The following is a 72089-nucleotide window of genomic DNA, read 5'->3' on the forward strand; positions in this document are numbered from 1 at the left end:
AGGAGCAGCAGCAGAGGCCCCCTCTCAAACCTGAGGGGCCTGACATCTCACCAGCATCACACCATTTCTGTGAGGCAGGCACCAGCACAGATACTAGCACCTCGGTGGGAATTAGAACATCGGCTAGTGTCCCGGGGCACAGTGGTGAGGGCACTTCACACTCGCTGGAGGAGCTGGCAGAGACAGAGGGTGCCCATGGCGCCAGCAGTCAGAGGATTGCAGGGGACCAGGCACATGCTCAGTCGGGGCGTGATGATGTGCCTCTGGAGTCGTCCGTGACGCAGCAGCTACAGGAAATGCAGGCGGGTGTGCGGGAGCATCTGGGGGAGATACATGAGGCTATGCTTGGCTTGGTCTGCATGGTGGAGGAGTCTACGCGGACTATCGCTGAAGCAATGAGCATCATGTCCGAGCGCCATGTGTCCTCCATGGAGAGAGTGGCGACCCTCGTGTAGAGGCTCTTCCAGGAGACCCGCCAGGGCTTCCTGGGGATGTGCTTTGACCAGCAAACCCTCACATTGTCAATTACCTCAGCTGGACACTGCCAGTGTGGGAGATGATCTGGGCATCAAGGTTCCCAGCTTGTTGCCCATCCATCCACGATGAGCAGGGAGATGTGAAGCAACCTCACATCGGCGCAGCAGCTGTCTGTCGTCTTTGCGGGCTCCTCTCAGGGTGCTCCGGATGAGGGCACCAGATCCTCTGCCCCTCTCCCAGTGACCGTATCATCCGGCGAAGCTGCAACGACTGGGGAGATGCCAGCTGCAGAACAGGCATCTCCATCCCAGGCGGGGCCAGCACATGCTCCACGGGCCAGAGGACAACCGCCAAGGTCATCGAGGCCAACAGGACAGCAGAGTCAGCAGGCTGTCTCAGATGCCACTCTGAACGATGGGGCAACAGCAAGATGTAGCACCTGGAAACAAAATCAGAAGGCACATTAGGCACACCATGGATTTATCACTAGTGCTTTTGTGTTGGCCCAAGATTAAGTCCTTATGATTTCCTTTTGATTGTTTACACTATTGTTTAATATATGTGATAACTTCTGACTCACACATTAAATGCCAGATGTGTCACTATGGCTGAGGGTGCCTCGTTTCTTCTGCATGTGCATGTTTCAGAAAAGTGTTATGAGTGTTTTTTTTGGACATTCACCTTTATGTACAAGGCCCTTAGTTAGTGCTGATGACCTGGCAGATTTTGCACTTAGGTGTCGAGTATTGAGGCGGCAGCCCAAGCTTGTCCTGGTGATCCATCTGTGTTGTGCTAGCTGCAGGTTCATTGGATTAAAGCCTCCCGGGTGTCCCTGCCTCCTTGGTGTAGTCCTGGGTCAGCATCTACCCCCTCAGCATTTCCTTGTGTGTGCACATCCTCAGAATCATTACTGGACTCATCGTGTGCAGCCGCAGACACTGCGTCAACGTCTTCAGCGTCCACTGCGTCCCCCCCTTTCCAGCGCAAGATTGTGGAGAGTGCAGCATGCAACCACTATCACTGACACAAGATCTGGGGGGTACTGGAGTGTGCCCCCTGAGCGGTCCAGGCATCGGAAGCACATCTTGAGAAGACCAATGGTTCTCTCCACCACAGCTCTTGTGGAGGCGTGGCTCCTATTGTAGCGCTGCTCAGATTCTGTTCTTGGATGGCAGAGGGGCGTCATGAGCCACCTTTTGAGGGGATAGACCTTGTCACCCAGCAGCCATCCATCCAGCTGGGCTGGAGCACTGAAGAGACCCGGCACCTGGGAATGTCTGAAGATGTAGTTGTCGTGGAAGCTGCCTGGGTACCTTGCACAGACTTGTAGAATCAGCATCCTATGGTCACACACTATCTGCACGTTCATTGAGTGGAAGCCCTTCCTGTTGACGAAGGCACTGGGTTCACCTGCTGGCGCCTTGATGGCCACACGTGTGCAGTCTATTGCACCCTGGACGCGGGGGAAGACAGCAATGGCCGCGACGCCTCTGGCTCACTCTGCCTGGCTGGCCTTGTCCCAGCGGAAGTGAATGAAGGTCAATACCCGTCTGAACAGAGCATCTGTGACCTGCTTGACACAAGTGTGGACAGCTGATTGGGAGATGCCGCAAAGATCACCCACCGAGCCCTGGAAGTGGCCAGAGGCATAGAAGTTGAGGGCAGCTGTGACCTTCAGAGCCACTGGCATGGGGTGTCCACCCACATAGTTAGTGGAGATCTCAGGCCCAATCATCTGACAGATATAGTTCACTGTCTCCCTTGACAGTCGGAGCCTCCTTCGGCACAGCATCTCAGACATATTGAGGTAACTGCTTCTCCGCCTGTATACCCTGGCAGCAGAATAGTGTTGTCTTCTGCAGCTCCTCCCACCTTGGACTTCCTCTTGGCCCTGTGCCTCTTGTGCCTGCGCCTGTACTCCCAAAGGTGGCTCCCCTGGAGGCTGAATGTGCACTCCTGGCCAGCTCCTCCTTCTTGCCCTCCCTTCCTCCTCAGAGGAGCTGCCTCAAGTGGACATATCAGATCCCATACCCAGACTAAGGGAAGGCTTCCTGAAACCTGCAGGCCCGGAAAAGATTCCCAACATGCAGGATGCTGACCTGAAGGTTAAGAGTCCAGAAAAAGCTGCTGGAATTTGTTCTGAACTACTGCAGATCACACAGGCAAGTTTAAAAAACTTTCTCCAATAAATATTTCATAGACCAGATTGACGACCCCACTGAGCCCTCTTATCCTGCCCATGCATGAGGTTAATAGAAAAGTCTCTTACCCGCCTGCCCAATGCCCCCGTGCACTGACCCGACGATCGCACGGGCACCGATAAATCAGTGTCGATTGAAGACTTAAGGGCCTTAAGTGGCCCATTAATTAATGGTGTGCACGTGTCAGACTTCATCGCGTGCCCGCCCGGCGAAATATTGCGATGGTGCGTGGTGACGTCGGGAAGCTCGTCCGACATCACCGCGTGACATTTTACATGTGGACGTGCGGGGCCCACCCCCGCACAGCAAACGAAAATTTCTGCCCATAAAATAGTTGTATAAACTTATGTTTAGTCAATGTCACAAGTATCCACCTCTTTTATACTTGTATGTAAAATATCTAATAAACAAAAGAATAATGTGAGGCTTTTATCAACTCAGCACAGTTCACAGTTCAATGTTTTGTGTGTATTTTACTTTGAGAGTGGCTATGGCCTCTCATTCTTTGTTTCTTTATTCCCACTAGACAATCAAAATGACATGAAAGCAAAACAAAAAGAGCCAATAGCAATCTACCGCTCTGAATAAAGGTGTTTCACTACAGTATCTGTGAAAGATTTTAATTCCTTTTTTTTGCTGATGTGCATTTGAGATTGTCTGAAATAACAAAGGTAGTCTCTGCAATGGTCTCACAAACATATAAATACTGAGCTTCCAGAGCAATAATATGTTCAGTCTCTTGCTTTTCCAACTGTGAGCTCAAAATGGGAAAGGTAAGCGCTCACATTTTTCACATGTTGTTAATAGTTCATTGAGAAATACAAATATTTCACTACATTTTCTTTCCCCACAGATCATTTTTTACGAGGACAGGAACTTCCAGGGTCGACACTATGAGTGCAGTAGTGACTGTGCTGACCTGTCCCCTTACTTCAGCCGCTGTAACTCCATCCGTGTTGACAGTGACTGGTGGGTGGCGTATGAGAAACCCAATTACATGGGATACCAGTATGTTCTGAGCAGGGGAGAATATCCTGACTACCAGCGCTGGATGGGATTCAATGACAACATCAGGTCATGTCGCTCCTACCCACATGTGAGTAATAAATTCTTTGTCTTATAGGCATTAATGAACTCATCAATCGATTTATATTTGAAATGGACTGTTTACCTATTTATTTAATAAATCAAAATGTCCAATAATTGTTCATTCCCTCTTCATTTAATGGATTTCCTGAATCAATAATCCAAATTTTAAGTTGAAATCTAAATTGTAAGCTGCAATTATCGGCCCACACTCATTCAGCGAAAATCTCTGCACTGTCATGATTGATCACTGTAAGTTTGATGGAAAATTGATGGCAACGCTGGATACACTGATGGGGGCGGGAGGGGGTGGTGTGGTTGGTGGATGGATTTTTGCCAATTTTCCACAGGAGGTTTGGTGATCAATCAGGCCAATTTCTGAACAAACTCCCAGTGAAATATCACTTAGGAGAGGAAAGAATAACAACTGCCTAAACATCCTATAAAGCAAATACTAAGAAGGTGAGAGAAAACTGGCTGAAATTAGTTCAGCTACAAACATATTTATAGATACAGTTGACACCACTTGTTGAGTACGCCATCAGGAAACATTGCATAGAAGAAGTCCCTCAACTTTCTTCCATTTCTCTCTCAGTTGATGTATCTAAGAGTAGTCATATTAACTCTCTTGGAGAAACTGCAATACAAATAACAGCTGAAAATACAAATTGCTTCAAAGCAGCCCACTTGATTGGCACCCCTCCCACAAACATTCACTCCCTCCACCACTGGCGGACAGTGGCAGCAGTGTTTACCACCTACAAGATGCACTGCAGAAACTCACCAAGGCTCCTTAGGCAGCACCTTCCAAACCTATGACTGCTACCAACTAGAAGGACAAGAGCACCAGATACATGGGAACACCACCACCTGGAAGTTCCCCTCCAAGTCACTCACCATCCTGACTTGGAAATATATTGCCGTTACTTCACTGTCGCTGGGTCAAATCCTGGAACTCCCTTCCTAACAGCACTTTGGGTGTACCTATACCACATGGACTGGAGCAGTTCAAGAAGGCAGCTCATCACCATCTTCTCAAGGGCAATTAGGGGTGGGCAATAAATGCTGGCCTAGCCAGCGATTCCCACATTCTGTAAATGAATATAAAAACAAAATTGAGAGTTGAGTTTAAATTGGAATTGTGGTTACAAAACCAAACTATGATAAGTGACCATCTTCCCATCTTCCATGTCCAGTGGGACAAGAGATAACCCTTGTATTCAACTGTGGTTGCATCCAACAAAAGACACATTAGATTGTTATTTTATGATGAAGATACCCTTCATGTGGTTGTATCATTAGCTGGGAGACTGTTTATGTGTGATGGGGTTTTGACACTTTATGATAGCGGAACAGATAAGTTGATAGAGAGAAACCATTTTTGCCGGTTGTGGGGTTTAGCAAGCATAGTGTAAAAATTAGAGCTGAATCTTTTAGGAGTGAACTTAGGAAACACTTCTAAACGCAAAGAGTGATAGATGTTTGGATCCTATTCTGAAAATGACAGTTAGTGCTAAATCAATTGTTAGTATTGCTAATCAAAGGTATTAGATGGTATGGACTGAAGGCAAGTATATGGAGTTAGGTCACAGATCAGCCATGAGCTCAAATAATGGTGGAACAGGCTCAAGGAGCTAAATTACCCACTCTTCTGCATATGATTCTTTGTTCCCATCAAATGCAAGTACTTAACTGAATCACAAATCAGTATTCAAACCCTGAATCCTTTTGTTTCCATTCTCCAAGGCAGTCTGGAGTGGGACTTCAATCTAAAACCTTCCAGCTTGTAGCATTTAGTAGCAATAACTTTGATTGAATATCTGATCATATTGATAAAATGGTATAATAGTGATTGCTGAATATCTGATAACAAAACAAAAAATACTGGACATATACAACAGGTCAGAGAACATCTGGAAACAGAAAAGGCAGATTAATGTTTTGGGTGGAGAGTTTTCATCAAAGCTGCCAATGTGTTCCCTGATAGTATTACAAGCATAACAGAACCCCTTTACAGTAATTTTCTTGAGTGTTGTGTAGGTATATTTATATCTTCATCCCAAATGTTTCATTTCTTTTTATTACAGTACCGAGGTGGAAACTACAGAATGAGGATTTACGAGAGACCTGACTTTGGAGGACAGATGATGGAATTCATGGATGACTGTCCATCTGTCTACGATCGTTTCTGTTATCGTGACATTCACTCCTGCCATGTGATGGACGGCTACTGGATCTTCTATGAACATCCCAACTACAAAGGCCGACAGTACTTCCTGAGACCCGGTGAATACAAGAGATACGGTGACTGGGGCAGCTACAACTCAACTATCGGATCTTTCAGAAGAATGAGGGATTTCTGATTCCTTGCTGAAAACTAAATTTTGCCCAAGTCATAACATTCTTAAACATAATAAATGTGCTATCATCAGAACTGATTTCCTTTTTGTTTGGATTGTGTTTCTATGCCTCTGCTACTACACACATTTTATGATCTTGAGAAGATAATAATTATAGAGAAATAAATTTTAACCATAGCATTGAAAATAAGAAAATACATAGCAACAGATATTCACTTCATTTATTCATTCAGACCACTATGCTGATGGATGGACCCGGCCATGTTTTATGAAAAAATATGCTGAGTATTTCCAGCATCCAGCATCTTTTGTTTTTATTTCAGAATTTCTGGGGCACTTTGTCAAGCCATCATCAATACCCTAGCAATATTTATTCCAGAAATTATCTGAGGTCTTCATCTAAAAGGATTAAGTGTTGTGCTATTCCCCCTCATTGGACACATTGCGACAGCCACTGGGAGAAAGGGAGTGCTTGTTTATGGGCATCTTGCTAGGTTCCTCCTGACTGGTCTAGGATTGAGAGGAGGATGTGAGACACAGTAGCTCTAACGGCTACAGGAGAGAGTGCAAGGAGGGTGAGGGTGACGATGTCTATGGGTACAGGACATCCTCCCTCCTCTTGATCATCTTGACCAGGGCCTCTGAGGATCTGTGCACTCTCTCCCTGGGTTCTTCAGCTATCCTACAATGTGCTGCTATCCACAGCACTTTCTACATCTCTAATGGAGTTGAGTGCAGGGAGCCCACATATACATCTCAATGAAAATTCATCAGCACTTGCGTGGCAAATCTGCAGTTGTCCTGCGTGGCATCTCCAGGTCACTTGAATTATGGTAATCAGCAATTAGAACCAAAATGGTGTGTTGAATCCAGACCTTCAGGTTATTGTGACTTAGTAGTACAGTATCAATTTAGTACCAGCTTTCACACTTAGCCAAAATATCTCTCTTCATCAACTTTCTGGTTATGGCCTGATTCAGTGATGGCAAATGTGTAAGTTCTGTTTGATTCACACCATTACAAAGCAGCCACTTGATTGGCACACCATCCAACACCTTAAACATTCACTCCCTCCACCATCGGCAGTGGCAGCAGTATGTACTATTTACAAGATGCGCTGCAGGAACTCCCCAGGCCTCATTCAATGGCACCTTCCAAATCTGTGACTACTACCACCTAGAGGGACAAGGGCAGCAGACACATGGGGATAGCACCCCCTGTAAATCACATATCATCCTGACTTGGAACTATTTCAATGATCATTCACTGTTGCTCTGTCAAAAAACTGGTACTCCCTCCCTAACTGCACTGTGGATGTACCTACAGCAGATGGACTGCAGTGCTTTGAAAAGGTGGCTCACCACCAACTTCTCAAAAGCAATTAGAGATGGACAATAAATGCTGGCCTTGCCAACAGAACTCACCATCCCATAAAAGAATTATAAAACCCTAAACAAAAATTTTCCCTGTGAGATATAACACCTGAGCGCTGTCCACCAGTAGTGCAATCCCTAACCTGAACATTACTTCACATAATAACAAGCAAGCTGCAGTTAAAGCTGTGTAGGTGTGTTGTGTACTGGAATAGACTCTATCCATTAAGTAAACTTATCCAAGATGATTGACAGTGGACAAAACTACCTGGAGTTTGTGCTTGTAGTCTAGTAAAATTAATTTCAATGAAGTCCAAGGACAGTCTGGCAGACGTACCAAACATTAAAAAAGCTGCTAAGTTGTGCTGTATGTAAAATAAACATTGACTAACAGTGAATAGTATCAGATTTAGAGGACCACCAGGTTGATCCAATAATTTTAGAGAAAGTAGTTTCCAAGGACACTTTACCATCCACAGGTAATGAGTGAAACATTTAGAAGAAGTTCTCTGCTTAACTGGATGGCACATAAATAACTGCGAAGTAGCATCAAGTTTCTTCATGCATGAGGACCGAGTGTTATTTGTGGATTAGGAGACTCATACAGTGGGGGTGTGCCTTGTGTTGTGGAAGAGCTTTACCTTCGACTTGTCACTTGAGGGTCTGGCAGTAGGACTCACATGTATACCGCATACGTGCCACATACACCTTGTGCAAAGGAGGAGAATTTCATGGCTTCACATGATGTGCTGCCACCTTTACCATATCGATCAGCTAAAGAGTATCCGTGTGCTTGTGGGTATCCTCCTTTGCTATGAGCTTTGATTTCCCTGAGGTAGATAGGTACCCTCCTATTTTTAACGCCATTCAAAATTGGGAGAGCATTGCTGCAAGTACCAGTGGTTTCTGATCCGTAGTGCAAAAGCAGGAAATAGGCAGGTTTAGTGATCGTGTGGATCTGGTCAGAAACTTATTTTGAGCTCAGATATGATATTTGCCCAAACTGCAAACAGTCTCATACAGTTGCTAGGCAGAAGGGATGGAGATGGTGGTGAGGAAATGGAAATTGGGCAGGTTACAAAGATGATAGTCTTGGTCTTCCCAGATTTTTGTCAGATGAACTTTCCATTTCCATTTCCATTTCTTTTTAAAAAACGTTATTGGGAGTGTAACAGTATTCTGGGTTGGAGAATTCAATGTCCCATCACCAAGAGCAGCACAGTAGCACCACACTGAGTGATCTGGCTGAGTGCTGAAGGCCATATCTGCCAGACTTGATTTGTGGCAGATGGTGAGTGAACCAGCACAAGATAAAAACCTACTTGTCCTCGCCTCATCGATCTCCCTGCAAGGATGCATCTGTCTATATCTCACCTTTACACTGAGGACTTGGTACACTGTGTTGTGTGGCATTGTCCCAATCCTAAATAAACCCAGAACAGTCCTTGCTGCTCAAAACTGGGCATCCACGAGGTGCGCTGGGCTAATAGCAGCAGGAGAATTGCAATCAACCACAGTCTGTAAACTCATGGCCCAGCATATTCTTCATTCTACCATTACTATCAAGCCAGGGAAAAAGCCTGGCTAGACAGCATGCCAGGAGCAGCAACAGGCATGCCAATCTGCTCAAACCACAACATAAGACTGCATGCATGCCAAAGAACAGCCTATAGCAGAATGTCTTGGGCAGAGCTAAATGATTCCACAATCAACAGCTCAGATCAAATCAAAGCTCTGCAGTCCTGCAACATTCAAATATGAATGGTGGTGAACAATTAAACAACTAACAGGAGGAGGAAGCTCTACGAACATCACATCCTGAATGACGGGTAAGTCCAGCACATGAGTGCAAAAGATAAGGCTGCCGCATTTGCAATCGTCTTCAGCCAGAGGTGCCGGGTGGATGATCCATCTTGGCCTTATCCTGAGGTCCCCGGCACCATAGATGCCCATCTTCAGCCAATTCAATTCATTGCACGTGATATTAAGAAATGACTGAGTGAATCAACACAGCAAAGGCTGTAGGATCCAATAACAACTTAGTTGTAATGCTGAAAATGTGTGCTCCAGAACTAGCTGCATCCCTAATCATGCCATTCCAATACAACTTCAAAATTAGCATCTCCTTGACAATGTGAAAAATTGCCCATGTATGTTGCTGTCCACCAAAAGCAGAGAAAATCTAATCTGGGCAATTACTGCCCTATCAGTCTACTTTCAATCATCCTGGGGGCTACCATTGACCAGAAACTGAACTGGACTAGCCATATAAATACTGTGACTACAAGAATAGGTCAGAGGCTAGGAATCCTGCAGCAAGTAACTCACCTCCTGACTCCCCAAAGCCTGTCCATCATCTACAAGCACAAGTCATGAGTGTGATGGAATACTCTTCACTTGCCTGGGCGACTAAAGCTCCAACAACACTCAAGAAGCTTGACACCATCCAGGACAAAGCAACCAGCTCGATTGGCACCCCTTCCACAAACATTCACTCCCTCCACCACTGACGAACAGTTGCAGCAGTGTGTACCATCTACAAGATGTGCTGCAGGAATTCATCAAGGCTCCTTAGACAGCACCTTCCCAACCCTCAACCGTGACCATCTAAAAGGACAAGGGCAGCGGATTCTCACCCTTCAAAGAAACAAAGTTCACAAAGCTGGATGAGAAAGGCAAAAGATTCTAAACTTTTCGAAAATGGAAAATGCTGTCAAAGGAGTCCTGGCGAACTGTTGCAATGCAGCTTGTAGGTGGCACACATTGCTGATACCTTGTGCTGATGGTAGAGGACTCCTTCAAGTCTGTCCAGCTTCTGGAAGCAGGGAACACCACCACTTGGAAGATCCCCTCAAGGTCACTCACCATCCTGACTTGGAAATATATCTCCATTCCTTCATTGCTGCTGGGTCAAAATCCTGGAACTCGCTCCCTAACAGCACTGTGGATGTACCAACACCACCGCAGCAGTTCAAGGAGACAGCTCACCACCACCTTCTCAAGGGCAATTAGGGATGGGCAATAAATGCTGGCCTAGCCAGCGATGCCCACATCCCATAAATTAATTAAAAAAAGCAAATTGCTGGAAGGCATCATCAACAATGCTATCAAGCGGCACTTACACAGCAATAGTTTGCTCAATAATGCTCAGTTTGGATTCCCCCAGGGCCAATAAGCCCCTGACTTCATTACAGCCTTGGTCCAAACATATCAGATCTGAATTCCAGAGGTGAGGTGAGAGTGAGGGCCCTGGACATCAAAGCAGCATTTGACCATGTGTGGTGCCAAGGAGCCCTCGCAAATTTGGAGAAAATAGGAATCAGAGAGAAAATTATCCACTGACTTGACTCATACACCATGCAAAGAAGATGATTGTGGTTGTTGCAAATCGATCATCTCAGTCCCAGGATATCAACAGCAGACGTTCCTCCGGGCAGTGTCCTAGGCCCAACCATTTTCAATACTTTAACAATGTCCTTCCTTCCAACAGAAGTGAGAATGTTCAGTGATGATTGCAAAGTATTCAATACCATTTGCATTCCTCAGATACTGAAGCAGTCTGTGCTCACATGCAGCAAGACCCAAACAACATTCAGACTTGTGCTGATAAGTGACAAGTAACATTTGTGCAGCACAAGTGCCAGGCGATGACCATCTCCAACAAAAGAGTATCTAGGTAGTGCCCTTTGACATTCAATGACATCACCATCTCTGAATGCACCACCATTCACCAAAACTTTAACTGGGCCAGCCATTTAAATACTGTGGCTACAAAGCATGTCAGAGGTTGGGAATTTTTTACAGTGAGAAACTCAGCCCCTGACTCCTCTAAGTCTGTCCAGCTTCTGCAAGGAACAAATCTGGAGACTGATGGAATATTCTCCATTTGCCTGGATGAGTGCAGCTCCAACAAGACTCCAGAAGTTTGATATAATCCAGAACAATGCAGTCCGCTTGATTGGAAGCCCAACTACCACCTTAAATATTATTCCCTCCAGCATTGGCACAAGGTATCAGCAATTTGTACCATCTGCAAGCTGCACTGCAACAGTTTGCCATGGCTCCTTTAACAATAATTTCCATTTTCCAAAGGTTTAGAATCTTTTGCCTTTCTCATCCAGCTTTGTGAACTTTGTTTCTTTTCAAGGGTGAGATTATTTACTATGTTGGCCCTGGAAGAAAGGTGTCTCCTTAATCCAGTAGTTAAATTCAATTCACATCAATTCAATTTCACTTTCTTGTCCATATGGAAATTCATTTCGGGTACATTGCTCGTTTGTTAAAAAATTACATACAAATGAATAATAACAATAAAAAGAAAGAAAATTGCCATGTCACAGAAGTCTAACTTTAATAAAGTATATATTAAAAACTGTTCCCATGCATTAAAATAATCAGTCAATGAATTCCCCATGAATGTATATCCTTATCCATACATCAAACGTCTGTTAAAAGTTTTCATAGAGAAGGCCACAAATGAGTTCAGGAATGATTTGTCCTACATCTGAGAGATTGTAACCTGTTCCTGGAACACATTGAAACAAGGGGTGATTCTCATTGTTCATGACTCTATTTACTTTTGTCAAAATTTGTCAAGAGCAGATTTCATCAAGAAGATCTGCTCTTCAAATACCCTTCCTGCCTGAGTGAATAATTTCTGTACACTTAAAGAGTCTACTTTCTTAAGACAACAGTACCACAAGCGACATCTAAAAAGGATGGCACTCTCAACTACAGCTGTATAGAAGAGTTTCATGGTTGTAGGGTCTAATTGAAAGGATTTTAATTTTCTGAGGTAGAACCATGCATGTTTCTTGGCCATCACATCTGTACACTGTTCCCCTCAATTCAACTTATCATCTACTTCGATACCTAGATACTTGTAATTAGTAACTATTTCACTGCCCACACCATGAGGCTTCATGGGAACAATACCGTTCATTGGTTTTTCCTAAAGCCTGTAAGTAGTTCTTTCATCTTGTTTTTGTTCATTTTAAGGGAATTGTTATCACACCATTTTATGAATTCTCTATCGAGTTCCTATGGTTTACTTCATTATTCCTTATGAAACCCACAAGAACTGTATCATCTGCATACTTCAGGAATGTCATGACGTTGAGCTCTGATTGACAATTATTCATATAGAGGAGGAGGATGAAAAGTAAAGGTGACAGTACACAACGTTGAGGAGATCCGGTATTTATTAACATGGGCTCTGAGTAAATCCCAGAGACTAACAGCTGTTGGGTCCTGTTGTGAAGGAAATCACTGATCCAAAGTAGGGGAGTAGGATTGACATCATGATTTTTCAGTTGTGTGGGGTTGAAAGCCGAGGAGAAATCAACAAAGAGAGTGCGAGCATAGTTGCCTAATCTATCCATGTGCTGTTGGATCAAATGGACCAAGGTCAGAACAGTGTTGTCCACTGACTTATGGCATTGATAGGTAAACTGTATGTGGAACAAAAGAAAAGCAAAGTTGCAAAGAAAGTACACAATTAATAATGCCAAGACCTTGTTGAAAAGGTCTGTGAACAGTTAGCACTCTGTCTTTCCTTTTGTTTTGAACAGTTAGGCCAGTCTTTATATATCACGCATGTTTGGTTATTGTTCTGTATTAATACATTGCTATGTATTTTTGTTTTAATACTTCATTTAGCTACAAATAAATGCTCAAGTAGCATGCATAGCTGGGGCTAGCAGTTTGTTATTTTTCTGCCTTCTGCTGATAGATTAATGTGGGCATCCCATGTATTCTCCAGTAGGTGATGAGCAATGATTGGAGTTTAATTGTTAAACCCGAGTTACACTCACCAGCAGAGAAAATAAAAGACACAATCTTTAGTTCAATCTGGGGATTCAGTTTACTTCTGAAAATCTGGGAACCTGAGAAAAGTGTTGACAAGAAATCCAAAGTATGATACATAGAACTGCTCATTTTTCAATGAACAAACTCAATGTTGTCAGAAACTCACCTGCTGGGAATACTCAGAGGAGATGATTTCTCTGTGAAATTTACAATAAATCCTGCCGCTAGCTGCCCAATTGTCTTCGTTCATTTTGCTAAAGTCAATTAAAGACTCAAATAAGCACCTGACATTCACGGCAACAGTGTCATGATAACACAATAATTCTTCACTCCAAATTCCCCTTGTTTCATTCTAGCTAAACATGTATCCATATAAAAGATCTGTCCCTTTACCCAAACTTCCAAAAATCATTTTTATCTGCATACCTAATCTTCTTTGAATGTTTCCTCTTTATCTGTACCACAAAAATACAAATTAGGAGCAGGAGTAGGCCACTTGGCCCCTCGAGCCACTCTGCCCCTCGAGCCTGCTCCGACAATCAAGGCTGATCTGATTGTAACCTCAACTCCACATTCCCACCTATACCCAATAAACTTTCGCTCCCTTGCTTATCAAGAATCAATCTAGCTCTGCCTTAAAAATATTTAAAGATCCTTCTTCACTGCATTTTGAGGAAGAGAGTTCCAAAGACTCACAAGCTTCTGAGAGAAAAAAATTGTCCTCATCTCTGTTTCAAGTGGGTGACCCCTTATTTTCAAATAGTGATCCCTAGTTCCAGATTCTCCCACAAGGACAACCATCCTTTCCACATCCACCCTATCAAGACCTCTCAGGATCTTATATGTTTCAATCAAGTCACCTCTTACTCTTCTAAACTCCAGCAGATACAAGCCCAACCTATCCAACGTTTCCTTATAAGACAACCTGGCCATTCCAGGTGTTTTTATTTTGTTTTCATTTATTCATGAGATGTGGGCATCGCTGACTGGGCCAACATTTATTGCCCATCCCTAATTGTCCTTGAAAAGGTGGTAGTGAGCTGCCTTCTTGAATCGCGGCAGTCCATGTGGTGTAGGTGCACCCACAGTGCTGTTAGGGGGGAGTTCCAGGATTTTGACCCAGCAACAGTGAAGGAACGGCGATATATTTCCAAGTCAGGATGGCGCGTGGCTAGGAAGGGAACTTCCAGGTGGTGGTGTTCGCATGTATCTGCTGCCCTTGTCCTCCTAGATGGTAGTGGTCGTGGGTTGGAAGGGGCTGTCTAAGGAGCCTTGGTGAGTCCTTTCAGTGTAGAGCTTTAGTCTAGTAAATCTTCTCTGAACTGCTTCCAATGCATTTACATTCTTCCTTAAATAAGGAGAACAATACTGCACACAGCACTCCAGATGTGGTCTCACCAATGCCCTGTATAACGGAAGCATAACCTCCCTACATTTGTATTCAATTCCTCTTGCAATAAACAATAACATTCTATCTAGCTTTCCTAATTGCTTGCTGTACCTGCACACTAACCTTTTGCAATTCATGAACTTGGACACCAAAATCCCGCTGTATCTCAGAGCTGTGTAATCTCTCAGCACTTAGATTTTTTATTCTTCCTGCAAAATTGGACAATTTTCCATTTTCCCATATTATGCTACATTTTTTCAGATTTTTGCCTACTCACTTAACCTATCTATATTCCTTTCTAGGTTCCTTATGTCCTCTTAACAACTTACTTTCCTACCTATCTTTGTGTCACAGCAAATTTAGCAACCATACCTTCAGTCCCTTCATCCAAGTCATTCATATAAATTGTAAAAAGTTGAGGCATCAGCACCGATCCCTGTGCCACATCACTTGTAATATCTTGCCAGCAAAAACATGACCCATTTATGCCTACTCTCTGTTCCCTATTAGCTAGCCAATCTTCTATCCATGCCAATGTGTTCCCTTTACACCATGAGCTTTTATTTTCCATGAGAACTTTTGATATAGCACTTTATCAAATGCCTTCTGGAAATCTAAGTACAGTACATCCACCGGTTCCCCTATATCCACAGCACATGTTACTTCTTCAAAGAGCTCCAATAAATTGGTTAAGCATGATTTGCCTCTCACAAAACCCTGCTGACTGTCTGATTACCTTGAATTTTTCCAAATGCCCTACTATAACATCCTTGATAATAGCTTCTAACATTTTCCCTTTGACAGATATTAAGCTAACTGGTCTGTAGTTTCCTACTTTCTGTCTCCTTCCCTTTTTGAGTAAAGGATTTACATTCGCTATTTTCTAATCTAATGGTAGCTTCCCTGAAACTAAGGAATTTTGGAAAATTAAAACCAACGCGCCAACTATCTCACTAGCCACTTCTTTCAAGACCTGAGGATGAAGTCCATCAGGACCTGAGGACTTGTCAGCAATTTGAACCAACAATTTATTCAGTACCATTTCTCTGATGATTGTAATTTTTCTGCATTACTCCCGCCCTTCCATTTCTAGATTTACAGCTATTTCTGGGATGTTACTTGTATCCTCTATAGTGAAGACTGATACATAATACTGGTTCAATTTATCTGCCATCTCTTTATTTTACCTCACTAATTTCCCAGACTCACTTTCTATAGGACTAATGCTCACTTTGTTAATTCTTTTCTTTTTAAAATATTTATAAAAGCCCTTACTATCCACTTTTATATTCTAGCTAGCTTTTGCTCGTACTCTAATTATTCCCTCCCTATCCATCTTTTAGTCATCCTTTGCCGTTTTTCATGTTCTGTCCAATCTTCTGGCTGCCACCCATCTTTGCACAATTATTTGCTTTTTCTTTAAGCCTGATACTATCTTTAACTTCTTTAGTTAACCATGGATGGTGGGTCTTCCCCTTGGATTTTTTCTTTCCCGTTGGAATGTATCTATTCTGTGTATTCTCAAATACCCCCTTAAATGTCTGCCACTGCATTTCTATTGACCTATCCCTTAACATAATTTGCCAGTTTACTTTAGCTAGCTCTGCTTTCATGGCCTTTGTATTGCCTTATCTAAGTTTAAAATACCAGTCTTGGAGCTACTCTTCTCTCTCTCAAACTGAATGTAAAATTAATCCTATCTCATTGCACAATACCAGATCTAGTATACCTTGCTCTCTGGTTGGCTCCAGAACATGCTTTTCTAAGAAACTATCTCGGAAATATTCTACGAACTCTTCATCTGGACTGCCTTTGCCAATCTGATTTTTCCAGTCTCTATGTAGATCAAAATCCTCCATGATTATCGCCGTAAATTTCTGACAGGCACCCATTATTTTTTCCTTTACATCCTGTCCTAACTTGTGGTTACTGTTAGGGGGCCTGTACACCTCTCCCACACGTGACTTCTTGCCTCTCTATTGTGCTAATACAATCATTAATTAAGAGAGCCACCCCTCCACTTTTTCCCAGCTTCCTGGCCTTCCTAAATATCATGTACCCTTCAATATTCAGGTCCCAATCTATGCCATCCTGCACCAATGTCTCTGTAATAGCTATCAGATCGCATTTATTTATTTCTATTTGTACTATCACTTCATCTGTTTTGCTTCAAATGCTACACACATTCAGGTACTGAACCTTTAGTTTTGTGCTTTTATTATTTTTGTAATCTCTAGCCTTATCTGCTGGTTTACACTTAGATTGTACTCTCTAACCCTTCCTGTCATGTTTTGTTCATCATTTCCCACATTTGTGTCTATCCTTTGATTTACCACGTCTTCTAAAATTTGATCCCTTGCCCCAATGTTTAGTTTAAAACCTTCTCTACTTCCCTAGTTATGTGGTTCACTAGAACACCAGCCTCAACATGGATCAGGTGTACACCATCCCAAAGATACAGCCTTAGTTTCTCCAGTACTGGTGCCAGTGCCCCACAAACTGGAACACACTTCTCCCACACCAGTCTTTGAGACACACATTCATTTTTCTAATCTGATTTTTCCTATGCCAATTTGCACATGGCTCAGGTAATAATCCAGCGATTATTATCTTTGGGGTTCTGCTTCTTAATTTGGTGCCTAGCTCCTCATACTGACTATACAGAACCCCCTTCCTCACCCTGTCTATGTCATTGGTACCTATATGGACTGCAACAACTGGATACTCCCCCTCCCACTGCAAGTTCCTCTCCAGCCCTGAGCAGATGTCCTGGACCCTGGCACCAAGCATGCAACATAGCCTTCTGGACTCTTGCTCTTTGCTGCAGAGAACAGTGTCAATCCCCCTCACTATACTGTCCCCTACTAACACTACATTCCCTTTTGCTCTGCTCACTTGAATGGCTTTCTGTATCATGGTGCCACGGTCAGTTTGCTCGTCGACCTTGCAGCCTCCACTCCCATCCAAACAAGCTGAAAGAACCTCAAACCTATCGGACTATTGCAATTGCAAAGGCTGAGGCTCCTGCACTCCTGCACTCCTGCCCTCTGGGTCCCCTCGCCTGCCTCAGCTGCAGTCACACCCTCATGTCCCTGACCACTTTCCAAATCAGAAGATCCTATCCTAAGTGGAGTGACCACCTCCTGATACAAAATGTCCAGGTAACTTTCCCCCTCCCTGATGTGTTGCCCAAGTACATCACCTGTCCTGCCATCCTTAATGTGTTTTAATTATCTACTTAATTATATTATTTGATTTTTTTTCCTTTTATGTTTAATTTATTAACATTACCATAAGCTCCTGTACTATTTTAAAGCTTTAATCACTTACCAAATCCTCACCAAACAGGTAGCTTCTTCTGTGCAGTAGAGTAAGGACCAATTCCTACAGGTGAAAATGTTAGAAAAAGCAAAGGAGCACCTCCTTCCCCAACTCCCTCAACTCACTGAACTCCCAACACCCCATTGAGGCTGCACTCCAATACTAGGTCATACTAAGGTGCCTGTATTTAAACGTTCTGAACTAGAGAGACTAGCTGAGCCCCAGGTACAGAAAAACCAGTTCAAGCTGGTTCCCTTAATTAACTAACCACAGCTACACACCAATGGATAGCTTCTATCTCCCTGCTTAGGCCCCTGGATGGGATTTAGAATTTAAACAGTATTTCCCGTTAAATGTTAAAATCAAACAAATTTAAATGTTGTCTAAAGTGGTGTTCCACAGGGCGCGGTGTTGGGACCCTTGCAGTTTGTGTTATATATTAATGATTTGGACGTGAACATGGGGGGCACGATTGGGAAATTTGCAGATGACACAAAGATTGGCCGAGTAGTGGATAGTGTAGAGGATAGCCATAATCTCCAAAACGATATTGATGGGTTGATGGAGTGGGCGGTAAAGTGGCAGATGGATTTTAACATAGAGAAGTGTGAGGTCATCCGTTTAGGGAGGTCAAACAGTTACAGGGATTACACAATAAATGGGAATATACTAAGATGGGTAGATGAAGTGAGAGATCTTGGCATACAAGTACACAGGTCCCTGAAGGCAGCAGGTCAAGTAGACAAGGTTGTAAAGGCGGCATATGGAATGCTCTCCTCCATTGGCAGAGGTATAGAATATAAATGTAAGGATATAATGTTGGAATTGTATAAAACACTGGTGAGGCCACAACTGGAGTATTGTGTGCAGCTCTGGTCACCACATTACAGGAAGGATGTAATAGCTCTGGAGTGAGTGCAGAGGAGGTTTACAAGAATGTTGCCAGGGTTAGAAAAGTGTAGCTATGAGGAGAGATTAGATAGGTTGGGTTATTTTCATTTCCAATTCAGCACACTTAGGCTATCCTAAATTGAATGCGATCAAATACCATGTCAGCAAAACCACTGTTATTTTGCAGCCCATAATTAATTCTGCCGCATGTAAAGACTGACCCCCTGGTGTTAACTTTGTAGATGGACTTCACCAAATAAATGTATAATCAAAAATAATTCACTGCACCTCTAGTCAGTGAAGCACAAGTATAAGACCCCACCATTAAAAAGTGGTGAAATCCCTTTCAAATCTGTTTTCAAATATTTAGGATTGATTTTTGGGAAACCTGTCACACTTCATCCTCAACCTTAATATGAGGTGAGGGCATTTTCCTCAGGGTTCTTAACATTTCACTTTGATGACTTTTCATCAGATCCTGTCATCCAGCTGAAATGTTAATGATGTTCCTCTCTCCACAGATGCTGCCAGACTGGCTGAGTGTTTTTGGTTTTTCTGTTTTTGTTTTTATTTTCAGATTTCCAGCATCTGCTGTATTTTGTTTTAGTTCTCAGCATTTGATTGTGGTATTATATACATTATAGACAGACTATTAGGTAAGATCGCCTGGTTGTAAGTAAATCGTATTGATGTTGCCTAAAACAAATAAAAGTAATCAGGTCTCCAGCACAGATACAAAATAAAATGCTAATATTTAGTTTGGGTTGTCCGCAATTCTTTTTGATCCTGATATATAACACCAATAACCTGCATTTATATCGTGCGTTTAGCATGGTAACATTCCAAAGTGCTTCACAGCAATGTTATCAAACAAAATTTGACATCAAGATGCATAAGAAATATTACAACAGATGACTAAACATTTGGTCCAAGAAACAACTTTTACAGAACCTCTTAAAATGGGAGAGGAAAGTAGAGAGGAGGAATGGTTTAAGGAGGGAATTCCACAGCAGCTGAAGGCACAGCTCCCAATAGTGGAACGATTAAAATTGGATATGTGCAAGAGGCCAACATTGGAAGCTCACAGAGAGATCTCAGATAATTGTAGAGCTTCATGGCTTTACAGAGATATGTGGTGGTTGTATATTAATTGGGTGTTTAATTGCATTCACGTGATGGAGAGTAATTGAGGACCCACCTTTGCTCATATTCATACCAGCAGACTGAAACTGTGATTGTTGGTTTGCAGCTGCATGATATGCAGTGTCTGTAAATAAAATAGTAAGTGTATAAAAACTAGGCTCCTATTCTGTGCTTCACCAATTGGCTCTCTGAGTTGCAACATATGGAGGGGCAAAGACAGGATTTTACGGCCCCTCCATCTCGCGGGATATTAGGGTCCTGCCGAACTGAATGGAGATTTAACTGGCTTGCCACATCCGCTGGGGGGTGTCACGCCACAGCAGGGCCGTAGAATCCTGGCCATGGAATAATTTAAAAACAAAGCTGCGAATTTTGAAACTGAGTTGTTGCTGGCCCAGGAGCCAATGCAGGTGACTGAACACAGGACTAATGGGTGAATGGGACTTGGTGCGAGTTAGGAATCAGGAAGCAGGGCTTTAGATGAGTTGAAGTTTACCAAGCATGGAAGGTGAGATGCTGGCCGGAAGTGCATTGGAATAGTCAAGTTGTGTTAAACACCCATGGCAATGGAAGGATTGAGAGAGGTGATGATGAATTACAATCTAATAGTCTGCTGTTTCTGCAGCCAAACACATAGGCCAGGATTTTCCATTTGTGGGGGGGCTAGCGGGAGCGGGCGCGGGTGGGCACGGAGCCGATCACCGCCCACAATCAGGTCCGTTCCGCCATTTTATGCGGGCGGGCAAATTAAGGCCTGCCCAGCGTATTTCCTGGCTCCCGTGGATAGCGGGAGTGTCCGGGCGGTGGCGGGCGTGCACAGACCGCCAGGACCAATGGCAACCCGGCAGTCTGTTTAAAAGAAGGCCTGGCAGCCTTTTGTAAGCGGCTCACAATGGCCAGTTCCAGGCCGCAGCAGAGGGGTTGGGATGAGTAGGCCATGCTGCAGGGTAGGGCAGGGGAGCAGGGCAGGCTGCAGGGTAGGGCAGCGGGGGGGGCCAATGCGCCCCTTGTTTTTCTGATGACCATGTTGGCATTGGGCATTCAACCCAGCAGGTAGCCTTACCCTCTGAGCCCCTCCCTGTCATGACTGCATTGAATCATTGAGGGCATTTTTCCTTTGCTGGGTGGGCAAGCGGATAGTGCCCATGCTGAGGTCAGCCTGAGTGGGTCATGAGGAGATAAGTTTTCCCCCGCATCATGTGTTGATCTTAGTCCCACATGACAGGTTTGGGGGCAACCTGGAGGAGCTGCACCTAGGTGCATACTCAGAACTCCGGGACATGTCCTAGTCAGGGTGATGAGAATGGTGGAAGGGAAGCCTCAAGGTGTCGTGGCAACGAACCATCTGCTGCCCTCGTTGCTGCACGTGCTTGCGCCTCCTTGCTATAGCAGGAAATACCGTGTGGTTCTTAATGTGCTGTAGGGGGTGGGGGGAAGAGGCCTAGCATCTTTGTCTGAGTGATCAGCAGCAGCGGCGAGAAGAGGCACTGGAGGCTTGATATGTCCCACTCTGGTTGGGGTATGGCATGCGCGAGCAGAGTCCATGTGCAATTTGCCCTAATCAATGCTCTTCTCTCTTTTTCAGGAGAAGAATGCCCATAACACAGCTGAGCATTTGAGGACTGGAGGCAGGCAGGGATAGCTCTCCATATAAAGCCACATCGAGCAGGAGGCCCTTGAGCTGGAGAGGCGCCATGCACTCAGGTCTACTGGTGTCGGTGAAGCTGGGGTGGCATGGCCAGGTGTTTAAGGACAACAGTGCAGTCTGCATTGTCCTCCCAACAGCCATAGCACTGATGATTGTTAAATGAGTTATTGTTGCAATATTGGCGGGCCATTGGTTATGGAAGGTTGAGCGCATAATGAGCCAGGGAGACAGGGATGATCTTTGTCATTGCCTGCACGCTAACTGATCCACTGTCCTTGTTCCTCCTTTCAGCATCGTCAGAGCATGGCCATGAGGAGCAGCAGCAGAGGCCCCCTCTCAAACCTGAGGGGCCTGACATCTCACCAGCATTACACCATTTCTGTGAGGCAGTTACCAGCACAGATACTAGCACCTCGGTAGGAATTAGAACATCGGCTAGTGTCCCGGGGCACAGTGGTGAGGGCACTTCACACTCGCTGGAGGAGCTGGCAGAGACAGAGGGTGCCCATGGCGCCAGCAGTCAGAGGATTGCAGGGGACCAGGCACATGCTCAGTCGGGGCGTGATGATGTGCCTCTGGAGTCGTTCGTGACACAGCAGCTACAGGAAATGCAGCCGGGTGTGCGGGAGCATCTGGGGGAGATACATGAGGCTATGCTTGGCTTGGTCTCCATGGTGGAGGAGTCTACGCGGACTATCGATGAAGCAATGAGCATCATGCCCGAGCGCCATGTGTCCTCCATGGAGAGAGTTGTGACCCTCGTGGAGAGGCTCCACCAGGAGGCCCGCCAGGGCTTCCTGGGGATGTGCTGTGACCAGCAAACCCTCACATTGTCAATTACCTCAGCTGGACACTGCCAGTGTGGGAGATGATCTGGGCATCAAGCTTCCCAGCTTGTTGCCCATCCATCCACGATGAGCAGGGAGATGTGAAGCAACCTCACATCGGCGCAGCAGCTGTCTGTCGTCTTTGCGGGTTCCTCTCAGGGTGCTTCGGATGAGGGCATCAGCTCCTCTGCCCCTCTCCCAGTGACCGTATCATCTGGCGAAGCTGCAACGACTGGGGAGATGCCAGCTGCAGAACAGGCATCTCCATCCCAGGCGGGGCCAGCACAGGCTCCACGGGCCAGAGGACAACCGCCAAGGTCATCGAGGCCAACAGGACAGCAGAGTCAGCAGGCTGTCTCAGATGCCACTCTGAACGATGGGGCAACAGCAAGATGTAGCACCTGGAAACAAAATCAGAAGGCATATAAGGCACACCATGGATTTATCACTAGTGCTTTTGTGTTGGCCCAAGATTAGGTCCTTATGATTTCCTTTTGATTGTTTACGCTATTGTTTAATATATGTGATAACTTCTGACTCACACATTAAATACCAGGTGTGTCACTATGGCTGAGGGTGCCTCGTTTCTTCTGCATGTGCATGTTTCAGAAAAGTGTCATGATTTCCTTTTGATTGTTTACACTATTGTTTAATATATGTGATAACTTCTGACTCACACATTAAATGCCAGATGTGTCACTATGGCTGAGGGTGCCTCGTTTCTTCTGCATGTGCATGTTTCAGAAAAGTGTCATGAGTGTTTTTTTTGGACATTCACCTTTATGTACAAGGCCCTTAGTTAGTGCTGATGACCTGGCAGATTTTGCGCTTAGGTGTCGAGTATCGAGGCGGCAGCCCAAGCTTGTCCTGGTGATCCATCTGTGTTGTGCTAGCTGCAGGTTCATTGGATTAAAGCCTCCCGTGTGTCCCTGCCTCCTTGGTGTAGTCCCGGGTCAGCATCTACCCCTTCAGCATTTCCTTGTGCGTGCACGTCCTCAGAATCATTACTGGACTCATCGTGTGCAGCCGCAGACACTGCATCAACGTCTTCAGCGTCCACTGCGTCCCCCCCTTTCCAGCGCAAGATTGTGGAGACTGCAGCATGCAACCTCTATCACCGAGAGACGATCTGGGGGGTACTGGAGTGCGCCCCCTGAGAGCACCTCTTGAGAAGACCAATGGTTCTCTCCACCACAGCCCTTGTGGAGGCGTGGCTCCTATTGTACCGCTGCTCAGCCTCTGTTCTTGGATGGCAGAGGGGCGTCATGAGCCACCTTTTGAGGGGATAGACCTTGTCACCCAAAAGCCACCCATCCAGCCAGGCCGGAGCACTAAAGAGGCCCGACACCTGGAAATGTCTGAGGATGTAGGTGTTGTGGAAGCTGCCTGGATACCTTGCACAGACTTGTAGAATCAGCATCCTGTGGTCACACACTATCTGCACGTTCATGGAGTGGAAGCCCTTCCTGTTGACGAAGGCACTGGGCTCACCTGCTGGCGCCTTGATGGCCACACGTGTGCAGTCTATTGCACCCTGGACGTGGGGGATGACAGCAATGGCTGCGAAGCCTATGGCTCACTCTGCCTGGCTGGCCTTGTCCCAGCGGAAGTGAATGAAGGTCAATACCCGTCTGAACAGAGCATCTGTGACCTGCTTGACACAAGTGTGGACAGCTGATTGGGAGATGCCGCAAAGATCACCCACTGAGCCCTGGAAGTGGCCAGAGGCATAGAATTTGAGGGCAGCTGTGACCTTCAGTGCCACTGGCATGTGTTGTCCACCCACATAGTTAGTTGAGATCTCAGGCCCAATCATCTGACAGATATAGTTCACTGTCTCCCTTGACAGTCGGAGCCTCCTTTGGCACAGCATCTCAGACATATGGAGGTAACTGCTTCGCCGCCTGTGTACCCTGGCAGCAGAATAGTGGTGTCATCTGCAGCTCCTCCCACCTTGGACTTCCTCTTGGCCCTGCGCCCCTTGTGCCTGCGCCTGTACTCCCAAAGGTGGCTCCCCTGGAGGCTGAATGTGCACTCCTGGCCGCCTATTACTTCTAGCCCTCCCTTCCACCTCAGAGGAGCTGCCTACAGTGTTCATATCAGCTCCCATACCCAGACTAAGGGAAGGCTTCCTGAAACTTGCAGGCCCGGAAAAGATTCCTAACTACAGGATGCTGACCTGAAGGTTAAGAGTCCAGAAAAAGCTGCTGGAATTTGTTCTGAATGACTGCAGATCACACAGGCAAGTTTAAAAAACTTTCTCCAATAAATACTTCATAGACCAGATTGACGACCCCACTGAGCCCTCTTATCCCGCCCATGGATGAGGTTAATAGAAAAGTCTCTTACCCGCCTGCCCAATGCTCCCGTGCGCCGACCCGACGATCGCACGGGCACCGATAATTCAGCGTTGATTGAAGACTTAAGGGCCTTAAGTGGCCCGTTAATAAATGGTGTGCACGTGTCAGACTTCATTGCGTGCCCGCCCAGCGAAATATTGCGATGGTGCGTGGTGACGTCGGGAAGCTCGTCCGACATCACCGCGTGACATTTTACATGTGGACGTGCGGGGCCCACCCCCGCACAGCAAACGAAAATTTCTGCCCACAAAATAGTTGAATAAACTTATGTTTAGTCAATGTCACAAGTATTCACCTCTTTTATACTTCTATGTAAAATATCTCATAAACAAAAGAATAATGTGAGGCTTTTATCAACTCAGCACAGTTCACAGTTCAATGTTTTGTGTGTATTTTACTTTGAGAGTGGTTATGGCCTCTCATTCTTTGTTTCTTTATTCCTACTAGACAATCAAAATGACATGAAAGCAAAACAAAAAGAGCCAATAGCAATCTACCGCTCTGAATAAAGGTGTTTCACTACAGTATCTGTGAAAGATTTTAATTCTTTTTTTTGCTGATGTGCACTTGAGATTGTCTGAAATAACAAAGGTAGTCTCTGCAATGGTCTCACAAACATATAAATACTGAGCTTCCAGAGCAATAATATGTTCAGTCTCTTGCTTTTCCAACTGTGAGCTCAAAATGGGAAAGGTAAGCGCTCACATTTTTCACATGTTATTAATAGTTCATTGAGAAATACAAATATTTCACTACATTTTCTTTCCCCACAGATCATTTTTTACGAGGACAGGAACTTCCAGGGTCGGCACTATGAGTGCAGTAGTGACTGTGCTGACCTGTCCCCTTACTTCAGCCGCTGTAACTCCATCCGTGTTGACAGTGACTGGTGGGTGGCGTATGAGAAACCCAATTACATGGGATACCAGTATGTTCTGAGCAGGGGAGAATATCCTGACTACCAGCGCTGGATGGGATTCAATGACAACATCAGGTCATGTCGCTCCTACCCACATGTGAGTAATAAATTCTTTGTCTTATAGGCATTAATGAACTCATCAATCGATTTATATTTGAAATGGACTGTTTACCTATTTATTTAATAAATCAAAATGTCCAATAATTGTTCATTCCCTCTTCATTTAATGGATTTCCTGAATCAATAATCCAAATTTTAAGTTGAAATCTAAATTGTAAGCTGCAATTATCGGCCCACACTCATTCAGCGAAAATCTCTGCACTGTCATGATTGATCACTGTAAGTTTGATGGAAAATTGATGGCAACGCTGGATACACTGATGGGGGCGGGAGGGGGTGGTGTGGTTGGTGGATGGATTTTTGCCAATCTTCCACAGGAGGTTCGGTGATCAATCAGGACAATTTCTGAACAAACTCCTAGTGAAATATCACTTCGGAGAGGAAAGAATAACAACTGCCTAAACATCCTATAAAGCAAATACTAAGAAGGTGAGAGAAAACTGGCTGAAATTAGTTCAGCTACAAACATATTTATAGATACAGCTGACACCACTTGTTGAGTACGCCATCAGGAAACATTGCATAGAAGAAGTCCCCCAACTTTCTTCCATTTCTCTCTTAGTTGATGTATCCAAGAGTAGTCATATTAACTCTCTTGGAGAAAATGCAATACAAATAACAGCTGAAAATACAAATTGCTTCAAAGCAGCCCACTTGATTGGCACCCCTCCCACAAACATTCACTCCCTCCACCACTGGCGAACAGTGGCAGCAGTGTTTACCACCTACAAGATGCACTGCAGAAACTCACCAAGGCTCCTTAGGCAGCACCTTCCAAACCTATGACTGCTACCAACTAGAAGGACAAGAGCACCAGATACATGGGAACACCACCACCTGGAAGTTCCCCTCCAAGTCACTCACCATCCTGACTTGGAAATATATTGCCGTTACTTCACTGTCGCTGGGTCAAATCCTGGAACTCCCTTCCTAACAGCACCGTGGGTGTACCTACACCACATGGACTGGAGCAGTTCAAGAAGGCAGCTCATCACCATCTTCTCAAGGGCAATTAGGGGTGGGCAATAAATGCTGGCCTAGCCAGCGATTCCCACATTCTGTAAATGAATATAAAAACAAAATTGAGAGTTGAGTTTAAATTGGAATTGTGGTTACAAAACCAAACTATGAGAAGTGACCATCTTCCCATCTTCCATGTCCAGTGGAACAAGAGATAACCCATGTATTCAACTGTGGTTGCATCCAACAAAAGACACATTAGATTGTTATTTTATAATGAAGATACCCTTCATGTGGTTGTATCATTAGCTGGGAGACTGTTTTTTGTGTGATGGGGTTTTGACACTTTATGATAGCGGAACAGATAAGTTGATAGAGAGAAAACATTTTTGCCGGTTGTGGGGTTTAGGAAGGATAGTGTAAAAATTAGAGCTGAATCTTTTAAGAGTGAACTTAGGAAACACTTCTAAAAGCAAAGAGTGATAGATGTTTGGATCCTATTCTGAAAATGACAGTTAGTGCTAAAATCAATTGTTAGTATTGCTAATCAAAGGTATTAGATGGTATGGACTGAAGGCAAGTATATGGAGTTAGGTCACAGATCAGCCATGAGCTCAAATAATGGTGGAACAGGCTCAAGGAGCTAAATTACCCACTCTTCTGCATATGATCCTTTGTTCCCATCAAATGCAAGTACTTAACTGAATCACAAATCAGTATTCAAACCCTGAATCCTTTTGTTTCCATTCTCCAGGGCAGTCTGGAGTGGGACTTCAATCTAAAACATTCCAGCTTGTAGCATTTAGTAGCAATAACTTTGATTGAATATCTGATCATATTGATACAATGGTATAATAGTGATTGCTGAATATCTGATACCAAAACAAAAAATACTGGACATATACAACAGGTCAGAGAACATCTGGAAACAGAAAAGGTAGATTAATGTTTTGGGTGGAGAGTTTTCATCAAAGCTGCCAATGTGTTCCCTGATAGTATTACAAGCATAACAGAACCCCTTTACAGTAATTTTCTTGAGTGTTGTGTAGGTATATTTATATCTTCATCCCAAATGTTTCATTTCTTTTTATTACAGTACCGAGGTGGAAACTACAGAATGAGGATTTATGAGAGACCTGACTTTGGAGGACAGATGATGGAATTCATGGATGACTGTCCATCTGTCTATGATCGTTTCCGTTACCGTGACATTCACTCCTGCCATGTGATGGACGGCTACTGGATCTTCTATGAACATCCCAACTACAAAGGCCAACAGTACTTCCTGAGACCCGGTGAATACAAGAGATACGGTGACTGGGGCAGCTACAACTCAACTATCGGATCTTTCAGAAGAATGAGGGATTTCTGATTCCTTGCTGAAAACTAAATTTTGCCCAAGTCATAACATTCTTAAACATAATAAATGTGCTATCATCAGAACTGATTTCCTTTTTGTTTGGATTGTGTTTCTATGCCTCTGCTACTACACACATTTTATGATCTTGAGAAGATAATAATTATAGAGAAATAAATTTTAACCATAGCATTGAAAATAAGAAAATACATAGCAACAGATATTCACTTCATTTATTCATTCAGACCATTATGCTGATGGATGGACCCGGCCATGTTTTATGAAAAAATATGCTGAGTATTTCCGGCATCTTTTGTTTTTATTTCAGAATTTCTGGGGCACTTTGACAAGCCATCATCAATACCCTAGCAATATTTATTCCAGAAATTATCTGAGGTCTTCATCTAAAAGGATTAAGTGTTGTGCTATTCCACCTCATTGGACACATTGCGACAGCCACTGGGAGAAAGGGAGTGCTTGTTTATGGGCATCTTGCTAGGTTCCTCCTGACTGGTCTAGGATTGAGAGGAGGATGTGAGACACAGTAGCTCTAACGGCTACAGGAGAGAGTGCAAGGAGGGTGAGGGTGAGGATGTCTATGGGTACAGGACATCCTCCCTCCTCTTGATCATCTTGACCAGGGCCTCTGAGGATCTGTGCACTCTCTCCCTGGGTTCTTCAGCTATCCTACAATGTGCTGCTATCCACAGCACTTTCTACATCTCTAATGGAGTTGAGTGCAGGGAGCCCACATGTACATCTCAATGGAAATTCATCAGCACTTGCGTGGCAAATCTGCAGTTGTCCTGCGTGGCATCTCCAGGTCACTTGAATTATGGTAATCAGCAATTAGAACCAAAATGGTGTGTTGAATCCAGACCTTCAGGTTATTGTGACTTAGTAGTACAGTATCAATTTAGTACCAGCTTTCACACTTTGCCAAAATATCTCTCTTCATCAACTTTCTGGTTATGGCCTGATTCAGTGATGGCAAATGTGTAAGTTCAGTTTGATTCACACCATTACAAAGCAGCTACTTGATTGGCACACCATCCAACACCTTAAACATTCACTCCCTCCACCATCGGCAGTGGCAGCAGTATGTACTATTTACAAGATGCACTGCAGGAACTCCCCAGGCCTCATTTTTGAGCTCAGATATGATACCCAAACTGCAAACAGCCTCATACAGTTGTTAGGCAGAAGGGATGGAGTTGGTGGTGAGAAAATGGAAATTGGGCGGGTTACAAAGATGATAATCTTGGTCTTCCCAGATTTTTGTCAGATGAACTTTCCATTTCCATTTCCATTTCTTTTTTAAAAACGTTATTGGGAGTGTAACAGTATTCTGGGTTGGAGAATTCAGTGTCCCATCACCAAGAGCAACACGGTAGCACCACTACTGAGTGATCTGGCTGAGTGCTGAAGGCCATATCTGCCAGACTTGATTTGTGGCAGATGGTGAGTGAACCAGCACAAGATAAAAACCTACTTGGCCTCGCCTCATCGATCTCCCTGCAAGGATGCATCTGTCTATATCTCACCTTTACACTGAGGACTTGGTACACTGTGTTGTGTGGTATTGTCCCAAACCTAAATGAACCCAGAACAGTCCTTGCTGCTCAAAACTGGGCATCCACAAGGTGCGCTGGGCGAATAGTAGCAGGAGAATTGCAATCAACCACAGTCTGTAAACTCATTGCCCAGCATATTCCTCATTCTACCATTACCATCAAGCCAGGGGAAAAGCCTGGCTAGACAGCATGCCAGGAGCAGCAACAGGCATGCCAATCTGCTCTAACCACAACATAAGACTGCATGCATGCCAAAGAACAGCATATAGCAGAATGTTTTGGGCAGAGCTAAATGATTTCACAATCAACAGCTCAGATCAAATCAAAGCTCTGCTGTCCTGCTACATTCAAATATGAATGGTAGTGAACAATTAAACAACTAACAGGAGGAGGAAGCTCCATGAACATCACATCCTGAATGACGGGTAAGTCCAGCACATGAGTGCAAAAGATAAGGCTGCCGCATTTGCAATCGTCTTCAGCCAGAGGTGCCGGGTGGATGATCCATCTTGGCCTTATCCTGAGGTCCCCGGCACCATAGATGCCCATCTTCAGCCAATTCAATTCACTGCACGTGATATTAAGAAATGACTGAGTGAATCAACACAGCAAAGGCTGTAGGATGCAATAACAACTCAGTTGTAATGCTGAAAATGTGTGCTCCAGAACTAGCTGCATCCCTAATCATGCCATTCCAATACAACTTCAAAATTAGCATCTCCTTGACAATGTGAAAAATTGCCCATGTATGTTGCTGTCCACCAAAAGCAGAGAAAATCTAATCTGGGCAATTACCGCCCTATCAGTCTAATTTCAATCATCCTGGGGGCTACCATTGACCAGAAACTGAACTGGACTAGCCATATAAATACTGTGACTACAAGAATAGGTCAGAGGCTAGGAATCCTGTAGCAAGTAACTCACCTCCTGACTCCCCAAAGCCTGTCCTTCATCTACAAGGCACAAGTCAGGAGTGTGATGGAATATTTTTCACTTGCCTGGGCGAGTAAAGTTCCAACAACACTCAAGAAGCTTGACACCATCCAGGACAAAGCAACCAGCTCGATTGGCACCCCTTCCACAAACATTCACTCCCTCCACCACTGACGAACAGTTGCAGCAGTGTGTAACATCTACAAGATGCACTGCAGGAATTCATCAAGGATCCTTAGACAGCACCATCCCAACCCTCAACCGTGACCATCTAAAAGGACAAGGGCAGCGGATTCTCACCCTTCAAAGCAACAAAGTTCACAAAGCTGGATGAGAAAGGCAAAAGATTCTAAACTTTTGGAAAATGGAAAATGCTGTCAAAGGAGCCCTGGCAAACTGTTGCAGTGTAGCTTGTAGGTGGCACACATTGCTGATACCTTGTGCTGATGGTGGAGGACTCCTTCAAGTCTGTCCAGCTTCTGGAAGCAGGGAACACCACCACTAGGAAGATCCCCTCCAGGTTACTCACCATCCTGACTTGGAAATATATCTCCATTCCTTCATTGCTCCTGGGTCAAAATTCTGGAACTCGCTCCCTAACAGCACTGTGGATGTACCAACACCACCGCAGCAGTTCAAGGAGACAGCTCACCACCACCTTCTCAAGGGCAATTAGGGATGGGCAATAAATGCTAGCCTAGCCAGCGATGCCCACATCCCATAAATTAATAAAACAAAGCAAATTGCTGGAAGGCATCACCAACAATGCTATCAAGCGGCACTTACACAGCAATAGTATGCTCACTGATGCTCAGTATGGATTCCCCCAGGGCCAATAAGCCCCTGACTTCATTACAGCCTTGGTCCAAACATATCAGATCTGAATTCCAGAGGTGAGGTGCGAGTGAGGGCCCTGGACATCAAAGCAGCATTTGACCATGTGTGGTGCCAAGGAGCCCTCGCAATATTGGAGAAAATAGGAATCAGAGAGAAAATTATCCACTGACTTGACTCATACACAATGCAAAGAAGATGATTGTGGTTGTTGCAAATCGATCATCTCAGTCCCAGGATATCAACAGCAGACGTTCCTCCGGGCAGTGTCCTAGGCCCAACCATTTTCAACACTTTAACAATGTCCTTCCTTCCAACAGAAGTGAGAATGTTCAGTGATGATTGCAAAGTATTCAATACCATTTGCATTCCTCAGATACTGAAGCAGTCTGTGCTTACATGCATCAAGACCCAAACAACATTCAGACTTGTGCTGATAAGTGACAAGTAACATTTGTGCTGCACAAGTGCCAGGCGATGACCATCTCCAACAAAAGAGTATCTAGGTAGTGCCCTTTGACATTCAATGACATCACCATCTCTGAATGCACCACCATTCACCAAAACTTTAACTGGGCCAGCCATTTAAATACTGTGGCTACAAAGCATGTCAGAGGTTGGGAATTTTTTACAGTGAGAAACTCAGCTCCTGACTCCTCTAAGTCTGTCCAGCTTCTACAAGGAACAAATCTGGAGACTGATGGAATATTCTCCATTTGCCTGGATGAGTGCAGCTCCAACAAGACTCCAGAAGCTTGATATAATCCAGAACAATGCAGTCCGCTTGATTGGAAGCCCAACTACCACCTTAAATATTATTCCCTCCAGCATTGGCACAAGGTATCAGCAATTTGTACCATCTACAAGTTGCACTGCAACACTTTGCCAGGGCTCCTTTGACAGTATTTTCCATTTTCCAAAGGTTTAGAATCTTTTGCGTTTCTCATCCAGCTTTGTGAACTTTGTTTCTTTTCAAGGGTGAGATTATTTACTATGTTGGCCCTGGAAGAAAGGTGTCTCCTTAATCCAGTAGTAAAATTCAGTTCACATCAATTCAATTTCACTTTCTTGTCCATATGCAAATTCATTTTGGGGACATTGCTCGTTTGTTAAAAAATTACATACAAATGAATAATAACAATAAAAAGAAAGAAAATTGCCATGTCACAGAGGTCTAACTTTAATAAAGTATATATTAAAAACTATTCCCATGCATTAAAATAATCAGTCAATGAATTCCCCATGAATGTATATCCTTATCCATACATCAAACTTCTGTTAAAAGTTTTCATAGAGAAGGCCACAAATGAGTTCAGGAATGATTTGTCCTACATCTGAGAGATTGTAACCTGTTCCTGGAACACATTGAAACAAGGGGTGATTCTCATTGTTCATGACTCTGTTTACTTTTGTCAAAATTTGTCAAGAGCAGATTTCATCAAGAAGATCTGCTCTTCAAATAGCCTTCCTGCCTGAGTGAATAATTTCTGTACCCTTAAAGAGTCTACTTTCTTAAGACAACAGTACCACAAGCGACATCTAAAAAGGATGGCACTCTCAACTACAGCTGTATCGAAGAGTTTCATGGTTGTGGGGTCTACTTGAAAGGATTTTAATTTTCTGAGGTAGAACCATGCATGTTCCTTGGCCATCACATCTGTACACTGTTCCCCTCAATTCAACTTATCATCTACTTCGATACCTAGATACTTGTAATTAGTAACTGTTTCACTGCCCACACCATGAAGCTTCATGGGAACAATACCGTTCATTGGTTTTTCCTAAAGCCTGTAAGTAGTTCTTTCATCTTGCTTTTGTTCATTTTAAGGGAATTGTTATCACACTATTTTATGAATTCTCTATCGAGTTCCTATGGTTTACTTCATTATTCCCTATGAGACCCACAAGAACTGTATCATCTGCATACTTCAGGAATGTCATGACGTTGAGCTCTGATTGACAATTATTCATATAGAGGAGGAGGATGAAAAATAAAGGTGACAGTACACAACGTCGAGAGGTCCGGTATTTATTAACATGGGCTCAGAGTAAATCCCAGAGACTAACACTTGTTGGGTCCTGTTGTGAAGGAAATCACTGATCCAAAGTAGGGGAGTAGGATTGACATCATGATTTTTCAGTTGTGTGGTGTTGAAAGCCAAGGAGAAATCAACAAAGATAGCGCGAGCATAGTTGCCTAATCTATCCATGTGCTGTTGGATCAAATGGACCAAGGTCAGAACAGTGTTGTCCACTGACTTATGGCATTGATAGGTAAACTGTATGTGGAACAAAAGAAAAGCAAAGTTGCAAAGAAAGTACACAATTAATAATGCCAAGACCTTGTTGAAAAGGTCTGTGAACAGTTAGCACTCTGTCTTTCCTTTTGTTTTGAACAGTTAGGCCAGTCTTTATATATCACGCATGTTTGGTTATTGTTCTGTATTAATACATTGCTATGTATTTTTGTTTTAATACTTCATTTAGCTACAAATAAATGCTCAAGTAGCATGCATAGCTGGGGCTAGCAGTTTGTTATTTTTCTGCCTTCTGCTGATAGATTAATGTGGGCATCCCATATATTCTCCAGTAGGTGATGAGCAATGATTGGAGTTTAATTGTTAAACCCGAGTTACACTCACCAGCAGAGAAAAAAAAAAGACACAATCTTTAGTTCAATCTGGGGATTCAGTTTACTTCTGAAAATCTGGGAACCTGAGAAAAGTGTTGACAAGAAATCCAATGTATGATACATAGAACTGCTCATTTTTCAGTGAATAAACTCAATGTTGTCAGAAACTCACCTGCTGGGAATACTCAGAGGAGATGATTTCTCTGTGAAATTTACAATAAATCCTGCCACTATCTGCCCAATTGTCTTCTTTCATTTTGCTAAAGTCACTTAAAGACTGAAATAAGCACCTGACATTCACGGCAACAGTGTCATGATAACACAATAATTCTTCACTCCAAATTCCCCTTGTTTCATTCTAGCTAAACACGTATCCATATAAAAGATCTGTCCCTTTATACAAACTTCCAAAAATAATTTTTATCCGCATACCTAATCTTCTTTGAATGTTTCCTCTTTATCTGCACCACAAAAATACAAATTAGGAGCAGAAGTAGGCCACTTGGCCCCTCGAGCCACTCTGCCCGTCGAGACTGCTCCGCCAATCAAGGCTGATCTGATTGTAACCTCAACTCCACATTCCCACCTATACCCAATAAACTTTCGCTCCCTTGCTTATCAAGAATCAATCTAGCTCTGCCTTAAAAATATTTAAAGATCCTTCTTCACTGCATTTTGAGGAAGAGAGTTCCAAAGACTCACAAGCTTCTGAGAGAAAAAAATTGTCCTCATCTCTGTTTCAAGTGGGTGACCCCTTATTTTCAAATAGTGATCCCTAGTTCCAGATTCTCCCACAAGGACAACCATCCTTTCCACATCCACCCTATCAAGACCTCTCAGGATCTTATATGTTTCAATCAAGTCACCTCTTACTCTTCTAAACTCCAGCAGATACAAGCCCAGCCTATCCAACGTTTCCTTATAAGACAACCCGGCCATTCCAGGTGTTTTTATTTTGTTTTCATTTATTCATGAGATGTGGGCATCGCTGACTGGGCCAACATTTATTGCCCATCCCTAATTGTCCTTGAGAAGGTGGTAGTGAGCTGCCTTCTTGAATTGCGGCTGTCCATGTGGTGTAGGTGCACCCAAAGTTCTGTTAGGGGGGAGTTCCAGGATTTTGACCCAGCAACAGTGAAGGAACGGCGATATATTTCCAAGTCAGGATGGTGCGTGGCTTGGAAGGGAACTTCCAGGTGGTGGTGTTCGCATGTATCTGCTGCCCTTGTCCTCCTAGATGGTAGTGGTCGTGGGTTGGAAGGGGCTGTCTAAGGAGCCTTGGTGAGTCCTTTCAGTTTAGAGTTTTAGTCTAGTAAATCTTCTCTGAAATGCTTCCAATGCATTTACATTCTTCCTTAAATAAGGAGAACAATACTGCACACAGCACTCCAGATGTGGTCTCACCAATGCCCTGTATAACGGAAGCATAACCTCCCTACATTTGTATTCAATTCCTCTTGCAATAAACAATAACATTCTATTAGCTTTCCTAATTGCTTGCTGTACCTGCATACTAACATTTTGCAATTCATGCACTTGGACACCAAAATCCCTCTGCATCTCAGAGCTGTGTAATCTCTCAGCACTTAGATTTTGTATTCTTCCTGCAAAAATGGACAATTTTCCATTTTCCCATATTATGCTACATTTTTTCAGATTTTTGCCTACTCACTTAACCTATCTATATTCCTTTCTAGGTTCCTTATGTCCTCTTCACAATTTACTTTCCTACCTATCTTTGTGTCACAGCAAATTTAGCAACCATACCTTCAGTCCCTTCATCCAAGTTATTCATATAAATTGTAAAAAGTTGAGGCATCAGCACCGATCCCTGTGCCACATCACTTGTAATATCTTGCCAGCAAAAACATGACCCATTTATGCCTACTCTCTGTTCCCTATTAGCTAGCCAATCTTCTATCCATGCCAATGTGTTCCCTTTACACCATGAGCTTTTATTTTCCATGAGAACTTTTGATATAGCACTTTATCAAATGCCTTCTGGAAATCTAAGTACAGTACATCCACCGGTTCCCCTATATCCACAGCACATGTTACTTCTTCAAAGAGCTCCAATAAATTGGTTAAGCATGATTTGCCTCTCACAAAACCCTGCTGACTGTCTGATTACCTTGAATTTTTCCAAATGCCCTACTATAACATCCCTGATAATAGCTTCTAACATTTTCCCTTTGACAGATATTAAGCTAACTGGTCTGTAGTTTCCTACTTTCTGTCTCCTTCCCTTTTTGAGTAAAGGATTTACATTCACTATTTTCTAATCTAATGGTAGCTTCCCTGAAACTAAGGAATTTTGGAAAATTAAAACCAACGCGCTAACTATCTCACTAGCCACTTCTTTCAAGACCTGAGGATGAAGTCCATCAGGACCTGGGGACTTGTCAGCAATTTGATCCAACAGTTTATTCAGTACCATTTCCCTGATGATTGTAATTTTTCTGCATTACTCCCGCCCTTCCATTTCTAGATTTACAGCTATTTCTGGGATGTTACTTGTATCCTCTATAGTGAAGACTGATACATAATACTGGTTCAATTTATCTGCCATCTCTTTATTTTACCTCACTAATTTCCCAGACTCACTTTCTATAGGACTAATGCTCACTTTGTTAATTCTTTTCTTTTTAAAATGTTTATAAAAGCCCTTACCATCCGTTTTTATATTGTAGCTAGCATTTGCTCGTACTCTAATTTTTCCCTCCCTATCCATCTTTTAGTCATTCTTTGCCGTTTTTCATGTTCTGTCCAATCTTCTGGCTGCCACCCATCTTTGCACAATTATTTGCTTTTTCTTTAAGCCTGATACTATCTTTAACTTCTTTAGTTAACCATGGATGGTGGGTCTTCCCCTTGGATTTTTTCTTTCCCGTTGGAATGTATCTATTCTGTGTATTCTGAAATACCCCCTTAAATGTCTGCCACTACATTTCTATTGACCTATCCCTTAACATAATTTGCCAGTTTACTTCAGCTAGCTCTACTTTCATGGCCTTTGTATTGCCTTATCTAAGTTTACAATACCAGTCTTGGAGCTACTCTTCTCTCTCTCAAACTGAATGTAAAATTAATCCTATCTCATTGCACAATACCAGATCTAGTTCACCTTGGTCTCTGGTTGGCTCCAGAACATGCTTTTCTAAGAAACTATCCCGGAAATATTCTACGAACTCTTCATCTGGACTGCCTTTGCCAATCTGATTTTTCCAGTCTCTATGTAGATAGTAATTAAGAGAGCCACCCCTCCACTTTTTCCCAGCTTCCTGGCCTTCCTAAATATCATGTACCCTTCAATATTCAGGTCCCAATCTATGCCATCCTGCACCAATGTCTCTGTAATAGCTATCAGATCGCACTTATTTATTTCTATTTGTACTATCACTTCATCTGTTTTGCTTCAAATGTTACACACATTCAGGTAAAGAACCTTTAGTTTTGTGCTTTTATTATTTTTGTAATCTCTAGCCTTATCTGCTGGTTTACACTTAGATTGTACTCTCTAACCCTTCCTGTCATATTTTGTTCATCATTTCCCACATTTGTGTCTTTCCGTTGATTTACCACATCTTCTAAAATTTGATCCCTTGCCCCATTGTTTAGTATAAAACCTTCTCTACTTTCCTAGTTATGTCGTTCACTTGAACACCAGCCTCAACATGGATCAGGTGTAGACCATCCCTAAGATACAGCCTTAGTTTCTCCAGTACTGGTGCCAGTGCCCCACAAACTGGAACACACTTCTCCCTCACCAGTCTTTGAGACACACATTCATTTTTCTAATCTGATTTTTCCTATGCCAATTTGCACATGGCTCAGGTAATAATCCAGCGATTATTATCTTTGGGGTTCTGCTTCTTAATTTGGTGCCTAGCTCCTCATACTGACTATACAGAACCCCCTTCCTCACCCTGTCTATGTCATTGGTACCTATATGGACTGCAACAACTGGATCCTCCCCCTCCAACTGCAAGTCCCCCTCCAACCCTGAGCAGATGTCCTGGACCCTGGCACCAAGCATGCAACATAGCCTTCTGGACTCTTGCTCTTTGCTGCAGAGAACAGTGTCAATTCCTGTCACTATACTGTCCCCTACTAACACTACAGTCCCTTTTGCTCTGCTCACTTGAATGGCTTTCTGTACCATGGTGCCACGGTCAGTTTGCTCGTCGACCTTGCAGCCTCCATTCCCATCCAAACAAGCTGAAAGAACCTCAAACCTATCGGACTATTGCAATTGCAAAGGCTGAGGCTCCTGCACTCCTGCACTCCTGCCCTCTGGGTCCCCTCGCCTGCCTCAGCTGCAGTCACACCCTCATGTCCCTGACCACTTTCCAAATCAGAAGATCCTATCCTAAGTGGAGTGACCACCTCCTGATACAAAATGTCCAGGTAACTTTTCCCCTCCCTGATGTGTTGCCCAAGTACATCACCTGTCCTGCCATTCCTAATGTGTTTTAATTATCTACTTAATTATATTATATGATTTTTTTCCTTTTATGTTTAATTTATTAACATTACCACAAGCTCCTGTACTATTTTAAAGCTTTAATCACTTACCAAATCCTCACCAAACAGGTAGCTTCTTCTGTGCAGTAGAGTAAGGACCAATTCCTACAGGTGAAAAAGTTAGAAAAAGCAAAGGAGCACCTCCTTCCCCAACTCCCTCAACTCACTGAACTCCCAACACCCCATTGAGGCTGCACTCCAATACTAGGTCATACTAAGGTGCCTGTATTTAAACGTTCTGAACTAAAGAGACTAGCTGAGCCCCAGGTACAGAAAAACCAGTTCAAGCTGGTTCCCTTAATTAACTAACCACAGCTACACACCAATGGATAGCTTCTATCTCCCTGCTTAGGCCCCTGGATGGGATTTAGAATTTAAACAGTATTTCCCGTTAAATGTTAAAATCAAACAATGTTAGATTTTTAGAAAGAGATTTAAAATTTCCTCAACTCAGCAAACTAACAGCACTCCGATGAGGTTGTACTCCAGTCTCACTCCTTATCTAATCTGACAACGACTCTGCAAATCTGGTGTGAGCACTTTGGATGCATCAAGCCCCTTGCTCATTCACTGCCATGAGATGAAGGCTAAGATTATTTCTAAGTAACTTTCCCAGTTATATTTAAATGAGAGAAAGAAATGATTGTTTCTTATGTACAATAGGATTACTTACCCTGTTGTGCTGGAAATGTTTTCAATTCCAGGTCCATTGTTTTATCTAACCCTTTAATAATCACCTATTCTATCTGGTCAAATACATGGGGCAGAATTTTACGGCCCCGTTTCGGCGGGGATGGGGCCGTAAAATGCGGTGGGCCGTTATAAATCCCATTGATGACAGCGGGAACATAAAATCCTGCTGTCGTAAAATTCTACCCATGATTTCAAGGAACTGATGAATGTTGGGTTGGAAGTTAATATTTCTTCACCTTGAAGGGACCCACTCTATTATGCCATCTATAGTGGTTATAAGTTCAGCTTTCCATTCCCTTCACTGCACAGTATTCCTTTGATTTAAATGTGAACTTCATCTAATACAAGTCATACACTAATCCACAAACTGCACATGTCAAATTTATTATTCTTATGACCAGATGAGAAGAGGTGAACTGGCTCCCCTCTATTCAACCTCCTCGGTTGGTCACAACAAAGTTTTAAGTTGCTTTTTCACAGGATATGCCTGTTCCAAATCAGAATGTATTTAAATATTTCATCTATGATAAGGTGCCTACCAAACAACATTTTCTTGAGTCAAAGAAAAAGCAAATTAACTACTAAAGCCAATAAAAATATTAAGAATGCGACATCAAGCATTCGGCGCTCATGCAGTTATTCGGGTACACACACCAGAAGTAAGGGGAATAAAGTCCAAAAAAGGTCAAAAATATACTATTAAGTGTCCTTTGACTGTCCTTGAGGTGTGCATTTTTTAAATGCTGTGGCTGATTTGGTTAGCTGGTTTCTCAGATGTGGTCAGATGAAGAAGATGTTGTAATTATTACAACATCTCGGTTCACTAGTAGGTTTTTGGTAGAGTTGCCTTCTTGAACTAGCAATGTGCTTATTCCGAAAGAGAGAGAGGGGGAGAGAGCAGCCTTCAGCCTGTTTCCTCTGCTGAAGACTTTCTTGACAGAACCTGTGTCACTTGCAATCTCTCTCTGGTGGCTGGCAGCCACTTATTCAATATCCAGTACTCTGCATTTTTAATGTCTCTTCCTAAGGCAGTTACAAGTTTCAAGGATGTCTGAGTTAAAGAAAGTGTCTTTCTCTTCACACTCTCCTGAGGGTGATTTGTGTGTTCCTCGTCTTCATCTTGGAATGTGGCCTTGTATTTTTAAGCAGTTTGTTCTGTTTCTGTTCAAATTACAAAACTTCCAGTCAGTTGAAAATTGAAAAGTTATATTTTCAAAAATTTAAGGGACATGGCCTTGTCACAAAAAAATGAAATGATATTCACTCTCATTTCATTACAAGGTATAAATACACAAAACAAAAAAAGCACACGCACTTCCATTCATTCTCTCAGCCTTGTTCTGGATTATCCCATCAGTCCTAACTGGGTCTCTTTAAGTATGGGACAGGGCATCTGCAATCACATTTGATTTCCCTGAAATGTGGGTACTTTTTAGGAGATATGGTTGGAGAAACAAACTCCAATTGAATAACCTTGCATTTTGAGTTTTGAATTTCTCCATAAAGGTCAAAGTGTTGTGGTCGGTGTACACTGTGGTCTCTCTGTATCAATTTCGGACATAAATCTCAAAGTGTTTGAGAACCAGTAATAAGCCTAGAGTTTCTTTTTCTACTAGTGGAATATCATTTCTTATATTGTTCAGCTTTTTGGATAAGTACCTGATTGGTCTCTCTATTCCTCATTCATCATCCTGGAGGAGAACAGCCATTAGCCCAAGTTCACTAGCATTGATGGCTACTTTAAATGCTTAGTTAAAGTCTGGAGCTGATGGCACTGGTTCATTTATTAAAATGGCTTTCAGCTTCTTGAAAGCTGTCTGGCATTCCTCAGTCCATACTACTTTTGCTTTCTTCTGTATTAGGTCTGTCAGCGGGGTAGCTACAGTGCTCAAGTTTGGGACGAACTTGCGGTAGAACCCACACAATCCTAAAAATCTCATGATTTTCCTCTTTGTTGTGAGAATGGGAAACTATATTACTGCTTGTAGCTTTGCAGCACTGGGCAGTACTTATCCTTGACACACCACGTGTCCTAGGTAGGTCATTGAGCCTTAGCGGACTTGCTCATTGCGACATTGACTACTTGGTCGCTGACTGAAATTTCTGGAAGGTGGATTCCAGTTGCTCTAAGTGAGTTTCCCAGGTGCCACTGTATGCTAGGAGGTCGTCTAGGTACACTACGCAACTAACTAAGCCTTTGAAAGGTGGCTGGGGCATTTCAGAGTCCAAATGGCATGACTTGACACTGGTATGACCCATCCAGGGTTACGAAGGTAGAGATATCCTTTGCACGGCCGGTCGAGGGAATCTGCCAGCATCCCTTAAGTAAATCTATCTTTGTAATGTAAGCTGCATTTCCCATCCTATTGATGCAGTCTTCCTGGTGGGGAATCAGGTGGAGATTGACTCTGATTGCTGCAGTAACCTTTCAGTAGTCAATGCAGAGCCTTGTAGAGCCATCGGGCTTGGGCACGAGCACAATGAGGGTACTCCAGCATGTAGTTAATCTCCTCCCTAACCTAGGCCAGCTTCTCGGGACCTAGACGGTTGGGATGTTGCTTCTCCCACATCCACATCATGCAGAGCTACAGTGGTGCAGCCTGGCTTGTGTCTACAGATTCTTTTAAATGTGGTGTGCAGGCTTGTCAGGTCTCCTTGCTGTTCTGCATTTAAGTGGCGAAATATGGTGTCCAATTTTGCTAGAATTTCTGTGTTTGCTAGCTGGATAGTAGGGGCTTTAATGTGGGCATCACCCATGTCTCCCTCCAATTCACCTTCACTGTTCCTCTCGCCCTCCAGTTCTGTTGTTATTGGACAGATAGTTACCTGCTTTTCCCTTTCTCGGCAGTGATATTGTGTTATCATGTTGACATGACACAGCCTTTCCTTTTTCCTGTGGTCTGCGGTGGTCAATTAGGTAGTTTACCTCCCCAAGCTTCTTTGCTCCTATGTCTGGGCCACTGAACCGGGCTTTTGGGGGTTCACCCAGTATTGGTAGGAGCACTAGCACGTCGTCTCCTGACTGAAAGGTTCGAGCCCTGGCATGTTTGTCTGCCTGTTTTTTCATTACTGTCTGAGGGATTTCTAAGTGTTCTTGAGCCATATTACAGGCTTTCATAAGTCACTAACGAAACATGGTTACGTAGTCTAACATGGGGACTTCCTCCTTCTGTTTAGCTTCAGAGGACCTTAGGTGTCAGTAACCACTTTAAACGGAGTAAAATCAGTGGACTCATTGGCTGAGCCTGGTAGTGAACAGAAGGAAACCTAACCCTGTATCACAGTCATGGGGGTACTCGTGGCAGTATGTCCAGATCATTGTTGTTAGAGTATGATGGTACCATTCTAGCCCCCCTGTGCAGTTGCAGGTGAAACGTTGAGGACTTCAACTGGGTTATGCTCAGGTTACCCATGACTTCATGGAATATTTTGGACATGACCTTTGAGCTCTGATCTGACTGGATCTCGGTGGGTAGTCCATACTGGGTAAAGAATTGTGTTAATTTCCCCATTACTGTTTTGGCAGATATGGTTCACGGGGAACCATCTCTGGGAAACGGGTAGCCACATCTATGATGGTGAGGATATACTGGTAGTTCCCTTTTGTTTCTGGCAGGGGCCTCACACTGTTCACTAGCACCTTGCTGAATGGTTCCCCAAAAGCAGGCATGGTGCAGGTTTTATTGCAGTCTGGGGTTTTCCCACAACCTGGCAGACGTTGAAGGTTCTCAAAAACCTTCCTGCATCCCTGTGGAGTTGTGGCCAGTAAAAATGCTGGCTGATGTGGGCTTGGGTATACCAACATTCCCAGCCACTGGGATTTTGTGTGCTAGCCTTAATAATTCCCACTCAAGACCTTGGCGGCATGACTACCTGGTGGATCACTGTCCACTCCTCATTTGCAGGTCTGTGAGGGGATCTCCACTTCCTCAGCAGCACCTCATTTTAAATGTAGTAGCGTTCAGGCATTGCCACAGCCACAGCTGCAGTTTGGGCAGACTGAGCTAACATTTTTAATGAAGGTTGCTGAGCCGAAACCAAGGAAGGCCTATTTATTACCTCCTTAGGGTCCTCTAGACTCCTGAAAAAGGTCTCAGATATCCAGACAGTAGGGTCATCTGTTTGCAGTGCCACTTCAGCCTCCTCTGATACAGTTTCTATGACCATAGACTGTGTTACCACACAGTCAGGGAAAATGCTAGGCATTTTCTCCTGCAGATGTTCTGTCTCCCACACCTTGGTCGGCTTCTCTGAGACTACTGGAGATGCTATCACTTCTGACCCCAGCAGGTCATTGCTGAGGAGCAGGTTGACCCCGTCCACAGGCAAACTGGGGATGACATCCACGATCACTGGTCCTGACACAAGGTCACACTCCAGGTACTCCCGGTAAAAGGGGATGGGCATGTAGCCTCCTTCAATACCTTTTACCAACACCTTGGCACTTACTGCACGCTCTTGTGGAAAGGTCATGCTTTTTCCCAGCAGTGCAGTTTGGCTAACCCCTGTATCATTCAGCGTCAATATAGGCTTACTTGCCTTGCTCTGGGGAAATGTAGCCACTCATCTGATGCAAAATCCTTGTAACTCTCAGGGATTTTTTAAAACTCACCCACACTCACAGTAATGCATCTATAGGGATTTACTGCACATTCAGAACAACAGCCTGGTCTGCTATGCTATCTGTCTGACTGCCACTTCCTGCTCAGGGCTTGTGTGCCTCAACAAATCTCATGGATTCTTCCCATTACCTCCAGCAATCAGCACAGACGTGTCCTGCCTTGAGGCAGTTAAACCACACAGGCTTCTTGGCCTCAAACCTCCAATCTTAATTTCTCTGTCGCTAATTTATCAGTTTCAGTGTCCTCAATTTCCACCTCTAAATGTTCTGACACCCATTTTAAAATTTCCGTTTTTTTAGCTTTCGGGCAGATCTCCACCTCTAAGTGCTAAGCTACACCTTTTAATTCTTCCAATGACAATGCCCTTAACTTCTCGCCAGTTATCTCATCCTGTTCTATGAAAGCATTGAATGTGGACATTTTAGCACTTTAGTGTAACAGACCCAAGAAAACCTTTTGCAGCTTTATAAATTGCCATTGAAGGAACAATTAACTTTCTCCACTCAAATTCTTTCATCAGTCTGTGGGAACAAATTCCAGACATGAGCCCCCAATTTTGTTATGACCAGGTGAGAAGGGGGTGAACTGGCTCCCCTCTATTCAGCCTCCTCAGTTGGTCACAACAAAGGTTTAAGTTTCATTTTTACGAGGATATGCCTTTTCCAAATCAGAACGTATTTAACTATTTAAGTTGTGAGCAATAAGGAGCCAATCAAACAATGTTTTTGTGAGTCAAAGAAGGAGCATATTTATTAACCACTAAACCTGAGAAAAATAATCTCCTCCGTTCTATGAAAGCATTGACATTGAATGTGGACATTTTTGCATTTTAGTATAACAGTCCCAAGGAAAATGCGATGTCAAGCATTGGTCCATTATGCAATCATTCAGGCACACATACACACAGACGTGTCAGAAATAAAGGGAATTAGAGTCCAACAAAAAAATGTAGAAGAATATATGGTTAAGTGTCCTTTGATTGTTCTTGAGGCATTGATTTTAAACTCTGCAGAAGATTTAGGTTAGCTGGCTTCTTGGATGCGGTCAGATGTAAAAGATGTTGCAATTATTGCGAGATCTCAGTTCGCTGATAAGTTTCTGATAGAGCCATCTTCTCAAACCGGGCATCACTTTTATTCCAAAAGAGAGAGAGGGAAAAAGAGCAGCTTTCAGCCTGTTTCCTCTGCTGAAGACATTCTTGACACTGCCTGTGTCACTTGCAATCTCTCTCTAGTGGCTGGGCAGCCATTGTTTCAGTATCTAGTACTTTGCATTTTTAATGCCTCTTCCTTAAACAGTTATGAGTTTTGATGGGTGCCTGGGTTATAGGAAATGTCTCTCCCTTCACACTCTCCTGAGGGCGATTTGTCTGTTTCCCATCATTATCTTGGAATGTGGCCTTGCATTTTTGAGCAGTTTGCTCTGTCTCAATCCAAATTGCAAAATTTCCAGTCAGTTGAATGTTGAAAAATCATATTTTCAAAAAAAAAATGGCGACCATATCGAGGACAATGATCACAATTCAATTAGATTTAGCATTACCATGGAAATGGACAGATATAAGGCAGGAGTAAAAGTCTTGAACTGGGGGAAGGCAAATTTTGCAGAAATGAGAAGGGACTTGGTGAGGTGGACTGGACAGCACTGCTGGAGGATAAAACAGTTGAAAACCAGTGGGAAGCACTAAAAAGCGCGATCCTAATTGTACAAAGTAGACATGGCCCCTACAAAAATAAGAGTGGTACTGCCAAATATAGACCCCCCTGGTTGTCTAGAGGAATACAGGGGAAGATCAAACAGAAAAAGAAAGCGTACGATAGGCACAAAATAGTAAGCACTGCAGAGAGCCTAGACGAATGCAGGAAGTGCAGGGACGAAGTAAAAAAAGGAAATAAGGAAATCAAAGAGGGGGCATGAAAAAAGATTAGCAAGTAAAGTTAAAGATAACCCAAAGAGTTTTACCAATACATTAATGCTAAAAGGTTAGTTAAGGAAAAAGTGGGACCTATCAGAGATGAAGATGGAAGCTTGTGTGTAGATGCAGAGGCTGTGGGAAGGGTTTTGAATGAATATTTTGTCTCCGTGTTTACAAAGGAAAGGGAGGTTGTAGATATGTAGTCCAGGAGGAACATTGCGAGACATTGGATGGGATAGTCATAAAGAGAGAGGAAGTACTTGAAGGGTTGAAATCCTTGAAAGTTGATAAGTCACCAGGGCCAGATGGATTGCTTCCGAGGCTGCTGAAGGAAGTCAGGGAGGAGGTAGCAGATGCTCTGAGGATGATTTTCCAATCTTCACTAGATACAGGGGAGGTACCGGAGGACTGGAGAAATGTAATCATAGTTCCATTGTTTAAAAAGGGATCAAAGGAAATGCCAAACAATTATAGGCCAGTTAGTCTTGCATAGGTGGTGAGCAAACTGGCAGAATCAATCCTGAGATAGGATTAACTGTCATGTGGAAAGGTATGGACTAGTCAGGGATGGTCAGTGGCAAGTGGAGTTGATGAAGATGGTGCAGTGGATGTTGTGTTCATGAATTTTAGCAAGGCATTTGACGAGGTCCCACATGGCAAGATTGGTCAGGAAACTAAAAGCCCATGGGATTCAGGGTAATGTGGCAAACTGGTTGGCTTTGTAACAGGAAACAAAGGGTAATGGTCGATGGATGCCCTTGCGAATGGAATGTTGTCTCAAGTGGTGTTCCATAGGGCTCGGTGTTGGGACCCTTGCATATTAACGATTTGGACGTGACCATGGGGGGCACGATTGGGAAATTTGCAGATGACACAAAGATTGGCCGAGTAGTGGATAGTGCAGAGGGCAGCCATAATCTCCAAAACGATATTGATGGGTTGGTGGAGTGGACGGTAAAGTGGCAGATGGATTTTAACATAGAGAAGTGTGAGGTCATACATTTAGGGAGGTCAAACAGTTACAGGGTTTACACAATAAATGGGAATATACTAAGAGGGGTAGATGTAGTGAGAGATCTTGGCATACAAGTACACAGGTCCCTGAAGGCAGCAGGTCAAGTAGACAAGGTTGTAAAGGCGGCATATGGAATGCTCTCCTCCATTGGCAGAGGTATAGAATATAAATGTAAGGATATAATGTTGGAATTGTATAAAACACTGGTGAGGCCACAACTGGAGTATTGTGTGCAGCTCTGGTCACCACATTACAGGAAGGATGTAATAGCTCTGGAGTGAGTGCAGAGGAGGTTTACAAGAATGTTGCCAGGGTTAGAAAAGTGTAGCTATGAGGAGAGATTAGATAGGTTGGGTTATTTTCCTTGGAACAAAGAAGGCTGAGAGGTGACTTGATTGAGGTGTACAAAATTATGAGGGAAATAGATGAAGTGGACAGGATAAAATTGTTTCCCTTGATGGAGAATTCTAGAACCAGGGGATATAGATTCAAGATAAGTGGCAGAAGGCGTAACGGGGACATGAGGAAGAATTTTTTTACGCAGAGGGTAGTGGGTGTCTGGAATTCGCTGCCCAAGTTGGTGGCAGAGGCAGAAACTTTACACTCTTTTAAAAAGTACCTGGATCTGCACTTAAAGTGCTGTAAGCTGCAGGGCTATGGGCCGGGTGCAGGAAGGTGGGATTACAAAAGGCAACATGGGTGTCCTCGGGCTGGCATGGACAAGATGGGCTGAATGGCCTCCTTCTGTGCTGTAACTTTTCTATGGTTCTATAGTTTTGTGACTTTATGTTCCAGTTAATTTTAATGGCAGCAAGATTGCAGAAGCTCCATAATTCTCCTTTCCAATTCAGCACACTTAGACTATTCTAAATTCAATGCGATCAAATACCATGTCAGCAAAACCACTTTTATTTTGCAGCCCATAATTAATTCTGCTGCATGTAAAGACTGATCCCTTGGTGTTAACTTTGCAGATGGACTTCACCAAATAAATGTATAATCAAAAATAATTCACTGCACCTCTAGTCAGTGAAGCACGAGTATAAGACCGCACCATTAAAAAGGGGTGAAATCCCTTTCAAATCTGTTTTCAAATATTTAGGATTGATTTTTGGGAAACCTGTCATACTTCATCCTCAACCTTAATATGAGGTGAGGGCATTTTCCTCAGGGTTCTTAACATTTCACTTTGATAACTTTTCACCAGATCCTGTCATCCACCTGAAATGTTAATGATGTTCCTTTCTCCACAGATGCTGCCAGACTGGCTGAGTGTTTTCGGTTTTTCTGTTTTTGTTTTTATTTTCAGATTTCCAGCATCTGCTGTATTTTGTTTTAGTTCTCAGCATTTGATTGTGGTATTATATACATTATAGACAGACTATTAGGTAAGATCGCCTGGTTGTAAGTAAATCGTATTGATGTTGCCTAAAACAAATAAAAGTAATCAGGTCTCCAGCACAGATACAAAATAAAATGCTAATATTTAGTTTGGGTTGTCCGCAATTCTTTTTGATCCTGATATATAACACCAATAACCTGCATTTATATCATGCTTTTAGCATGGTAACATTCCAAAGTGCTTCACAGCAATGTTATCAAACAAAATTTGACATCAAGATGCATAAGATATATTACAACAGATGACTAAAATCTTGGTCCAAGAAACAACTTTTACAGAACCTCTTAAAATGGGAGAGGAAAGTAGAGAGGAGGAATGGTTTAAGGAGGGAATTCCACAGCAGCTGAAGGCACAGCTCCCAATGGTGGAACGATTAAAATTGGATATGTGCAAGAGGCCAACATTGGAAGCTCACAGAGAGATCTCAGATAATTGTAGAGCTTCATGGCTTTACAGAGATATGTGGTGGTTGTATATTAATTGGGTGTTTAATTGCATTCACGTGATGGAGAGTAATTGAGGACCCACCTTTGCTCATATTCATACCAGCAGACTGAAATTGTGATTGTTGATTTGCAGCTGCATGATATGCAGTGTCTGTAAATAAAATAGTAAGTGTATAAAAACTAGGCTCCTATTCTGTGCTTCACCAATTGGCTCTCTGAGTTGCAACATATGGGGGGGGCAAAGACAGGATTTTACGGCCCCTCCATCTCGCGGGTCCTGCCGAACTGAATGGAGATTTAACTGGCTTGCCACGTCCGCTGGGGGGTGTCACGCCACAGCAGGGCCGTAAAATCCTGGCCATGGAATAATTTAAAAACAAAACTGCGAATTTTGAAACTGAGTTGTTGCTGGCCCAGGAGCCAATGCAGGTGATTGAACACAGGACTAATGGGTGAATGGGACTTGGTGCGAGTTAGGAATCAGGAAGCAGGGTTTTAGATGAGTTGAAGTTTACCAAGCATGGAAGGTGAGATGCTGGCCGGAAGTGCATTGGAATAGTCAAGTTGTGTGAAACACCCATGGCAATGGAAGGATTGAGAGAGGTGATGGTGAATTACAATCTAATAGTCTGCTGTTTCTACAGCCAAACACATAGGCCAGGATTTTCCATTTGTGGGGGGGCTAGCGGGAGCGGGCGCGGGTGGGCACGGACCCGATCATCGCCCACAATCAGGTCCGTTCCGCCATTTTATGCGGGCGGGCAAATTAAGGCCTGCCCAGCGTATTTCCCGACTCCCGTGGATAGCGGGAGTGTCCGGGCGGTGGCGGGCGCGCACAGACCGCCAGGACCAATGGCAACCCGGCAGTCTGTTTAAAAGAAGGCCTGGCAGCCTTTTGTAAGCTGCTCACAATGGCCAGTTCCAGGCCGCAGCAGAGGGGTTGGGATGAGTAGGCCATGCTGCAGGGTAGGGCAGGGGAGCAGGGCAGGCTGCAGGGTAGGGCAGCGGGGGGGGGGCCAATGCGCCCCTTGTTTTTATGATGACCATGTTGGCATTGGGCATTCAACCCAGCAGGTAACCTTACCCTCTGAGCCCCTCCTTGTCATGACTGCATTGAATCATTGAGGGCATTTTTCCTTTGCTGGGTGGGCAAGCGGATAGTGCCCATGCTGAGGTCAGCCTGAGTGGGTCATGAGGAGATAAGATTTCCCCTGCACCATGTGTTGATCTTAGTCCCATATGACTGGTTTGGGGGCAACCTGGAGGAGCTGCACCTAGGTGCATACTCAGAACTCCGGGACATGTCCTAGTCAGGGTGATGAGAATGGTGGAAGGGAAGCCTCTAGGTGTCGTGACAACGAACCATCTCCTGCCCTCGTCGCTGCACGTGCTTGCGCCTCCTTGCTATAGGAGGAAATACCGTGTGGTTCTTAATGTGCTGTAGGGGGTGGTGGGAGCAGGCCTAGCATCTTTATCTGAGTGATCAGCAGCAGCGGGGAGAAGAGGCACTGGAGGCTTGGTATGTCCCACTCTGGTTGGGGTATGGCATGCGCGAGCAGAGTCCATGTGCAATTTGCCCTAATCAATGCTCTTCTCTCTTTTTCAGGAGAAGAATGCCCATAACACAGCCGAGTATGTGAGGACTGGAGGCAGCCAGGGATAGCTCTCCATATTAAGCCGCTTCGAGCAGGAGGCCCTTGAGCTGGAGAGGCGCCATGCACTCAGGTTTACTGGTGTCGGTGAAGCTGGGGTGGCATGGCCAGGTGTTTAAGGACAACAGTGCAGTCTGCATTGTCCTCCCAACAGCCATAGCACTGATGATTGTTAAATGAGTTATTGTTACAACATTGCCGGGCCATTGGTTATGGAAGGTTGAGCGCATAATGAGCCAGGGAGACAGGGATGATCTTTGTCATTGCCTGCACGCTAACTGATCCACTGTCCTTGTTCCTCCTTTCAGCATCGTCAGAGCATGGCCGTGAGGGGGAGCAGCAGAGGCCCCCTCTCACACCTGATGGGCCTGACATCTCACCAGCATCACACCATTTCTGTGAGGCAGTTACCAGCACAGATACTAGCACCTCGGTAGGAATTAGAACATCGGCTAGTGTCCCGGGGCACAGTGGTGAGGGCACTTCACACTCGCTGGAGGAGCTGGCAGAGACAGAGGGTGCCCATGGCGCCAGCAGTCAGAGGATTGCAGGGGACCAGGCACATGCTCAGTCGGGGCGTGATGATGTGCCTCTGGAGTCGTCCATGACACAGCAGCTACAGGAAATGCAGCCGGGTGTGCGGGAGCATCTGGGGGAGATACATGAGGCTATGCTTGGCTTGGTCTGCATGATGGAGGAGTCTACGCGGACTATCGCTGAAGCAATGAGCATCATGTCCGAGCGCCATGTGTCCTCCATGGAGAGAGTGGCGACCCTCGTGGAGAGGCTCCTCCAGGAGACCCGCCAGGGCTTCCTGGGGATGTGCTGTGACCAGCAAACCCTCACATTGGCAATGCCCTCAGCTGGACACTGCCAGTGTGGGAGATGATCTGGGCATCAAGCTTCCCAGCTTTTTGCCCATCCATCCACGATGAGCAGGGAGATGTGAAGCAACCTCACATCGGCGCAGCAGCTGTCTGTCGTCTTTGCGGGCTCCTCTCAGGGTGCTCCGGATGAGGGCACCAGCTCCTCTGCCCCTCTCCCAGTGACCGTTGCATCTGGCGAAGCTGCAATGACTGAGGAGATGCCAGCTGCAGAACAGGCACCTCCATCCCAGGCGGGGCCAGCACAGGCTCCACGGGCCAGAGGACAACCGCCAAGGTCATCGAGGCCAACAGGACAGCAGAGTCAGCAGGCTGTCACAGATGCCACTCTGAACGATGGGGCAACAGCAAGATGTAGCACCTGGAAACAAAATCAGAAGGCACATTAGGCACACCATAGATTTATCACTAGTGCTTTTGTGTTGGCCCAAGATTAGGTCCTTATGATTTCCTTTTGATTGTTTACACTATTGTTTAATATATGTGATAACTTCTGACTCACACATTAAATGCCAGATGTGTCACTATGGCTGAGGGTGCCTCGTTTCTTCTGCATGTGCATGTTTCAGAAAAGAGTCATGAATATTTTTTTTGGACATTCACCTTTATGTACAAGGCCCTTAGTTAGTGCTGATGACCTGGCAGATTTTGCACTTAGGTGTCGAGTATCGAGGCGGCAGCCCAAGCTTGTCCTGGTGATCCATCTGTGTTGTGTTAGCTGAAGGTTCATTGGATTAAAGCCTCCCGGGTGTCCCTGCCTCCTTGGTATAGTCCCGGGTCAGCATCTACCCCCTCATCATTTCCTTGTGCGTGCACGTCCTCAGAATCATTACTGGACTCATCGTGTGCAGACGCAGACACTGCGTCAACGTCTTCAGCGTCCACTGTGTCCCCCCCTTTCCAGCGCATATTGTGGAGAGTGCAGCATGCAACCTCTATCACCGAGACACGATCTGGTGGGTACTGGAGTGTGCCCCCTGAGCGGTCCAGGCATCGGAAGCACATCTTGAGAAGACAATGGTTCTCTCCACCACAGCACTTGTGGAGGCGTGGCTCCTATTGTAGCGCTGCTCAGATTCTGTTCTTGGATGGCAGAGGGGCGTCATGAGCCACCTTTTGAGGGGATAGACCTTGTCACCCAGCAGCCATCCATCCAGCTGGGCTGGAGCACTGAAGAGACCCGGCACCTGGGAATGTCTGAGGATGTAGGTGTCGTGGAAGCTGCCTGGATACCTTGCACAGACTTGTAGAATCAGCATCCTGTGGTCACACACTATCTGCATGTTCATGGAGTGGAAGCCCTTCCTGTTGACGAAGGCACCGGGTTCACCTGCTGGCGCCTTGATGGCCACACGTGTGCAGTCTATTGCACCCTGGACGCGGGGGAAGACAGCAATGGCTGCGAAGCCTCTGGCTCGCTCTGCCTGGCTGGCCTTGTCCCAGCAGAAGTGAATGAAGGTCAATACCCGTCTGAACAGAGCATCTGTGACCTGCTTGACATAAGTGTGGACAGCTGATTGGGAGATGCCGCAAAGATCACCCACCGAGCCCTGGAAGTGGCCAGAGGCATAGAAGTTGAGGGCAGCTGTGACCTTCAGTGCCACTGGCATGGGGTGTCCACACACATCATTAGTGGAGATCTCAGGCCCAATCATCTCACAGATATAGTTCACTGTCTCCCTTGACAGTCGGAGCCTCCTTCGGCACAGCATCTCAGACATATTGAGGTAACTGCTTCTCCGCCTATATACCCTGGCAGCAGAATAGTGGTGTCTTCTGCAGCTCCTCCCACCTTGGACTTCCTCTTGGCCCTGTGCCTCTTGTGCCCGCGCCTGTACTCCCAAAGGTGGCTCCCCTGGAGGCTGAATGTGCACTCCTGGACGCCTCCTCCTTCTAGCCCTCCCTTCCACTTCAGAGGAGCTGCCTACAGTGGGCATATCAGCTCCCATACCCAGACTAAGGGAAGGCTTCCTGAAACCTGCAGGCCCGGAAAAGATTCCTAACTGCAGGATGCTGACCTGAAGGTTAAGAGTCCAGAAAAAGCTGCTGGAATTTGTTATAAATGACTGCAGATCACACAGGCAAGTTTAAAAAACTTTCTCCAATAAATACTTCATAGACCAGATTGACGACCCCACTGAGCCCTCTTATCCAGCCCATGGATGAGGTTAACAGAAAAGTCTCTTACCCGCCTGCCCAATGCCCCCGTGCGCCGACCCGATGATCGCACGGGCGCCGATAAATCAGCGTCGATTGAAGACTTAAGGGCCTTATGTGGCCCGTTAATTAATGGTGTGCACGTGTCAGACTTCATCACATGCCCGCCCGGTGAAATATTGTGATGGCGCGTGGTGACGTCGGGAAGCTCGTCCGACATCACCGCGCGACATTTTACAGGTGGACGTGCGGGACCCACCCCCGCACAGCAAACGAAAATTTCTGCCCATAAAATAGTTGTATAAACTTATGTTTAGTCAATGTCACAAGTATTCACCTCTTTTATACTTCTATGTAAAATATCTCATAAACAAAAGAAAAATGTGAGGCTTTTATCAACTCAGCACAGTTCACAGTTCAATGTTTTGTGTGTATTTTACTTTGAGAGTGGCTATGGCCTCTCATTCTTTGTTTCTTTATTCCTACTAGACAATCAAAATGACATGAAAGCAAAACAAAAAGAGCCAATAGCAATCTACCGCTCTGAATAAAGGTGTTTCACTACAGTATCTGTGAAAGATTTTAATTTTTTTTTTGCTGATGTGCTCTTGAGATTGTCTGAAATAACAAAGGTAGTCTCTGCAATGGTCTCACAAACATATAAATACTGAGCTTCCAGAGCAATAATATGTTCAGTCTCTTGCTTTTCCAACTGTGAGCTCAAAATGGGAAAGGTAAGCGCTCACATTTTTCACATGTTATTAATAGTTCATTGGGAAATACAAATATTTCATTACATTTTCTTTCCCCACAGATCATTTTTTACGAGGACAGGAACTTCCAGGGTCGGCACTATGAGTGCAGTAGTGACTGTGCTGACCTTTCCCCTTACTTCAGCCGCTGTAACTCCATCCGTGTTGACAGTGACTGGTGGGTGGCGTATGAGAAACCCAATTACATGGGATACCAGTATGTTCTGAGCAGGGGAGAATATCCTGACTACCAGCGCTGGATGGGATTCAATGACAGCATCAGGTCATGTCGCTCCTACCCACATGTGAGTAATAAATTCTTTGTCTTATAGGCATTAATGAACTCATCAATCGATTTATATTTGAAATGGACTGTTTACCTATTTATTTAATAAATCAAAATGTCCAATAATTGTTCATTCCCTCTTCATTTAATGGATTTCCTGAATCAATAATCCAAATTTTAAATTGAAATCTAAATTGTAAGCTGCAATTATCGGCCCACACTCATTCAGCGAAAATCTCTGCACTGTCATGATTGATCACTGTAACTTTGATGGAAAATTGATGGAAACGCTGATGGGGGCGGGAGGGGGTGGTGTGGTTGGTGGATGGATTTTTGCCAATCTTCCACAGGAGGTTCGGTGATCAATCAGGACAATTTCTGAACAAACTCCCAGTGACATATCACTTAGGACAGGAAAGAATAACAACTGCCTAAACATCCTATAAAGCAAATACTAAGAAGGTGAGAGAAAACTGGCTGAAATTAGTTCAGCTACAAACATATTTATAGATACAGTTGACACCGCTTGTTGAGTACGCCATCAGGAAACATTGCATAGAAGAAGTCCCCCAACTTTCTTTCATTTCTCTCTTAGTTGATGTATCTAAGAGTAGTCATATGAACCCTCTTGGAGAAACTGCAATACAAATAACAGCTGAAAATACAAATTGCTTCAAAGCAGCCCACTTGATTGGCACCCCTCCCACAAACATTCACTCCCTCCACCACTGGCGAACAGTGGCAGCAGTGTTTACCACCTACAAGATGCACTGCAGAAACTCACCAAGGCTCCTTAGGCAGCACCTTCCAAACCTATGACTGCTACCAACTAGAAGGACAAGAGCACCAGATACATGGGAACACCACCAACTGGAAGTTCCCCTCCAAGTCACTCACCATCCTGACTTGGAAATATATTGCCGTTACTTCACTGTTGCTGGGTCAAATCCTAGATCACCCCTCCTAACAGCACCGTGGGTGTACCTACACCACATGGACTGGAGCAGTTCAAGAAGGCAGCTCATCACCATCTTCTCAAGGGCAATTAGGGGTGGGCAATAAATGCTGGCCTAGCCAGCGATTCCCACATTCTGTAAATGAATATAAAAACAAAATTGAGAGTTGAGTTTAAATTGGAATTGTGGTTACAAAACCAAACTATGAGAAGTAACCATCTTCCCATCTTCCATGTCCAGTGGGACAAGAGATAACCCATGTATTCAACTGTGGTTGCATCCAACAAAAGACACATTAGATTGTTATTTTATAATGAAGATACCCTTCATGTGGTTGTATCATTAGCTGGGAGACTGTTTATGTGTGATGGGGTTTTGACACTTTATGATAGCGGAACAGATAAGTTGATAGAGAGAAACCATTTTTGTCGGTTGTGGGGTTTAGGAAGCATAGTGTAAAAATTGGAGCTGAATCTTTTAGGAGTGAACTTAGGAAACACTTCTAAAAGCAAAGAGTGATAGATGTTTGGATCCTATTCTGAAAATGACAGTTAGTGCTAAATCAATTGTTAGTATTGCTAATCAAAGGTATTAGATGGTATGGACTGAAGGCAAGTATATGGAGTTAGGTCACAGAACAGCCATGAGCTCAAATAATGGTGGAACAGGCTCAAGGAGCTAAATTACCCACTCTTCTGCATATGATCCTTTGTTCCCATCAAATGCAAGTACTTAACTGAATCACAAATCAGTATTCAAACCCTGAATCCTTTTGTTTCCATTCTCCAGGGCAGTCTGGAGTGGGACTTCAATCTAAAACATTCCAGCTTGTAGCATTTAGTAGCAATAACTTTGATTGAATATCTGATCATATTGATACAATGGTATAATAGTGATTGCTGAATATCTGATACCAAAACAAAAAATACTGGACATATACAACAGGTCAGAGAACATCTGGAAACAGAAAAGGTAGATTAATGTTTTGGGTGGAGAGTTTTCATCAAAGCTGCCAATGTGTTCCCTGATAGTATTACAAGCATAACAGAACCCCTTTACAGTAATTTTCTTGAGTGTTGTGTAGGTATATTTATATCTTCATCCCAAATGTTTCATTTCTTCTTATTACAGTACCGAGGTGGAAACTACAGAATGAGGATTTACGAGAGACCTGACTTTGGAGGACAGATGATGGAATTCATGGATGACTGTCCATCTGTCTATGATCATTTCCGTTACCGTGACATTCACTCCTGCCATGTGATGGACGGTTACTGGATCTTCTATGAACATCCCAACTACAAAGGCCGACAGTACTTCCTGAGACCCGGTGAATACAAGAGATACGGTGACTGGGGCAGCTACAACTCAACTATCGGATCTTTCAGAAGAATGAGGGATTTCTGATTCCTTGCTGAAAACTAAATTTTGCCCAAGTCATAACATTCTTAAACATAATAAATGTGCTATCATCAGAACTGATTTCCTTTTTGTTTGGATTGTGTTTCTATGCCTCTGCTACTACACACATTTTATGATCTTGAGAAGATAATAATTATAGAGAAATAAATTTTAACCATAGCATTGAAAATAAGAAAATACATAGCAACAGATATTCACTTCATTTATTCATTCAGACCACTATGCTGATGGATGGACCCGGCCATGTTTTATGAAAAAATATGCTGAGTATTTCCAGCATCTTTTGTTTTTATTTCAGAATTTCTGGGGCACTTTGTCAAGCCATCATCAATACCCTAGCAATATTTATTCCAGAAATTATCTGAGGTCTTCATCTAAAAGGATTAAGTGTTGTGCTATTCCACCTCATTGGACACATTGCGACAGCCACTGGGAGAAAGGGAGTGCTTGTTTATGGGCATCTTGCTAGGTTCCTCCTGACTGGTCTAGGATTGAGAGGAGGATGTGAGACACAGTAGCTCTAACAGCTACAGGAGAGAGTGCAAGGAGGGTGAGGGTGACGATGTCAATGGTACAGGACATCCTCCCTCCTCTAGATCATCCTGACCAGGGCCTCTGAGGATCTGTGCACTCTCTCCCTGGGTTCTTCAGCTATCCTACAATGTGCAGCTATCCACAGCACTTTCTACATCTCTAATGGAGTTGAGTGCAGGGAGCCCACATATACATCTCATTGAAAATTCATCAGCACTTGAGTGGTAAATCTGCAGTTGTCCTGCGTGGCATCTCCAGGTCACTTGAATTATGGTAATCAGCAATTAGAACCAAAATGGTGTGTTGAATCCAGACCTTCAGGTTATTATGACTTAGTAGTACAGTATCAATTTAGTACCAGCTTTCACACTTTGCCAAAATATCTCTCTTCATCAACTTTCTGGTTATGGCCTGATTCAGTGATGGCAAATGTGTAAGTTCTGTTTGATTCGCACCATTACAAAGCAGCCACTTGATTGGCACACCATCCAACACCTTAAACATTCACTCCCTCCACCATTGGCAGTGGCAGCAGTATGTACTATTTACAAGATGCACTGCAGGAACTCCCCAGGCCTCATTCAATGGCACCTTCCAAATCTGTGACTACTACCACCTAGAGGGACAAGGGCAGCAGACACATGAGGATAGCACCCTCTGTAAATCACATATCATCCTGACTTGGAACTATTTCGATGATCATTCACTGTTGCTGTGTCAAAAAAACTGGAACTCCCTCCCTAACTGCACTGTGGATGTACCTACAGCAGATGGACTGCAGTGCTTTGAAAAGGTGGCTCACCACCAACTTCTCAAAAGCAATTAGAGATGGACAATAAATGCTGGCCTTGCCAACAGAACTCACCATCCCATAAAAGAATTAAAAAACCCTAAACAAAAATTTTCCCTGTGAGATATAACACCTGAGCGCTGTCCACCAGTAGTGCAATCCCTAACCTGAACATTACTTCACATAATAACAAGCAAGCTGCAGTTAAAGCTGTGTAGATGTGTTGTGTACTAGAATAGACTCTATCCATTAAGTAAACTTATCCAAGATGATTGACAGTGGATACAACTACCTGGAGTTTGTGGTTGTAGTCTAGTAAAATTAATTTCAATGAAGTCCAAGGACAGTCTGGCAGACGTACCAAACATTAAAAAAGCTGCTAAGTTGTGCTGTATGTAAAATAAACATTGACTAACAGTGAATAGTATCAGATTTAGAGGACCACCAGGTTGATCCAATAATTTTAGAGAAAGTAGTTTCCAATGACACTTGACCATCCACAGGTAATGAGTGAAACATTTAGAAGAAGTTCTCTGCTTAACTGGATGGCACATAAATAAATGCGAAGTAGCATCAAGTTTCTTCATGCATGAGGACCGAGTGTTATTTATGGATTAGGAGACTCATACAGTGGGGATGTGCCTTGTGTTGTGGAAGAGCTTTTCCTTCGACTTGCCACTTGAGGGACTGGCAGTAGGACTCACATGTATACTGTATACGTGCCACATACACCTTGTGCAAAGGAGGAGAATTTCATGGCTTCACGTGGTGTGCTGCCACCTTTACCATATTGATCAGCTAAAGAGTATCCGTGTGCTTGTGGGTATCCTCCTTTGCTATGAGCCTTGATTTCCCTGAGGTAGATAGGTACCCTCCTATTTTTAACACCATTCAAAATTGGGAGAGCATTGCTGCAAGTACCAGTGGTTTCTGATCCGTGGTGCAAAAGCTTTGCCAGTTGGTGAAGCGGCAACCATAGCACTATGTTGATGATTGAGGCACTGCTTAACCGGGAGCCAAAGTAGATCATGAACACAGTGCTGTTGGGTTATGGGACTTAGTACGAGTTACAACAGAGGCAGCAGAGTTTCGGATGATATTTTGTTTTGGCACATGACAAGCCAGCCATGAGAGCATTGCAATAGTTGAGCCTAGAGGTAACAAAAGCATGGATGAGGCTTTCAACAGCAGAGGAGCTAAGGCAGGGCAGAGTCAGTCAATGTTACAAAGCTGGAAATAGGCAGGTTTAGTGATCATGTGGATCTGGTCAGAAACTTATTTTGAGCTCAAATATGATACCCAAACTGCAAACAGCCTCATATAGTTGCTAGGCAGAAGGGATGGAGATGGTGGTGAGGAAATGGAAATTGGGCAGGTTACAAAGATGATAGTCTTGGTCTTCCCAGATTTTTGTCAGATGAACTTTCTATTTCCATTTCCATTTCTTTTTTAAAAAGTTATTGGGAGTGTAACAGTATTCTGGGTTGGAGAATTCAATGTCCCATCACCAAGAGCAGCACGGTAGCACCACTACTGTATGATCTGGCTGAGTGCTGAAGGCCATATCTGTCAGACTTGATTTGTGGCAGATGGTGAGTGAACCAGCACAAGATAAAAACCTACTTGTCCTCGCCTCATCGATCTCCCTGCAAGGATGCATCTGTCTATATCTCACCTTTACACTGAAGACTTGGTACACTGTGTTGTGTGGCATTGTCCCAATCCTAAATAAACCCAGAACAGTCCTTGCTGCTCAAAACTGGGCATCCACGAGGTGCGCTGGGCTAATAGCAGCAGGAGAATTGCAATCAACCACAGTCTGTAAACTCATGGCCCAGCATATTCCTCATTCTACCATTACCATCAAGCCAGGGAAAAAGCCTGGCTAGACAGCATGCCAGGAGCAGCAACAGGCATGCCAATCTGCTCAAACCACAACATAAGACTGCATGCATGCCAAAGAACAGCCTATAGCAGAATGTCTTGGGCACTGCAGGAATTTATCAAGGCTCCTTAGACAGCACCTTCCCAACCCTCAACCATGACCACCTAAAAGGACAAGGGCAGCGGATTCTCACCCTTCAAAGAAACAAAGTTCACAAAGCTGGATGAGAAAGGCAAAAGATACTAAACCTTTGGAAAATGGAAAATGCTGTCAAAGGAGCCCTGGCGAACTGTTGCAGTGCAGCTTGTAGGTGGCACATATTGCTGATACCTTGTGCTGATGGTGGAGGACTCCTTCAAGTCTGTCCAGCTTCTGGAAGCAGGGAACAACACCACTTGGAAGATCCCCTCAAGGTCACTCACCTTCCTGACTTGGAAATATATCTCCATTCCTTCATTGCTGCTGGGTCAAAATCCTGGAACTCGCTCCCTAACAGCACTGTGGATGTACCAACACCACCGCAGCAGTTCATGGAGACAGCTCACCACCACCTTCTCAAGGGCAATTAGGGATGGGCAATAAATGCTAGCCTAGCCAGCGATGCCCACATCCCATAAATTAATTAAAAAAAAGCAAATTGCTGGAAGGCATCATCAACAATGCTATCAAGCGACACTTACACAGCAATAGTATGCTCACTGATGCTCAGTTTGGATTCCCCCAGGGCCAATAAGCCCCTGACTTCATTACAGCCTTGGTCCAAACATATCAGATCTGAATTCCAGAGGTGAGGTGAGAGTGAGGGCCCTGGACATCAAAGCAGCATTTGACCATGTGTGGTGCCAAGGAGCCCTCGCAAATTTGGAGAAAATAGGAATCAGAGAGAAAATTATCCACTGACTTGACTCATACACAGTGCAATGAAGGTGATTGTGGTTGTTACAAATCGATCATCTCAGTCCCAGGATATCAACAGCAGACGTTCCTCAGGGTAGTGTCCTAGGCCCAACCATTTTCAACACTTTACAATGACCTTCCTTCCAACAGAAGTGAGAATGTTCAGTGATGATTGCAAAGTAATCAATACCATTTGCATTCCTCAGATACTGAAGCAGTCTGTGCTCACATGCAGCAAGACCCAAACAACATTCAGACTTGTGCTGATAAGTGACAAGTAACATTTGTGCTGCACAAGTGCCAGGCAATGACCATCTCCAACAAAAGAGTACCTAGGTAGTGCCCTTTGACATTCAATGACATCACCATCTCTGAATGCATCACCATTCACCAAAACTTTAACTGGGCCAGCCATTTAAATACTTTGGTTACAAAGCATGTCAGAGGTTGGGAATTATTTACAGTGAGAAACTCAGCCCCTGACTCCTCTAAGTCTGTCCAGCTTCTACAAGGAACAAATCTGGAGACTGATGGAATATTCTCCATTTGCCTAGATGAGTGCAGCTCCAACAAGACTTCAGAAGCTTGATATAATCCAGAACAATGCAGCCCGCTTGATTGGAAGCCCAACTACCACCTTAAATATTATTCCCTCCAGCATTCGCACAAGGTATCAGCAATTTGTACCATCTACAAGTTGCACTGCAACACTTTGCCAGGGCTCCTTTGACAGTATTTTCCATTTTCCAAATGTTTAGAATCTTTTGCGTTTCTCATCCAGCTTTGTGAACTTTGTTTCTTTTCAAGGGTGAGATTATTTACTATGTTGGCCCTGGAAGAAAGGTGTCTCCTTAATCCAGTAGTAAAATTCAATTCACATCAATTCAATTTCACTTTCTTGTCCATATGGAAATTCATTTCGGGTACATTGCTCGTTTGTTAAAAAATTACATACAAATGAATAATAACAATAAAAAGGAAGAAAATTGCCATGTCACAGTGGTCTAACTTTAATAAAGTATATATAAAAAACTATTCCCATGCATTAAAATAATCAGTCAATGAATTCTCCATGAATGCATGTCCTTATCCATACATCAAACTTCTGTTAAAAGTTTTCATAGAGAAGGCCACAAATGAGTTCAGGAATGATTTGTCCTGCATCTGAGAGATTGTAACCTGTTCCTGGAACACATTGAAACAAGGGGTGATTCTCATTGTTCATGACTCTGTTTACTTTTGTCAAAATTTGTCAAGAGCAGATTTCATCAAGAAGATCTGCTCTTCAAATACCCTTCCTGCCTGAGTGAATAATTTCTGTGCCCTTAAAGAGTCTACTTTCTTAAGACAACAGTACCACAAGCGACATCTAAAAAGGATGGCACTCTCAACTACAGCTGTATAGAAGAGTTTCATGGTTGTGGGGTCTAATTGAAAGGGTTTTAATTTTCTGAGGTAGAACCATGCATGCTTCTTGGCCATCACATCTGTACACTGTTCCCCCCAATTCAACTTATCATCTACTTCGATACCTAGATACTTGTAATTAGTAACTATTTCACTGCCCACACCATGAAGCTTCATGGGAACAATACCGTTCATTGGTTTTTCCTAAATCCTGTAAGTAGTTCTTTCATCTTGTTTTTGTTCATTTTAAGGGAATTGTTATCACACCATCTTATGAATTCTCCATCGAGTTCCTATAGTTTACTTCATTATTCCCTATGAGACCCACAAGAACTGTATCATCTGCATACTTCAGGAATGTCATGACGTTGAGCTCTGATTGACAATTATTCATATAGAGGAGGAGGATGAAAAGTAAAGGTGACAGTACACAACGTTGAGGAGATCCGGTAATTATTAACATGGGCTCTGAGTAAATCCCAGAGACTAACACCTGTTGGGTCCTGTTGTGAAGGAAATCACTGATCCAAAGTAGGGGAGTAGGATTGACATCATGATTTTTCAGTTGTGTGGTGTTGAAAGCCGAGCAAAAATCAACAAAGATAGTGCGAGCATAGTTGCCTAATCTATCCATGTGCTGTTGGATCAAATGGACCAAGGTCAGAACAGTGTTGTCCACTGACTTATGGCATTGATAGGTAAACTGTATGTGGAACAAAAGAAAAGAAAAGTTGCAAAGAAAGTACACAATTAATAATGCCAAGACCTTGTTGAAAAGGTCTGTGAACAGTTAGCACTCTGTCTATCCTTTTGTTTTGAACAGTTAGGCCAGTCTTTATATATCACGCATGTTTGGTTATTGTTCTGTATTAATACATTGCTATGTATTTTTGTTTTAATACTTCATTTAGCTACAAATAAATGCTCAAGTAGCATGCATAGCTGGGGCTAGCAGTTTGTTATTTTTCTGCCTTCTGCTGATAGATTAATGTGGGCATCCCATGTATTCTCCAGTAGGTGATGAGCAATGATTGGAGTTTAATTGTTAAACCCGAGTTACACTCACCAGCAGAGAAAATAAAAGACACAATCTTTAGTTCAATCTGGGGATTCAGTTTACTTCTGAAAATCTGGGAACCTGAGAAAAGTGTTGACAAGAAATCCAAAGTATGATACATAGAACTGCTCATTTTTCAATGAACAAACTCAATGTTGTCAGAAACTCACCTGCTGGGAATACTCAGAGGAGATGATTTCTCTGTGAAATTTACAATAAATCCTGCCGCTAGCTGCCCAATTGTCTTCTTTCATTTTGCTAAAGTCACTTAAAGACTCAAATAAGCACCTGACATTCACGGCAACAGTGTCATGATAACACAATAATTCTTCACTCCAAATTCCCCTTGTTTCATTCTAGCTAAACATGTATCCATATAAAAGATCTGTCCCTTTACCCAAACTTCCAAAAATCATTTTTATCTGCATACCTAATCTTCTTTGAATGTTTCCTCTTTATCTGTACCACAAAAATACAAATTAGGAGCAGGAGTAGGCCACTTGGCCCCTCGAGCCACTCTGCCCCTCGAGCCTGCTCCGACAATCAAGGCTGATCTGATTGTAACCTCAACTCCACATTCCCACCTATACCCAATAAACTTTCGCTCCCTTGCTTATCAAGAATCAATCTAGCTCTGCCTTAAAAATATTTAAAGATCCTTCTTCACTGCATTTTGAGGAAGAGAGTTCCAAAGACTCACAAGCTTCTGAGAGAAAAAAATTGTCCTCATCTCTGTTTCAAGTGGGTGACCCCTTATTTTCAAATAGTGATCCCTAGTTCCAGATTCTCCCACAAGGACAACCATCCTTTCCACATCCACCCTATCAAGACCTCTCAGGATCTTATATGTTTCAATCAAGTCACCTCTTACTCTTCTAAACTCCAGCAGATATAAGCCCAACCTATCCAACGTTTCCTTATAAGACAACCCGGCCATTCCAGGTGTTTTTATTTTGTTTTCATTTATTCATGAGATGTGGGCAGCGCTGACTGGGCCAACATTTATTACCCATCCCTAATTGTCCTTGAAAAGGTGGTAGTGAGCTGCCTTCTTGAATCGCGGCAGTCCATGTGGTGTAGGTGCACCCACAGTGCTGTTAGGGGGGAGTTCCAGAATTTTGACCCAGCAACAGTGAAGGAACGGCGATATATTTCCAAGTCAGGATGGCGCGTGGCTTGGAAGGGAACTTCCAGGTGGTGGTGTTCGCATGTATCTGCTGCCCTTGTCCTCCTAGATGGTAGTGGTCGTGGGTTGGAAGGGGCTGTCTAAGGAGCCTTGGTGAGTCCTTTCAGTTTAGAGCTTTAGTCTAGTAAATCTTCTCTGAACTGCTTCCAATGCATTTACATTCTTCCTTAAATAAGGAGAACAATACTGCACACAGCACTCCAGATGTGGTCTCACCAATGCCCTGTATAACGGAAGCATAACCTCCCTACATTTGTATTCAATTCCTCTTGCAATAAACAATAACATTCTATCTAGCTTTCCTAATTGCTTGCTGTACCTGCACACTAACCTTTTGCAATTCATGAACTTGGACACCAAAATCCCGCTGCATCTCAGAGCTGTGTAATCTCTCAGCACTTAGATTTTTTATTCTTCCTGCCAAAATGGACAATTTTCCATTTTCCCATATTATGCTACATTTTTTCAGATTTTTGCCTACTCACTTAACCTATCTATATTCCTTTCTAGGTTCCTTATGTCCTCTTCACAACTTACTTTCCTACTTATCTTTGTGTCACAGCAAATTTAGCAACCATACCTTCAGTCCCTTCATCCAAGTCATTCATATAAATTGTAAAAAGTTGAGGCATCAGCACCGATCCCTGTGCCACATCACTTGTAATATCTTGCCAGCAAAAACATGACCCATTTATGCCTATTCTCTGTTCCCTATTAGCTAGCCAATCTTCTATCCATGCCAATGTGGTCCCTTTACACCATGAGCTTTTATTTTCCATGAGAACTTTTGATATAGCACTTTATCAAATGCCTTCTGGAAATCTAAGTACAGTACATCCACCGGTTCCCCTATATCCACAGCACATGTTACTTCTTCAAAGAGCTCCAATAAATTGGTTAAGCATGATTTGCCTCTCACAAAACCCTGCTGATGTCTGATTACCTTGAATTTTTCCAAATGCCCTACTATAACATCCTTGATAATAGCTTCTAACATTTTCCCTTTGACAGATATTAAGCTAACTGGTCTGTAGTTTCCTACTTTCTGTCTCCTTCCCTTTTTGAGTAAAGGATTTACATTCGCTATTTTCTAATCTAATGGAACCTTCCCTGAAACTAAGGAATTTTGGAAAATTAAAACCAACCCGCCAACTATCTCACTAGCCACTTCTTTCAAGACCTGAGGATGAAGTCCATCAGGACCTGGGGACTTGTCAGCAATTTGATCCAACAATTTATTCAGTACCATTTCTCTGATGATTGTAATTTTTCTGCATTACTCCCGCCCTTCCATTTCTAGATTTACAGCTATTTCTGGGATGTTACTTGTATCCTCTATAGTGAAGACTGATACATAATACTGGTTCAATTTATCTGCCATCTCTTTATTTTACCTCACTAATTTCCCAGACTCACTTTCTATAGGACTAATGCTCACTTTGTTAATTCTTTTCTTTTTAAAATATTTATAAAAGCCCTTACTATCCACTTTTATATTCTAGCTAGCATTTGCTCGTACTCTAATTTTTCCCTCCCTATCCATCTTTTAGTCATCCTTTGCCGTTTTTCATGTTCTGTCCAATCTTCTGGCTGCCACCCATCTTTGCACAATTATTTGCTTTTTCTTTAAGCCTGATACTACCTTTAACTTCTTTAGTTAACCATGGATGGTGGGTCTTCCCCTTGGATATTTTCTTTCCCGTTGGAATGTATCTATTCTGTGTATTCTGAAATACCCCCTTAAATGTCTGCCACTGCATTTCTATTGACCTTTCCCTTAACTTAATTTGCCAGTTTACTTTAGCTAGCTCTGCTTTCATGGCCTTTGAACTGCCTTATCTAAGTTTAAAATACCAGTCTTGGAGCTACTCTTCTTTCTCTCAAACTGAATGTAAAATTAATCCTATCTCATTGCACAATACCAGATCTAGTATACCTTGCTCTCTGGTTGGCTCCAGAACATGCTTTTCTAAGAAACTATCCTGGAAATATTCTACGAACTCTTCATCTGGACTGCCTTTGCCAATCTGATTTTTCCAGTCTCTATTTAGATTAAAATCCTCCATGATTATCGCCGTAAATTTCTGACAGGCACCCATTATTTTTTCCTTTATATCCTGTCCTAACTTGTGGTTACTGTTAGGGGGCCTGTACACCTCTCCCACATGTGACTTCTTGCCTCTCTATTGTGCTAATACAATCATTAATTAAGAGAGCCAGCCCTCCACTTTTTCCCAGCTTCCTGACCTTCCTAAATATCATGTACCCTTCAATATTCAGGTCCCAATCTATGCCATCCTGCACCAATGTCTCTGTAATAGCTATCAGATCGCACTTACTTATTTCTATTTGTACTATCACTTCATCTGTTTTGCTTCAAATGTTACACACATTCAGGTACAGAACCTTTAGTTTTGTGCTTTTATTATTTTTGTAATCTCTAGCCTTATCTGCTGGTTTACACTTAGATTGTACTCTCTAACCCTTCCTGTCATGTTTTGTTCATCATTTCCCACATTTGTGTCTATCCGTTGATTTACCACATCTTCTAAAATTTGATCCCTTGCCCCATTGTTTAGTTTAAAACCTTCTCTACTTCCCTAGTTATGTGGTTCACTAGAACACCAGCCTCAACATGGATCAGGTGTACACCATCCCAAAGATACAGCCTTAGTTTCTCCAGTACTGGTGCCAGTGCCCCACAAACTGGAACACACTTCTCCCACACCAGTCTTTGAGACACACATTCATTTTTCTAATCTGATTTTTCCTATGCCAATTTGCACATGGCTCAGGTAATAATCCAGCGATTATTATCTTTGGGGTTCTGCTTCTTAATTTGGTGCCTAGCTCCTCATACTGACTATACAGAACCCCCTTCCTCATCCTGTCTATGTCATTGGTACCTATATGGACTGCAACAACTGGATACTCCCCCTCCCACTGCAAGTTCCTCTCCAGCCCTGAGCAGATGTCCTGGACCCTGGCACCAAGCATGCAACATAGCCTTCTGGACTCTTGCTCTTTGCTGCAGAGAACAGTGTCAATCCCCCTCACTATACTGTCCCCTACTAACACTACATTCCCTTTTGCTCTGCTCACTTGAATGGCTTTCTGTACCATGGTGCCACGGTCAGTTTGCTCGTCGACCTTGCAGCCTCCACTCCCATCCAAACAAGCTGAAAGAACCTCAAACCTATCGGACTATTGCAATTGCAAAGGCTGAGGCTCCTGCACTCCTGCCCTCTGGGTCCCCTCACCTGCCTCAGCTGCAGTCACACCCTCATGTCCCTGACCACTTTCCAAATCAGAAGATCCTATCCTAAGTGGAGTGACCACCTCCTGATACAAAATGTCCAGGTAACTTTCCCCCTCCCAGATGTGTTGCCCAACTACATCACCTGTCCTGCCATCCTTAATGTGTTTTAATTATCTACTTAATTATATTATTTGATTTTTTCCTTTTATGTTTAATTTATTAACATTATCACAAGCTCCTGTACTATTTTAAAGCTTTAATCACTTACCAAATCCTCACCAAACAGGTAGCTTCTTCTGTGCAGTAGAGTAAGGACCAATTCCTACAGGTGAAAAAGTTAGAAAAAGCAAAGGAGCACCTCCTTCCCCAACTCCCTCAACTCACTGAACTCCCAACACCCCATTGAGGCTGCACTCCAATACTAGGTCATACTAAGGTGCCTGTATTTAAACGTTCTGAACTAAAGAGACTAGCTGAGCCCCAGGTACAGAAAAACCAGTTCAAGCTGGTTCCCTTAAAAGTCTTGAACTGGGGGAAGGCAAATTTTGCAGAAATGCGAAGGGATTTGGTGAGGTGGACTGGACAGCACTGCTGGAGGTTAAAACAGTGGAAAACCAGTGGGAAGCAATAAAAAGCGAGATCCTAATTGTACAAAGTAGACATGGCCCCTACAAAAATAAGAGTTGTACTGCCAAACCTAGACCCCCCTGGTTGTCTAGAGCAATACAGGGGAAGATCAAACAGAAAAAGAAAGCATACGATAGGTACAAAGAACTAAGCACTTCAGATAGCCTAGACGAATGTAGGAAGTGCAGGGACGAAGTAAAAAAGGAAATAAGGAAATCAAAGAGAGGGCATGAAAACAGATTAGCAGGTAAAGTTAAAGATAACGCAAAGATGTTTTACCAATATATTAATGCTAAAAGGTTAGTTAAGGAAAAAGTGGGACCTATCAGAGATGAAGATAGAAGCTTGTGTGTAGATGCAGAGGCTGTGGGAAGGGTTTTGAATGAATATTTTGTCTCCATGTTTACAAAGGAAAGGGAGGATGTAGATATAGTAGTCCAGGAGGAACACTGCGAGCTATTGGATGGGATAGTCATAAAGAGAGAGGAAGTACTTGAAGGGTTGAAATCCTTGAAAGTTGATAAGTCACCAGGGCCAGATGGATTGTTTCGGAGGCTGCTGAAGGAAGTGAGGGAGGTGATAGCAGATGCTCTGAGGATGATTTTCCAATCTTCACTAGATACAGGGGAGGTACCGGAGGACTGGAGAAATGCAATCGTAGTTCCATTGTTTAAAAACGGATCAAAGGAAATGCCAAACAATTATAGGCCAGTTAGTCTTACATCGGTGGTGAGCAAATTGGCAGAATCAATCCTGAGATAGGATTAACTGTCATATGGAAATGCATGGACTAGTCAGGGATGGTCAGCATGGATTTGTTAATGGAAGGTCTTGCCTCACAAATTTGATTGAATTCTTTGAGGAAGTGGCAAGAAGGGTTGATGAAGATGGTGCAGTGGATGTTGTGTTCATGAATTTTAGCAAGGCATTTGACAAGGTCCCACATGGCAGATTGGTCAGGAAATAAAAAGCCCATGGGATTCAGGGTAATGTGGCAAACTGGTTGGCTTTGTAACAGGAAACAAAGGGTAATGGTCGATGGATGCCCTTGCGAATGGAATGGTGTCTCAAGTGGTGTTCCACAGGGCTCGGTGTTGGGACCCTTGCAGTTTGTGTTATATATTAACGATTTGGACGTGAACATGGGGGGCACAATTGGGAAATTTGCAGATGACACAAAGATTGGCCGAGTAGTGGATAGTGCAGAGGGCAGCCATAATCTCCAAAACGATATTGATGGGTTGGTAGAGTGGGCGGTAAAGTGGCAGATGGATTTTAACATAGAGAAGTGTGAGGTCATACATTTAGGGAGGTCAAACAGTTACAGGGATTACACAATAAATGGGAATATACTAAGAGGTGTAGATGAAGTGAGAGATCTTGGCATACAAGTACACAGGTCCCTGAAGGCAGCAGGTCAAGTAGACAAGGTTGTAAAGAAGGCATATGGAATGCTCTCCTCCATTGGCAGAGGTATAGAATATAAATGTAAGGATATAATGTTGGAATTGTATAAAACACTGGTGAGGCCACAACTGGAGTATTGTGTGCAGCTCTGGTCACCACATTACAGGAAGGACGTAATAGCTCTGGAGTGAGTGCAGAGGAGGTTTACAAGAATGTTGCCAGGGTTAGAAAAGTGTAGCTATGAGGAGAGATTAGATAGGTTGGGTTATTTTCCTTGGAACAAAGAAGGCTGAGAGGTGACTTGATTGAGGTGTACAAAATTATGAGGGGAATAGATAGAGTGGACAGGATAAAATTGTTTCCCTTGATGGAGAATTCTAGAACCAGGGGACATTGATTCAAGATAAGTGGTAGAAGGCGTAGGGGGGACATGAGGAAGAGCTTTTTTACGCAGAGGTTAGTGGGTGTCTGGAATTCGCTGCCCAAGTTGGTGGTAGAGGCAGAAGCTTTAAACTCTTTTAAAAAGTACCTGGATCTGAACTTAAAGTGCTGTAAGATGCAGGGCTATGGGCCAGGTGCAGGAAGGTGGGATTACAAAAGGCACCTGGGTGTCATCAGGCTGGCATGGACAAGATGGGCTGAATGGCCTCCTTCTGTGCTGTAACTTTTCCATGGTCCTATAGTTTTGTGACTTTATGTTCCAGTTAATTTTAATGGCAGCAAGATTGCAGAAGCTCCATAAGTCTCCTTTCCAATTCAGCATACTTAGACTATTCTAAATTCAATGCGATCAAATACATTGTCAGCAAAACCGCTGTTATTTTGCAGCCCATAATTAATTCTGCCACATGTAAAGATTGACCACTTGGTGTTAACTTTGTAGATGGACTTCACCAAATAAATGTATAATCAAAAATAATTCACTGCACCTCTAGTCAGTGAAGCACAAGTATAAGACCCCACTATTAAAAAGTGATGAAATCTCCTTCAAATCTTTTTTCAAATATTTAGGATTGATTTTTGGGAAACCTGTCACACTTCATCCTCAACCTTAATATGAGGTGAGGGCATTTTCCTCAGGGTTCTTAACATTTCAGTTTGATGACTTTTCTTCAGATCCTGTCATCCACCTGAAATGTTAATGATGTTCCTCTCTCCACAGATGCTGCCAGACTGGCTGAGTGTTTTCGGTTTTTCTGTTTTTGTTTTTATTTTCAGATTTCCAGCATCTGCTGTATTTTGTTTTAGTTCTCAGCATTTGATTGTGGTATTATATACATTATAGACAGACTATTAGGTAAGATCGCCTGGTTGTAAGTAAATCGTATTGATGTTGCCTAAAACAAATAAAAGTAATCAGGTCTCCAGCACAGATACAAAATAAAATGCTAATATTTAGTTTGGGTTGTCCGCAATTCTTTTTGATCCTGATATATAACACCAATAACCTGCATTTATATCATGCTTTTAGCATGGTAACATTCCAAAGTGCTTCACAGCAATGTTATCAAACAAAATTTGACATCAAGATGCATAAGATATATTACAACAGATGACTAAAATCTTGGTCCAAGAAACAACTTTTACAGAACCTCTTAAAATGGGAGAGGAAAGTAGAGAGGAGGAATGGTTTAAGGAGGGAATTCCACAGCAGCTGAAGGCACAGCTCCCAATGGTGGAACGATTAAAATTGGATATGTGCAAGAGGCCAACATTGGAAGCTCACAGAGAGATCTCAGATAATTGTAGAGCTTCATGGCTTTACAGAGATATGTGGTGGTTGTATATTAATTGGGTGTTTAATTGCATTCACGTGATGGAGAGTAATTGAGGACCCACCTTTGCTCATATTCATACCAGCAGACTGAAACTGTGATAAAAACAAAATTCTGCCGAAGGGTCATGAGGACTCGAAACGTCAACTGTTTTCTTCTCCACCGATGCTGCCAGACCTGCTGAGATTTTCCAGGTAATTCTGTTTTTGTTCTGAAACTGTGATTGTTGGTTTGCAGCTGCATGGTATGCAGTGTGTGTAAATAAAATAGTAAGCATATAAAAACTAGGCTCCGATTCTGTGCTTCACCAATTGGCTCTCTGAGT

General features: G+C 43.5%; 3 pseudogenes across 3 annotated transcripts; all 3 read left to right on the plus strand.

Annotated features, from left to right (window-relative positions):
- Positions 1 to 3442: 3442 nt before the first annotated feature.
- On the plus strand, positions 3443 to 6146 carry LOC144686972 (gamma-crystallin S-1 pseudogene; annotated as a pseudogene). The gene is made up of 3 exons (XR_013578022.1): positions 3443 to 3451; positions 3532 to 3774; positions 5852 to 6146. The product of XR_013578022.1 is annotated as a gamma-crystallin S-1 pseudogene (transcript).
- Positions 6147 to 25569: 19423 nt separating this feature from the next.
- On the plus strand, positions 25570 to 28275 carry LOC144686973 (gamma-crystallin S-1 pseudogene; annotated as a pseudogene). The gene is made up of 3 exons (XR_013578023.1): positions 25570 to 25578; positions 25659 to 25901; positions 27981 to 28275. The product of XR_013578023.1 is annotated as a gamma-crystallin S-1 pseudogene (transcript).
- A 21601-nt stretch (positions 28276 to 49876) lies between these two features.
- Positions 49877 to 56944, plus strand: LOC144686974 (gamma-crystallin S-1 pseudogene; annotated as a pseudogene). Its single transcript, XR_013578024.1, has 3 exons — positions 49877 to 49905; positions 54293 to 54581; positions 56650 to 56944. The product of XR_013578024.1 is annotated as a gamma-crystallin S-1 pseudogene (transcript).
- Positions 56945 to 72089: the final 15145 nt, after the last annotated feature.

The sequence above is a fragment of the Cetorhinus maximus genome, chromosome 11 (genome assembly GCF_964194155.1).
Source record: "Cetorhinus maximus chromosome 11, sCetMax3.hap1.1, whole genome shotgun sequence".
NCBI classification, from domain to species: Eukaryota; Metazoa; Chordata; class Chondrichthyes; order Lamniformes; family Cetorhinidae; genus Cetorhinus; species Cetorhinus maximus.